The 72,089-nt window shown below is 46.2% G+C and overlaps 2 protein-coding genes, 1 non-coding gene and 1 pseudogene across 4 annotated transcripts; 2 read left to right on the top strand and 2 right to left on the bottom strand.

Moving 5' to 3' along the window:
- The first annotated feature begins 17,256 nt into the window (after positions 1-17,256).
- Positions 17,257-41,886, top strand: LOC123120320 (uncharacterized; annotated as a pseudogene).
- A 4,820-nt stretch (positions 41,887-46,706) lies between these two features.
- LOC123119704 (osmotin-like protein) lies at positions 46,707-50,591 on the top strand. 2 transcript variants are annotated; one of them, XM_044539602.1, is made up of 3 exons: positions 46,707-46,972; positions 48,064-49,461; positions 49,541-50,591. In XM_044539602.1, the coding sequence occupies exon 3, from the start codon at positions 49,653-49,655 to the stop codon at positions 50,349-50,351; it is 699 nt and encodes a 232-aa protein (XP_044395537.1). In that variant the 5' UTR covers positions 46,707-46,972; positions 48,064-49,461; positions 49,541-49,652; the 3' UTR covers positions 50,352-50,591. The 2 variants fall into 2 exon arrangements, with proteins under 2 accessions (XP_044395537.1, XP_044395536.1); XM_044539601.1 differs by having other exon boundaries at positions 48,064-50,591.
- Positions 50,592-50,924: 333 nt separating this feature from the next.
- TRNAA-CGC (transfer RNA alanine (anticodon CGC)) lies at positions 50,925-50,997 on the bottom strand. The gene has a single exon. It is a non-coding gene; the product is annotated as a tRNA-Ala (tRNA).
- Positions 50,998-58,448: 7,451 nt separating this feature from the next.
- Positions 58,449-61,819, bottom strand: LOC123119703 (ubiquitin-related modifier 1 homolog). The gene is made up of 5 exons (XM_044539599.1): positions 61,484-61,819; positions 60,512-60,801; positions 60,342-60,420; positions 60,158-60,240; positions 58,449-58,835 (listed from the first exon to the last, which is right to left on the bottom strand). The coding sequence occupies exons 2-5, from the start codon at positions 60,532-60,534 to the stop codon at positions 58,718-58,720; spliced, it is 303 nt and encodes a 100-aa protein (XP_044395534.1). The 5' UTR covers positions 60,535-60,801; positions 61,484-61,819; the 3' UTR covers positions 58,449-58,717.
- Between the last annotated feature and the right edge of the window lie 10,270 nt (positions 61,820-72,089).

Raw genomic sequence — 72,089 nt, 5'->3', positions numbered from 1 at the left:
CAGAAATTTTCAAGACGAGCTCATGTGCTAGCTCAAGAATAAGGATGATTCCAATTACTTGGTCGTTTGCCATCTGGGAGCTGGATATGGTTGGACCTTTTAAAAGATCCAAAGATAAAAAGACCCACCTTTTGGTGGCGGTTGACAAGTTTACAAAGTGGGTTGAGGCAGGGCCGGTCAGTAAGTGTGACACGGCAACGACGGTTCAATTCATCAAAAAGGTTATTTTCTGTTTTGGCTACCCTCACAGCATTATAACTGGTAATGGCACTAATCTGTCTAAAGGTGCTATGAAAGAATTCTGTCAACGAGAGCATATTCGTCTTGATGTGTCATCAGTGGCTCACCCCCAGTCCAATGGCCAAGATGAAAGAGCCAATCAATAAATCTTGAGAGGCATAAAACCCCAGCTTATGGTCCCTTAGTGCTTTGGAGTATCAATACCACCCCCAATAGATCTACGAGTTACATGCCTTACTTCATGGTTTACGGAGCAGAGGCGGTTCTCCCAAGTGACATCCGTCACGACTCGCCCCGTGTGGCGGCTTATGTTGAAGCTGATAATGAAAAAGCATGTCAGGATGCTCTTGACCTTATGGATGAGGAGCGTGACCCAGTGGCGGCTCGTTCAGCGATTTACCAGCAAGATCTGCGTCGTTATCATAGCTGCCGGGTTAAAACTCGAACCGTTCAAGAAGGTGACTTGGTGCTCCGGCTCATCCAGGATCAAACTCACATGCATAAGTTATCCCCACCTTGGGAAGGGCCTTTTGTGGTTAGCAAAAATCTGAACAATGGGTCATACTACCTCCTTGATGTTCGAGAGCACAAGGACTCATGCAAATCTGGGGAGGAGGCTCGCCGGCCGTGGAACATTGCTCATCTTCGGCCTTATTACATGATACGTCTCCAACGTATCTATAATTTTTGATTGCTCCATGCTATATTATATTCTGTTTTGGACATTATTGGGCTTTATTATACACTTTTATATTATTTTTGGGACTAACCTATTAACTGGAGGACCAGCCCAGAATTGCTGTTTTTTTTGCCTATTTCAGAGTTTCGCGGAAAAAGAATATCAAACAGAGTCCAAACGTAATGAAACCTTCGGGAACGTGATTTTTGAAACGAACGTGATCCAGAGGACTTGGACCCTACGTCAAGACATCAACCAAGAAGGCACGAGGTAGGGGGCGCGCCTACCCCCCTAGGCGCGCCCTCCACCCTCGTGGGCCCCATGTTGCTCCACCGACGTACTTCTTCCTCCTATATATACCTACGTACCCCCAAACTACCAGATACGGAGCCAAAAACCTAGTTCCACCTCCGCAACCTTCTGTACCCGTGAGATCCCATCTTGGGGCCTTTTTCGGAGCTCCGCCGGAGGGGGCATCTGTTGGGGATCGTAGCAGAAATTTAAAATTTTCTACGTATCACCAAGATCAATCTATGGAGTCATCTAGCAATGAGAGAGAGAGGGGAGTGCATCTACATACCCTTGTAGATCGCGCGCGGAAGCGTTCAAGAGAACGGGGTTGATGGAGTCGTACTCGTCGTGATCCAAATCACCGATGATCCTAGCGCCGAACGGACGGCACCTCTGCGTTCAACACACGTACGGAGCGGGGACGTCTCCTCCTTCTTGATCCAGCAAGGGGGGAGGAGAAGTTGATGGAGATCCAGCAACACGACGGCGTGGTGGTGGAAGTAGCGGGATCCCGGCAGGGCTTCGCCAAGCGCAAGCGGGGAGGAAGAGGTGTCACGGGAGGGAGGGAGGCGCCAGGGCTTGGGGTGCTGCTCCCATGCGCCTCCCCACTATATATAGGGGTGGAGGGGGCTGGTTTCTTGCCCTCCAAGTCCATTGGGGCGTTGGCAAAGGTGGGGGAAAGAAATCCCATCATTTCCCTTCCCCACCGATTGTTATCCCCCTTTTTTAGGGATCTTGATCTTATCCCTTCGGGATATGATCTTATTCCTTCTAAGGTGGGATCTTGGTGCGCCTTGACCAGGGGTGTGGGGCCTTGCCCCCACTACCCACGTTCATGTGGGTCCCCCCATGCAGGTGGGCCCCACTTCGGAACCTTCTAGAACCTTCCCGGTACAATACCGAAAAATCCCGAACATTTTCCGGTGGCCAAAATAGGACTTCCCATATATAAATCTTTACCTCCGGACCATTCCGGAACTCCTCGTGACGTCCGGGATCTCATCCGGGACTCCGAACAACTTTCGGTTAACCGCATACTAATATCTCTACAACTCTAGCGTCACCGAACCTTAAGTGTGTAGACCCTACGGGTTCGGGAGACATGCAGACATGACCGAGACGACTCTCCGGTCAATAACCAACAGCGGGATCTGGATACCCATGTTGGCTCCCACATGTTCCACGATGATCTCATCGGATGAACCACGATGTCGAGGATTCAATCAATCCCGTATACAATTCCCTTTGTCAATCGGTACGTTACTTGCCCGAGATTCGATCGTCGGTATCCCAATACCTTGTTCAATCTCGTTACCGGCAAGTCACTTTACTCGTACCGTAATGCATGATCCCGTGACCAAACACTTGGTCACATTGAGCTCATTATGATGATGCATTACCGAGTGGGCCCAGAGATACCTCTCCGTCATACGGAGTGACAAATCCCAGTCTCGATTCGTGCCAACCCAACAGACACTTTCGGAGATACCCGTAGTGCACCTTTATAGCCACCCAGTTACGTTGTGACGTTTGGCACACCCAAAGCACTCCTATGGTATCCGGGAGTTGCACAATCTCATGGTCTAAGGAAATGATACTTGACATTTGGAAAAGCTCTAGCAAACGAACTACACGATCTTGTGCTATGCTTAGGATTGGGTCTTGTCCATCACATCATTCTCCTAATGATGTGATCCCGTTATCAATGACATCCAATGTCCATAGTCAGGAAACCATGACTATCTGTTGATCAACGAGCTAGTCAACTAGAGGCTCACTAGGGACATGTTGTGGTCTATGTATTCACACATGTATTACGATTTCCGGATAACACAATTATAGCATGAACAATAGACAATTATCATGAACAAGGAAATATAATAATAACCATTTTATTATTGCCTCTAGGGCATATTTCCAACAGTCTCCCACTTGCACTAGAGTCAATAATCTAGTTACATTGTGATGAATCGAACACCCATAGAGTTCTGGTGTTGATCATGTTTTGCTCTAGGGAGAGGTTTAGTCAACGGATCTGCTACATTCAGGTCCGTATGTACTTTACAAATATCTATGTCTCCATTTTGAACATTTTCACGAATGGAGTTGAAGCGACGCTTGATATGCCTGGTCTTCCTGTGAAACCTGGGCTCCTTGGCAAGGGCAATAGCTCCAGTGTTGTCACAGAAGAGAGTCATCGGGCCCGACGCATTGGGAATAACTCCTAGGTCGGTAATGAACTCCTTCACCCAGATTGCTTCTTGTGCTGCCTCTGAGGCCGCCATGTATTCCGCTTCACATGTAGATCCCGCCACAACGCTTTGCTTGCAACTGCACCAGCTTACTGCCCCACCATTCAAAATATACACGTATCCGGTTTGTGACTTAGAGTCATCCAGATCTGTGTCGAAGCTAGCATCGACGTAACCCTTTACGACGAGCTCTTCGTCACCTCCATAAACGAGAAACATATCCTTAGTCCTCTTCAGGTACTTCAGGATATTCTTGACCGCTGTCCAGTGTTCCATGCCGGGATTACTTTGGTACCTTCCTACCAAACTTACGGCAAGGTTTACATCAGGTCTGGTACACAGCATGGCATACATAATAGACCCTATGGCCGAGGCATAGGGGACGACACTCATCTTTTCTCTATCTTCTGCCGTGGTCGGGCATTGAGCCGTGCTCAATTGCACACCTTGCAATACAGGCAAGAACCCCTTCTTGGACTGATCCATATTGAACTTCTTCAATATCTTGTCAAGGTACGTACTTTGTGAAAGACCAATGAGGCGTCTTGATCTATCTCTATAGATCTTGATGCCTAATATATAAGCAGCTTCTCCAAGGTCCTTCATTGAAAAACACTTGTTCAAGTAGGCCTTTATGCTTCCCAAGAATTCTATATCATTTCCCATCAACAGTATGTCATCCACATATAATATGAGAAATGCTACAGAGCTCCCACTCACTTTCTTGTAAACACAGGCTTCTCCATAAGTCTGTGTAAACCCAAACGCTTTGATCATCTCATCAAATCGAATGTTCCAACTCCGAGATGCTTGCACCAGCCCATAGATGGAGCGCTGGAGCTTGCATACCTTGTTAGTATTCTTAGGATCGACAAAACCTTCCGGCTGCATCATATACAATTCTTCCTTAAGAAAGCCGTTAAGGAATGCCGTTTTGACGTCCATTTGCCATATCTCATAATCATAGTATGCGGCAATTGCTAACATGATTCGGACGGACTTCAGCTTCGCTACGGGTGAGAAAGTCTCATCGTAGTCAACCCCTTGAACTTGTCGATAACCCTTAGCGACAAGTCGAGCTTTATAGATGGTAACATTACCATCCGCGTCCGTCTTCTTCTTAAAGATCCATTTGTTTTCTATCGCTCGCCGATCATCGGGCAAGTCTGTCAAAGTCCACACTTTGTTTTCATACATGGATCCTATCTCGGATTGCATGGCTTCAAGCCATTTGTTGGAATCTGGGCCCGCCATTGCTTCTTCATAGTTCGAAGGTTCACCGTTGTCTAACAACATGATTTCCAGGACAGGGTTGCCATACCACTCTGGTGTGGAACGTGTCCTCGTGGACCTACGAAGTTCAGTAGTAACTTGATCCGAAGTACCTTGATCATCATCATTAGCTTCCTCTCTAGTCAGTGCAGGCACCACAGGAACATCTTCCTGAGCTGCGCTACTTTCCGGTTCAAGAGGTAGTACTTCATCAAGTTCCACTTTCCTCCCACTTACTTCTTCGAGAGAACTCTTCCAGAAAGGACCCGTTCTTGGCAACAAAGATCTTGCCTTCGGATCTGAGGTAGAAGGTATACCCAATGGTTTCCTTAGGGTATCCTATGAAGACGCATTTTTCCGACTTGGGTTCGAGCTTTTCAGGTTGAAGTTTCTTGACATAAGCATCGCATCCCCAAACTTTTAGAAACGACAGCTTAGGTTTCTTCCCAAACCATAATTCATACGGTGTCGTCTCAACGGATTTCGACGGAGCCCTATTTAAAGTGAATGCGGCAGTCTCTAAAGCATAGCCCCAAAATGAGAGCGGTAGATCGGTAAGAGACATCATAGATCGCACCATATCCAATAGAGTGCGATTACGACGTTCGGACACACCATTTCGCTGAGGTGTTCCAGGCGGCGTGAGTTGTGAAACTATTCCACATTTCCTTAAGTGTGTGCCAAATTCGTGACTCAAATATTCCCCTCCACGATCTGATCGTAAGAACTTTATTTTCCTGTCACGTTGATTCTCAACCTCACTCTGAAATTCCTTGAACTTTTCAAAGGTCTCAGACTTGTGTTTCATTAGGTAGACATACCCATATCTACTCAAGTCATCAGTGAGAGTGAGAACATAACGATAGCCACCGCGAGCCTCAACACTCATTGGACCGCACACATCAGTATGTATGATTTCCAATAAGTTGGTTGCTCGCTCCATTGTTCCGGAGAACGGAGTCTTGGTCATCTTACCCATGAGGCATGGTTCGCACGTGTCAAATGATTCGTAATCAAGAGACTCCAAAAGTCCATCTGCATGGAGCTTCTTCATGCGTTTGACACCAATGTGACCAAGACGGCAGTGCCACAAGTATGTGGGACTATCATTATCAACCTTACATCTTTTGGTATTCACACTATGAATATGTGTAACACTACGTTCGAGATTCATTAAGAATAAACCATTAACCAGCGGGGCATGACCATGAAACATATCTCTCATATAAATAGAACAACCATTATTCTCGGATTTAAATGAGTAGCCATCTCGAATTAAACGAGATCCTGATACAATGTTCATGCTCAAAGCTGGCACTAAATAACAATTATTGAGGTTTAAAACTAATCCCGTAGGTAAATGTAGAGGTAGCGTGCCGACGGCGATCACATCGACCTTGGAACCATTCCCGACGCGCATCGTCACCTCGTCCTTTGCCAGTCTCCGTTTATTCCGCAGCTCCTGCTTTGAGTTACAAATATGAGCAACCGCACCGGTATCAAATACCCAGGAGCTACTACGAGTGCTGGTAAGGTACACATCAATAACATGTATATCACATATACCTTTGGTGTTGCCGGCCTTCTTGTCCGCTAAGTACTTGGGGCAGTTCCGCTTCCAGTGACCACTTCCCTTGCAATAAAAGCACTCAGTCTCAGGCTTGGGTCCATTCTTTGGCTTCTTCCCGGCAACTGGCTTACCGGGCGCGGCAACTCCCTTGCCGTCCTTCTTGAAGTTCTTCTTACCCTTGCCTTTCTTGAACTTAGTGGTTTTATTCACCATCAACACTTGATGTTCCTTTTTGATCTCCACCTCCGCTGATTTCAGCATTGAATATACCTCAGGAATGGTCTTTTCCATCCCCTGCATATTGAAGTTCATCACAAAGCTCTTGTAGCTCGGTGGAAGCGACTGAAGGATTCTGTCAATGACCGCGTCATCCGGGAGATTAACTCCCAGCTGAGTCAAGCGGTTGTGTAACCCAGACATTTTGAGTATGTGCTCACTGACAGAACTATTTTCCTCCATCTTACAACTGAAGAACTTGTCGGAGACTTCATATCTCTCGACCCGGGCATGAGCTTGGAAAACCATTTTCAGCTCTTCGAACATCTCATATGCTCCGTGTTGCTCAAAACGCTTTTGGAGCCCCGGTTCTAAGCTGTAAAGCATGCCGCACTGAACGAGGGAGTAATCATCAGCACGCTGCTGCCAAGCGTTCATAACGTCTTGGTTCTCTGGGATGGGTGCGTCACCTAGCGGTGCTTCTAGGACATAATCTTTCTTGGCAGCTATGAGGATGATCCTCAGGTTCCGGACCCAGTCCGTATAGTTGCTGCCATCATCTTTCAGCTTGGTTTTCTCTAGGAACGCGTTGAAGTTGAGGGCAACATTAGCGTGGGCCATTTGATCTACAAGACATATTGTAAAGATTTTAGACTAAGTTCATGATAATTAAGTTCATCTAATCAAATTATTCAATGAACTCCCACTCAGATAGACATCCCTCTAGTCATCTAAGTGAAACATGATCCGAGTCAACTAGGCCGTGTCCGATCATCACGTGAGACGGACTAGTCAACATCGGTGAACATCTTCATGTTGATCGTATCTTCTATACGACTCATGCTCGACCTTTCGGTCTTCCGTGTTCCGAGGCCATGTCTGTACATGCTAGGCTCGTCAAGTCAACCTAAGTGTATTGCGTGTGTAAATCTGGCTTACACCCGTTGTATTCGAACGTTAGAATCTATCACACCCGATCATCACGTGGTGCTTCGAAACAACGAACCTTCGCAACGGTGCACAGTTAGGGGGAACACTTTCTTGAAATTATTGCGAGGGATCATCTTATTTAAGCTACCGTCGTTCTAAGCAAATAAGATGTAAAACATGATAAACATCACATGCAATCAAATAGTGACATGATATGGCCAGTATCATATTGCTCCTTTGATCTCCATCTTCGGGGCGCCATGATCATCTTCGTCACCGGCATGACACCATGATCTCCATCATCATGATCTCCATCATCGTGTCTTCATGAAGTTGTCACGCCAACGATTACTTCTACTTCTATGGCTAACGTGTTTAGCAATAAAGTAAAGTAATTTACATGGCGTTATTCAATGACACGCAGGTCATACAAAAAATAAAGACAACTCCTATGGCTCCTGCCGGTTGTCATACTCATCGACATGCAAGTCGTGATTCCTATTACAAGAACATGATCAATCTCATACATCACATATATTTCATTCATCACATCCTTTTGGCCATATCACATCACAAGGCATATGCTGCAAAAACAAGTTAGACGTCCTCTAATTGTTGTTGCATGTTTTTACGTGGCTTCTATAGGTTTCTAGCAAGAACGTTTCTTACCTACGTAAAACCACAACGTGATATGCCAACTTCTATTTACCCTTCATAAGGACCCTTTTCATCGAATCCGATTCGACTAAAGTGGGAGAGACAGACACCCGCTAGCCACCTTATGCAACTAGTGCATGTCAGTCGGTGGAACCTGTCTCACGTAAGCGTACGTGTAAGGTCGGTCCGGGCCGCTTCATCCCACGATGCCGCCGAAACAAGATAAGACTAGTAGTGGCAAGAAAATTGACAACATCTACGCCCACAACAAGTTTGTGTTCTACTCGTGCATAGAAACTACGCATAGACCTAGCTCATGATGCCACTGTTGGGGATCGTAGCAGAAATTTAAAATTTTCTACGTATCACCAAGATCAATCTATGGAGTCATCTAGCAACGAGAGAGAGGGGAGTGCATCTACATACCCTTGTAGATCGCGCGCGGAAGCGTTCAAGAGAACGGGGTTGATGGAGTCGTACTCGTCGTGATCCAAATCACCGATGATCCTAGCGCCGAACGGACGGCACCTCCGCGTTCAACACACGTACGGAGCGGGGACGTCTCCTCCTTCTTGATCCAGCAAGGGGGGAGGAGAAGTTGATGGAGATCCAGCAGCACGACGGCGTGGTGGTGGAAGTAGCGGGATCCCGGCAGGGCTTCGCCAAGCGCAAGCGGGGAGGAAGAGGTGTCACGGGAGGGAGGGAGGCGCCAGGGCTTGGGGTGCTGCTCCCATGCGCCTCCCCACTATATATAGGGGTGGAGGGGGCTGGTTTCTTGCCCTCCAAGTCCATTGGGGCGTTGGCAAAGGTGGGGGAAAGAAATCCCATCATTTCCCTTCCCCACCGATTGTTATCCCCCTTTTTTAGGGATCTTGATCTTATCCCTTCGGGATATGATCTTATTCCTTCTAAGGTGGGATCTTGGTGCGCCTTGACCAGGGGTGTGGGGCCTTGCCCCCACTACCCACGTTCATGTGGGTCCCCCCATGCAGGTGGGCCCCACTTCGGAACCTTCTAGAACCTTCCCGGTACAATACCGAAAAATCCCGAACATTTTCCGGTGGCCAAAATAGGACTTCCCATATATAAATCTTTACCTCCGGACCATTCCGGAACTCCTCGTGACGTCCGGGATCTCATCCGGGACTCCGAACAACTTTCGGTTAACCGCATACTAATATCTCTACAACTCTAGCGTCACCGAACCTTAAGTGTGTAGACCCTACGGGTTCGGGAGACATGCAGACATGACCGAGACGACTCTCCGGTCAATAACCAACAGCGGGATCTGGATACCCATGTTGGCTCCCACATGTTCCACGATGATCTCATCGGATGAACCACGATGTCGAGGATTCAATCAATCCCGTATACAATTCCCTTTGTCAATCGGTACGTTACTTGCCCGAGATTCGATCGTCGGTATCCCAATACCTTGTTCAATCTCGTTACCGGCAAGTCACTTTACTCGTACCGTAATGCATGATCCCGTGACCAAACACTTGGTCACATTGAGCTCATTATGATGATGCATTACCGAGTGGGCCCAGAGATACCTCTCCGTCATACGGAGTGACAAATCCCAGTCTCGATTCGTGCCAACCCAACAGACACTTTCGGAGATACCCGTAGTGCACCTTTATAGCCACCCAGTTACGTTGTGACGTTTGGCACACCCAAAGCACTCCTATGGTATCCGGGAGTTGCACAATCTCATGGTCTAAGGAAATGATACTTGACATTTGGAAAAGCTCTAGCAAACGAACTACACGATCTTGTGCTATGCTTAGGATTGGGTCTTGTCCATCACATCATTCTCCTAATGATGTGATCCCGTTATCAATGACATCCAATGTCCATAGTCAGGAAACCATGACTATCTGTTGATCAATGAGCTAGTCAACTAGAGGCTCACTAGGGACATGTTGTGGTCTATGTATTCACACATGTATTACGATTTCCGGATAACACAATTATAGCATGAACAATAGACAATTATCATGAACAAGGAAATATAATAATAACCATTTTATTATTGCCTCTAGGGCATATTTCCAACAGCATCGATCATGGAGGGCTTCTACATCAACACCATAGCCTCTCCGATGATGTGTGAGTAGTTTACCTCAGACCTTCGGGTCCATAGTTATTAGCTAGATGGCTTCTTCTCTCTTTTTGGATCTCAATACAATGTTCTCCCCCTCTGTTGTGGAGATCTACTCGATGTAATCTTCTTTTGCGGTGTGTTTGTTGAGACCGATGAATTGTGGGTTTATGATCAAGTTTATCTATGAACAATATTTGAATCTTCTCTGAATTCTTTTATGTATGATTGGTTATCTTTGCAAGTCTCTTCGAATTATCAGTTTGGTTTGGCCTACTAGAGTGATCTTTCTTGCAATGGGAGAAGTGCTTAGCTTTGGGTTCAATCTTGCGGTGTCCTTTCCAAGTGACAGTAGGGGCAGCAAGGCACGTATTGTATTGTTGCCATCAAGGATAACAAGATGGGGTTTATATCATATTGCATGAGTTTATCCCTCTACATCATGTCATCTTACTTAAAGCGTTACTCTGTTCTTTTGAACTTAATACTCTACATGCATGCTGGATAGCGGTCGATGTCTGGAGTAATAGTAGTAGATGCAGGCAAGAGTCGGTCTACTTGTCTCGGACGTGATGCCAATATACATGATCATACCTAGATATTCTCATAACTATGCTCAATTCTATCAATTGCTCAACAGTAATTTGTTCACCCACCGTAATACTTATGCTCATGAGAGAAGCCACTAGTGAAACCTATGGCCCCCGGGTCTATTTTCCATCATATTAATCTTCCAACACTTAGCTATTTTTATTTGCCTTTTATTTTACTCTGCATCTTTATCATAAAAATACCAAAAATATTATCTTATCATATCTATCAGATCTCACTCTCGTAAGTGACCGTGAAGGGATTGACAACCCCTTTATTGAGTTGATTGCGAGGATTTATTTGTTTGTGTAGGTGCGAGGGACTCGTGCGTGGCCTCCTACTGGATTGATACCTTGGTTCTCAAAAACTGAGGGAAATACTTACGCTACTTTGCTGCATCACCCTTTCCTCTTCAAGGGAAAACCAACGCAGTGGTCAAGAGGTAGCATTACACCTGAGCCACCGGCTCTTGTGTTGTATATATTTTTATCCCTGTATATATTATGATCAAGTATAATAAAGCCGGCACCCCTGATAATTCAGGGCCTCTGTCGTTTCATTTCTGAGTATCTGAGTCTTTATTGTCAGTTCATAAGATCACTTGGGGGCTTCCTGCTTACTGAGCATAGCTATGACTACCCTCTTGATCCGGCTTGCACATTTTGTTACAAAACATGACTTGGGGGCTTCCTGCTCATTGAGCATAGCTATGACTACCCTTTGATCCGGCTCATACACCTGGTTGTGAATAACTTGGGATTTTTTCCTAGAGTTAAAAAGGTTACCAAAGAGAACTTGTTATAATGAACAGTTCAAGCATAGCTATGACTGCCTTCATGATTTGTTGAAATAATCACTTGGGGGCTTCCAGTTTAATGAACATAGCCTTATTTACCCTTTTGATTGGCTTGGATGCCAGGTGTATTCACCAAAAATCCGGGTTATCCTGCCTTTGTATGCCTGCCACTCCAACTAGGTAATCCTGGAATGACTCGCCAAACTCTTGAGAGTCAATCTTATAAAGACCCTGAACATGTCAAAGTTAAAACGGTGATTGGTAATGTGAGGCCCGGCTTATAGGTTTGAATAAAGGTTTAACTCAGTGGTTGTGCAGCCCTTGAATAGCACTTGATATTGAGGCTTGGCGGCCTATGAAGGCCTTGTTTTTTTCTTGATTTGCATTTGCTTTGAACATTGTTTGAGTTCATCTTGTGTACCGTATTGATATATGGTTTAAAATTGGTTCAGGCCATGTTGCCTTGATCCTTATGATTCATATTTGAATTTATCCGGAATTTTTGATAACCCGGCCTGGCTTTGGACGATAAGTCTCCAGTGTGTCTTGAGTATATGCTTGGAGTTTTGCGCTCTAAGTCTTTGGGATACTACCCTTGCTGCATATGGTGTTGTAAGTCGGCAGTATGAATAAATTGAACAGAGCGTTGTGCTCTAAGTCTTTGGGTTGTTACCCTTACTGCATATGGCATGGTAAGCCGGCAGTATGAACAAATATCACAGGTATGATATTTATTTTGTTATGAATATATGAGGTTTTGATAAACCTGCCCTGTTATGGACTATACAGTCACCAGTGGATGTTATATGGGGTATTATGACCCGCCCTGGGGTAAACCGTCAGGGTATATGTTGTTTCCTTGTGTGCAGGGCTTATGATAACATGATCAGCATGATTGACAAAAATTATGAGCATAAATGGCACGATCTTTACCGTCAGATCGGCGGTTCAAGTGTTATGCAAGTAAAGCGTGCACGATGGCACGATAGATCATTGTTTATCTAGCCTATTACAAGGCACCTGCTGGCCCAAAAGAAGTGTTTTGGAGCATACGCCATCTCATGTTGCAAATGTTAAGCCGGCCCCTGGATTAATGGTCTTGACCTTGGCGGGTGGAGGATTCCGGGTCATCTTGCACCGGTTCATCATCTTCTTCTTCACCCATTGGCTGGAAGTCAGATGTGGCCCAATCGACCCCAGTCAAAGCTTTGAACATAGCCTCGTCATCAATAAGTGTTGACGGGTCAATATCAGGGGCAAAGGTGTGCTTACGAATTGGCAGAATAAGGTCCTGGGCTTCATGAACCGGCGCTTTAACCTTCTTGTTTTCAGCATCATAAACCGCCTGGTACTGGGGTAGGTCCGTTTCTTCAGCCAGCTTGCTTGCCAATGGACGCATTCCCCTTGCTATTTGGGCAAAGTCAGCAGCACTGAAGGGAGACCCGTCTTCTTTTACGCTTGGGCAGCCATTGGCCAATTCTTCTGGATCAAGATCTGCTTGCCAGGCTTTTGCCCGGCCCAGGGCGGTAATGGCGTCGGCTCTCGCTACAGATCGTTTCAAATCATCAATTGGGGCATCACCGAAAGTTTCTCCAATACTTCTCTGATGAGTGAAGGAGGTTGCTTTTTATGCGATACCGCAGATATGACCTGCTGAGCGCTAGTATATAACTGTTCCACCAAGGTGTACGTGGCTTTGAGTTTTTTGCGCATGTCTTGACCAATGTTGGAGCTTCTGGGGCCTGCATCAGCAAATGTGATTAATAAACCGATAAGGAATTATATATGTTGAGGAGGAATAGTTGAAAACAGTATTGCTTACCAAAGATGGCAGCTGTCATGTTATTGATCTGGCCTTTTAAGCCGGACAATTCTTCAGTCACCGGTTTATGGGTGGCTTCAGCTTCTTCCGCTCTCTTCAACAGAGATGTCTTCTCAGTCTCCCAGCTTGTCCTATCAGCCTTGCAGTCCTTTTTCAACTTCTCCATCTCTTCCAAGGCGGTTGTCAATTCTGATTTGGCCTTGGAAGTTTCAGATTGTTGAGACTTGATATTTTGCTGAAGATCGGCGACTTGGGAATCTTTCATCTTTAGCTCCGCCTGTAGGATGCAAATGGCAGGCAGCATTACAATCATTTTATTTGAAGTCCCAAGCACAATACAAGTACTTTACTTGGCACTTGGGGGCTAATGCACATTGCTCTTTTTTGAAGACAATTCTACGATGACTCGGCTAAACTGTTATGACTATAGCCGACTCATGGGGGCTACATACTTGGATTTTATTCACAGTTATGGTGATAAGTCCCGGCTTATCCATGCTGATTAAGCCAGCCCTTGGGGGCTAAAATTGCGAAATTGATTACTACTATTTGGAGTCCCGGCTTAACTTTCCAGTTTAAGCCGGCCCTTGGGGGCTACTCATTTTGATCTTGATATGTACAAGGTTATTTAAAGTCTACAGCAAATTCAATTCTATCATATCCAGTAGACTTGGCGGCTGACAGAAGCATACTTGTATAAAGAAGATTGTAGTGTTTACCTCAAAACGTTCCTTCATAAGATTGACTAAGCCGACTTCAAAGTCACAGCTTGTATGAAGGCGGTTCAGATAACCAGAGTGGATCTCTTGAGTGCTGTATTGGGCGTAGCTCTCTAAATTCACTGACCATTTTCCTTTGTCAGCAACGGATGTTTCACCCTTGGCGCTGTGCTTTGACAAGACAGTGGGGTTGCCCGGCGTCATGTAACCAAGCCCAGTAATGACAACATCGTCAGCTTTCTCTTCGGTAGGCTTGATGGGACTTGGCGGCTTGGTAGTGGTCGGCTCAACATCCATATGGTCGGCGGTGACGTTGTGCTCCTCTGGTGGCGGGTCATCGATGGTGGCTTCAGCGGCTTGGAGAGAAGTTTCTGTTGCTTGCTTCTCTAGTTCATTGAGATTCGAATCTTCAACTGTTTTGGTCAGCTTCAGCTTCTTGTTGGGCTTTGCCATAGCGCTGGAAATAAAGCACAAGACAGGGTTAATACGACAATTAAGTGCATGATTGAAAGCGGATAGACTTAACATTCTCACCCGGGCACGGTCTTTGTCGTGGGTTTGTCACGGCAGATGTCCTAGTGTGAGGACTTAGTCATGGAGCCATCGCAACGAGATTAGCTTAAAGGGGTTAACCGGGACAAAGGACACAGGGAGTTATACTAGTTCAGCCCCTTGCGGTGAAGGTAAAGGCCTAATCCAGTTTGAGGTGGTATTGCTAGGGTTTCGATGACCAGGGAGCGAATACGCTTAGCCTGGCTCTCGGTCTGTTGTTTCTTGTCCCTAAACCGCCGCTGGCTTGTCCCTTTATATACTCAGATTGACGCCCAGCGGTTCACAGAATCCCGACCGGCTCATAAACGTGTCTGGCTCGGTATCCACTCTTTCCTATCTCACAATACAAGTCATACACCTATGGCGGTTTACATCTATGGCCCTAACCTGCCTTTGGGTTTTGGGCCTTCTTATTAAGTCTCCTTCATAAATCGCCATCTTCTATGTCTTCATGGGCTTCAATACTGGTAAATCACCATGAGCATAACCCGGCCCCTCCTGGGCGGTGTATACTCAATAGTTATATCCCCAACATTAGGCCCCAGGTTGATTTGAACTTGTTCATGTCAATCTTCAACACTTTAGAAAAATTCCTTCTTCATTACCTTTGTGAAAACTTGTAACTCGCCATGACGTCATCTTCCGAGATCATGATAACCCGCCATGATGTCACCTGTCATTAATTTTATACAAATCCAAAATCATATATGCATCTCTTTTCTAATGAATCTCGGAAAATCGAGGCGTCAGCCCTGTCACATATCCAATTTGGAGCTCCTTGATTCCCGCGCATGCCACTTATCCATTTGCCTTATAAATAGGGCCAGGGGTCCTTTTCACTTTCCCCCCTCAGCCCTCCTCGTCTTCATCGTCTTCCTCGAGACGTGTTGCTCTCGAGCCCAGCCGCCACCATCGACCCTCTCCTCTGCATGGCCGCTGCATCAACCTGATTAGTCCAGATCTCGCTCGCGCGCCTCTACCACTCCAGCAGCCTCGGTAAGTTCTTCCTCCTTCCCCTCCGTAGATCTCATTAGGGTTCGTGCGAGCTCATGGAGGTTCGGCACTGTTCTTCACTTGCTCTTCGTTGTAGCATGAATATTTGATTCAAACTTGATATTTTCCTTGTGCAGCAATAGCGATGGTTCCTTTTCCTCATCAGAGCATCTCTTTTTGGATAGAAAATCCCATCTGGACTTTATAAACTGTCCAAGCACCGATATTTAGGTCTAAATATATTTTCATTTTCTGACGCGCGGTAGATCCAAAATTGTGATATCAATCTGTGAAACCTGTTTTTCATCACTTAGCCATTTTCCAACTTCAGATCTATACTTTCAATATCTGTGTAGGCGGTTTAACTCAGAAAATAATAACCCGCCAGGTACCATTAGTCCCCTCTTAAACCGCCAAGTGCTCATCTTTGTAACTTGATAATGTTAATCTCCGGTTTAACACTTATGCATGCTTCAACACTTTCCGCCTCTTAACCTTCAACACTTTCTGCATGTTAACCATGAACGTTAAACCGGCACAAATCTTCTTTCAGGTTATCGAATAAATTGCCAAGTCCTTTTATTCCTGTAACTGGGTTCAATCCCGGGTTACAGAAGAAGAGCTAAACGGGTGTGTTGCAACCGGCGCTTTAGCGAAAAAGGAAAACATCCACTGCAGAGCCCCTGGTCCTGAGAATCCTCCTGAGCCCAAGGATGGGGAAGTGATCGTTTTTGTTGATCATCTGAGTCAAGGGTTCAGCCCTCCCAGATCAAAAAAAATTCGTGATGTGCTTCATTTCCTCCAACTTCACCCTCAAGATATTGGACCTAACTCCGTGTCCAATATTTGCAATTTTCAAGTGTTTTGTGAAGCTTACCTGCAAGAAGAGCCCACAGTCGAACTGTTTAGAGATTTCTTTTATTTAAACCGCCGTACCGAATTTACAGATGGGCCCAATACTAAACTTGGCGGGGTTTCAATTCAGAAAAGAAAAGACGTCAGCTTCCCTCACGCTAAGCATCATAGCCACCCCAAAGATTGGAATCAAACTTGGTTCTATTGCCAAGATACATCTCCAGCTGGCGAGAATCCTCTGTCGGGTTACCGTGCTCACTGGCTTACCAGTACACATCCATTCCCCCAAAGACTCAGTGCAAAGGAACGGGCCAAGTATGCACCACAGCTTTCAAAGCTCAGAGCCTTTGTGGCAAACGGTTTAACAAGCATTGATTTTGTCCGTTGCTGGGTATCTTGGAGTATTTTGCCTTTAAGCCGTCGCCTCGGTTTAATGTGTGAATACATAGGGGACATGAAAGACCCTCAACGCACACTGATATTCAACCGACTGATGCCGAAATTACTGAATCCGTCAAGAAGATGTTGGATGAACCGGTGACCGACTGTAGTAAAACAGGGCTTGGTCCTTTCTGCGCTTCAAATAAACCGCCAGCTGTAAGAATTGCCCAACTCTTGTTTTAATCCATATTCTTAATACTCCCTTATGTTTTTTTCAATCTTTAACAGGGTGATGATCCATTTTGGAAGAAGAAGCCATAGGATAAACCTGCCAAAATGGCTCGTGCCAAGAGCAAGGTCAACAAGAAGCCCACCAAGAAGAAAACCGCCGAGTCCACCGAGTTAAACATTGACGATGACGATGATAATCATGAGTCACAGGTAGAACTTGATTCACTTGGCTCCTTTTTCATACATCTCATTGACAATGACTATTATCAGGATGACGCAGAGGCTAGCCATGCTGGTGACGCAGAGGTAATAATTCTTTCCTCCGGCTCAGAACCTCTGCCAACTCCGAAATCCTGCCAAGCAAACCAAAAAGTAAGATTTTTCTCACCCTCTAGCTCACTTGGATCCAAACTTTATTTTGAAGAAACAACAACACGAAGCTCGCCGCACAACCCGGCATAGCGGCCATGTGGTCACTTCTTCTGGTTTACCGAACACGCCGGTTCGTAAACGCCGCCCAGAGGTATCTTATACTTCTGACACACATTATCCCAAGGCGGGTTATTTCGGACAACCTCTTCATCCGTCTGATTCAAATTATCAGGGAACTTCCCATTCTTCCTCTGGCGAGTCAACAGGAACGCAAATTCCAACCCTCAAAAAGGTTCCTGGGTGAGCATATTTAACTAACCCTTCATATCTTATACTTGATCTTTATACTGACCTGATCTATACTTATTATTTTCAGGGCCCAAGCCAGAGCCAGTAAAAGGGCCAAACTGAATAAGCCGGCTGATGACAACATTCCAACTGATCCGGAACAAACCCCGATACAGTCTAATCGAAATACTAAAGCTATTCTTGATGATCCGCCACCGCAAGATCATGAAACCTTAGTTGAACATATGGAAGTTGATCCGATGATTCATGCTGATAAACCGCCAAGCCCAATTAAAGCTGTTGATGACAAAACTGATGACGTTGTGGTTACTGGCATTGGTTACACAACCCCAGGCAACCCCACTGCTCTGTCAAAACACAGTGCCAAAGAAGAAATTTCTGCTGTTGATAAAGGCAAGTGGAAGGTAGACTTGGAAAGCTACGCCCACCTCAGCGCCCAAGATATTCATTCTGGGTTTTTAAACCATTTGTACACAAGCCGTGACTATGAAGCCGGTTTACTGAACATGATGAAGGAGCGATATGAGGTAAATGCTGTTAACTCTCCATAAATATTCTTCCCTTAGCCACCAAGTTTATTGGACATAAAAGAATAGAATGTTCGGTAAAGTTCCAAGAACCATATAGATCAACTCCAGTAGCCCCTAAGGGCCGGTTTATACTGTCGATATGAACCGGGACTTGTAGAATAACTCTTCAATTTTTCCTGTGTAGCCCCCAAGGGTCGACTTAACAAATATGTTAAGTTGGGACTAATTATGCTGTAAGGCTCAAAATTCTTGTTTAGGACCTTTGTAAACTGGTTGACCACCGAGCTGATAGTGGAAGAAAATCCATAGTTTTGACTGGAGCAAACATGCGTTAGCCCCCAAGTGCCAAGAATAATACTTGTATTGAGCTTGGGACTTGTAAATTTTTTTTGATAAGAAGCAATAGACATTAGCCCCGAAGTGCCAAGTATATTACTTGTTATGTGCTTGGGACTTTGAATATGCACTGTCATCTCATAAATTGCTTGTCTCTTGCAGGCTGAGCTTATCAAGAAGGAATCCCAAATCGCCGACCTTCAAGAAAATATCAAATCACAACAATCAGAGACTTCCAAGGCCAAGGATGAACTGACCAGTGCCTTAGCAGCAATGGAAAAACTGAAGGAAAACTTCAAAAACGAGCGGGCAGGTTGGGATACAGAAAAGTCAACTCTACTAAAGAGGGCTGAGGATGCTGAAGCGGCCCTTAATCCGGTAGCGGAGGAGCTGGCTGGCTTGAAACAGCAAATAAATGCCATGACCGCTGCCGTTTTTGGTAAATAGCTTCTTCACAACCTTTAAACATGTATTATCTAATAAACTGTCGGTTTACAGACGTTTTGGATGATGCAGGAACCCGCGTTGCTCATCTTGGCTCAGATATGCGGCAAAAACTGAAAGCCGCCTATACACTTATAGAGCAGTTATATACCGGCGTACAACGGGTTATCTGCATAGCTTCCCATAATAAACCGCCCCCAACCTTGATCAAGGAGACGTTGGAAAGGCTGGCGATGATGCCTGCCCGGTTTGAAGAACTAAAGAAATCAGCTGCCAGGGTGGGTGCTCTTACTGCACTAACTCGGGCCAAAGCATGGATATCTGATCTTGATCCAGCCAATTTGGGAAACGGCTACCCGAGCATAAAGGAGGATGGGTCAGACTTTAATAGTGATGACCTCGGAGCCCTGACGAGGGAAATGCGCCCATTGGCTAGCAAATTGGCTGAAGAGACCGATCTTTCACATTATCAGTCGATTTATGATGCCAACAACAAGAGAGTTAAAGCGCCAGCTTATGATACTCCAAGTCTTACTCCTCCAATCCGTAAGCATACTTATGCTCCTGATATTGACCCCTCCACACCTATAAGTAATGAATCTGTATTCAAAGCCTTAACTGGATTGATTGGACAACTATTGACTTCCAGCCACTGGGTAGAGAAGAGGAAGATGAATCGGCGCTGGATGACCCACAACCTTCAAGTCAACCAGGCCAAGATTCATAAACCGGAGGCTGGCTGAACATCTGCTTTCTGCAAGATTTGTTAGAACAAGTATTCTTTTGGGCACCAAATGCCTTGTAATAGGCTAGCTTAAACTCTTGATCTGCTATGCCATCGCGCATATTTGCTTTGCATTACACTGATGATTTGCCATGTTAAGATATGCCACATATGCTTATGATATTAGCAATGTTGAATCTGTTCCTGCATACAACAGATTAAAAGTGTCCTGGCGGTTTACCGCTGGACGGGTCATAACGCCCAATACAAAGCCATGGGAAACTAAAATAGTTTATAACCAAGGCTGGCCTTAATTATAACCATACATAATTGAAAATATATCATACCTGTGATATTTGATCACACTAGTGGTTTACCAAACCAGTGTAGTAAGGGTGATAACCCGAATTTTGAGCACTGGTAATTATCATATATTGCCGGCTGATGAACAAGCTAGGCCGGGTTAATAAACACCGGATATTATCTTATCTCATACTGGTGACTTATAGTCAAAAGCCAGGCTGGGTTAATAAACACCGGGTAGTTTCATTTATAAACCATAAGGCATCACAGCCCTCATCGGCTTTTTAACCATGTATTACTGTGTCACATGAGAAAAAATCTCAAAAAATGTTCAAATCAAACAACAATAAAAAATCAAGGCTTTCATAGGCGGCCAGGCCTAAAACTCAAGTGCTTTCACTGGCCGCACAACCACTGAGTTAAACCTTCATTCAAAACTTATAAGCCGGACCTCACACAACCAATCGTCGTTTTAACTTTGATAAGTTCAGGGTCTGTATAAGATTGACTTATCAAAAGTACGGCGGGTGGTTCCAGGATTACCTGGGTGGAGTGGCAGACTTAAAAAGGCAGGATAACCCGAGGGTGAATACACCTGGCTTCCAAGCCTAGCTTTTAAGCCTATTACAAGGGTTATAAAAACTCTTTGTTCTTTAGAACAAGGAGCCCCCAAGCAATATTTTTGAGTTGTGCTCAAGGGGCACCTATGTTTGAGCTGTGCTTTTGCAACAGACTCTCTTTGGTCCCTTTAACTTGGGTAGCAAGCCCCCAAGTTTTTTTTCAATTGGCTTGTAAGCCGGTTCAAAGGGTAATGATAACTTCGCTTATAAGCCGGAAGCCCCCAAGTAACCAAAGACTCATTAAGAAAAAACGACAGAGGCCCTGCTTTAGCAGGGATGCCGGTTTATTATATTGATCATAATATATACATTGTAAAAAATATGTACATCAGAAGAGCCAATGGCTCAGGTGTAGTAAGGCTGAAGATGAGCAATATTCCACGGCCGGTGGGTCTCCTCGTCCGACTTACGTGAGTCCTTGTGCTCTCGAACGTCGATAAGATAGTATGACCCACTGTTCAGATTCTTGCTGACCACAAAGGGTCCTTCCCAAGGTGGGGATACCTTGTGCATATCAGTTTGATCCTGAATGAGTCGGAGCACCAAATCACCTTCTTGAAAAGTTCTAGTTTTAACCCGACGGCTGTGAAACGGTGCAGATCTTGCTGGTAAATCGCTGAACGAGCCGCCGCGATGTCCCGCTCCTCATCTAACAGGTCAAGCACTTCCTGATGTGCTTTTTCATTATCAGCTTCAACATAAGCCGCCACGCTGGGCGAGTCATGACGGATGTCACTAGGGAGAACCGCCTCTGCTCCGTAAACCATGAAGAAAGGCGTGTAACCCGTAGACCTATTGGGGTGGTATTAATGCTCCATAACACGGAAGGTAACTCCTCCACCCAACAACCCAGCGTCCTCTGCAGGGGAACCATAAGCCGGGGATTGATGCCTCACAAAATCTCTTGGTTGGCTCTCTCAGCTTGACCATTAGATTGGGGGTGAGCCACTCATGACAAGTCAAGCCGGATGTGCTCACGTTGACAAAATTCTTTCATAGCACCCTTGGACAGATTAGTGCCATTATCAGTTATGATACTGTGGGGAAAGCCAAAACTGAAAATCACCTTTTTCATGAAGTGAACCGCCGTCGCCGCGTCACATTTACTGACCGTCTCTGCCTCAACCCACTTTGTAAATTTGTCAACTGCCACCAGGAGGTGTGTCTTTTTGTCCTTGGACCTCTTGAAAGGCCCAACCATGTCAAGCCCCCAGACTGCAAATAGCCAAGTAATTGGAATCATCCTCAATTCTTGAGCCGACACATGGGCGCATCGTGAAAACTTCTGACAACCATCACATTTACTGACTAGATCCTCCGCATCCGCATGAGTCGTTAGCCAATAAAATCCATGACGGAAAGCTTTAGCAACCAGAGACTTAGATCCGACATGATGACCACAATCTCCTTCATGGATCTCACGAAGAATCTCACGGCCCTCCTCTGGAGAGACACAACGTTGAAAAGCCCCTGTAACACTGCAATGGTGTAGCTCGCCATTGACAATTGTCATCGACTTAGACCGCCGGGGTATCTGCGTCGCTAAGGTTTCATCCTCAGGTAACTCGCCCCGGGTCATATAAGCCAAATAAGGGACTGTCCAATCAGGAATTATATGAAGGGCCGCCACCAACTGAGCTTCCGGGTCAGGAATAGCCAAATCCTCCTCTGTAGGTAACTTGACCGACGGGTTATGCAAAACGTCAAGAAAGACATTAGGCGGCACCGGTTTATGTTGAGAACCCAACCGGCTTAAGGTATCAGCCGCTTCATTTTTTCTCCGATCAACATGCTCAACTTGATAACCCATAAAGTGACCAGCAATAACGTCCACCTCTCGTCAATAAGCCGCCATGAGTGGATCCTTAGAATCCCAAGTACCAGAGACTTGTTGAGCCACCAAATCTGAGTCACCAAAGCACCTTACTCGGCTTAAGTTCATCTCCTTAGCCATCCGAAGACCGTGGAGCAAGGCCTCATATTCAGATGTGTTGTTAGTGCAAGGGAACATCAATCAGAGAACATAGCAAAATTTATCACCTCGAGGGGAAGCTAGCATAACTCCAGCCCCCGAGCCCTCCAATTGCCTGGACCCATCAAAGTGAATAGTCCAATACGTGTTATCTGGTTTTTCCTCAGGCATCTGCAGCTCTGTCCAGTCATTGATGAAGTCCACCAGTGCTTGAGACTTGATGGTCGTGCGAGGCATATATTTCAAACCATGAGGTCCAAGCTCAATGGCCCACTTGGCTATTCGACCTGTAGCTTCTCTGTTTTGAATAATATCCCCTAAGGGAGCAGAACTAACCACAGTGATGGGATGACCCAAAAAATATTGCTTAAGCTTCCGACTGGCCATAAACACCCCATATACAAGCTTCTGCCAATGCGGATACCTCTGCTTGGACTCGATCAACACCTCACTGATGTAGTAAACCGGCCTCTGAACCGGGTACTCTTTGCCTGCCTCCTTCCGTTCCACCACAATGGCTACGCTGACAGCCCGGGCATTAGCAGCCACATATAACAACAACGGCTCTTTATCAATAGGAGCAGCAAGAACGGGCGGCTCAGCCAACTGTTTCTTCAGATCCTCAAACGCTTGATTAGCAGCATCACTCCAAACAAAGTGATCCGTCTTCTTCATCATCTGATAAAGGGGAATAGCCTTCTCACCTAGCCGGCTTATGAACCGGCTCAGAGCCGCAATACGACCCGCCAGACGCTGAACATCATTAACACACGCCGGCTTAGCCAATGAAGTAATGGCCTTGATCTTCTCCGGGTTAGCTTCAATCCCTCGATTGGAGACCAGGAAACCCAGGAGCTTGCCTGCTGGTACACCAAAGACACATTTGGCCGGGTTAAGCATCACCTTGTAGACCCAGAGATTGTCAAACGTCTCCTTCAAATCAATCAGGGTCTCCTTCTCTCTTGACTTCACCACAATGTCATCTACATAAGCATGAACATTGCGCCCAATCTGATTGTGAAGGCAATTTTGCACACACCGCTGATAAGTCGCCTGGGCACTCTTGAGCCCAAAAGGCATAGACACATAGCAGAAGGCTCCAAAAGGAGTTATAAAAGATGTCTTCTCCTGGTCCTTAACTGCCATCTTGATCTGATGATAACCAGAATAAGCATCCAAAAAACTCAAACGCTCACAACCCGCCGTAGCATCAATAATCTGATTAATACGAGGGAGAGCAAAAGGATCAGCCGGACAAGCCTTGTTTAAATCCATGTAGTACACACACATACGCCAAGTGTCGTTCTTCTTAAGTACCAGCACCGGGTTAGCCAACCACTCAAGATGAAAAACTTCTACAATAAACCCAGCCGCCAAGAGACGGGCGACCTCTTCACCAATGGCCTTACGCCTCTCTTTGTTGAAACATCGAAGAAACTGCTTGACCGGTTTAAACTTGGGATCAATATTAAGAGTGTGCTCAGCGAGTTCCCTCGGTACACCTGGCATGTCAGAAGATTTCCATGCGAAGATTTCCCGGTTCTCACGGATGAACTCGATGAGCGCGCTTTCCTATTTCGAGTCCAAATTAGCACTGATGCTGAACTGCTTGGATGAGTCGCTAGGAACGAAATCAACTAACTTGGTATCATCAGCCAATTTAAACTTCAAGGCCGGATCATGCTCTGTAGTTGGCTTTTTCAAAGAAGTCATATCCGACGGATCAACATTGTCCTTATAAAATTTTAACTCCTCCATTGCACAAACCGACTCAGCATAAGCTGCATCACCTTCTTCACACTCCAAAGCTATCTTCCGGCTCCCATGCACTGTGATGGTCCCCTTGTAACCCGGCATCTTGAGCTACAGATAAACATAACAGGGCCTTGCCATGAACTTAGTATAAGCCGGCCATCCAAACAGAGCATGATAAGGGCTCTTGATTTTTACCACTTCAAAGGTCAATGTCTCCGACCTAGAATCATGATCATCTCCAAAAGCAACTTCCAAAGCTATCTTACCAACCGGGTATGGAGATTTACCAGGCACCAGGCCATGGAAAACAGTGTTCGACGGTTTAAGATTTTTATCTGTCAATCCCATGCGACAGAAAGTTTCATAATAAAGGATATTGATGCTGCTCCCTCCATCCATGAGTACTTTGGTGAACTTATACCCTCCGACCTGAGGTGCAACCACCAATGCCAGGTGATCCGCATTATCAACCCGGGGCGGGTGATCTTCCCGACTCCACACAATGGGGTGCTCAGATCAGCGCAAATAACGGGGAACTGCCGGTTCAACGGCGTTCACCGCCCTCTTATGAAGCTTCTGATCCCGTTTGCATAAACTTGTGGTGAAGACGTGGTACTGCCCACTATTCAACTGCTTTGGGTTACTCTGATACCCAGATTGCTGTTGTTGATTCCCCTGACCTGACTGTTGATGGTAACCACCCTGATTGCCTTGATTGCCTTGATTACCTTGGAATCCAGAGTTAGAACCGCCACCGCCGTAACCTGGTCCATGAGAGCCGGATCCTGAGCCACCACCCGGCCCATGATTGTCTTGAAAAAGATTGGAATTTTTGTACTCCTTCATAATGAAGCAATCCTTCCAGAGGTGGCCAGACGGTGTTTCTCGCGTTCCATGCCTTGGGCAGGGCTGATTTAGCATCTGCTCAAGATTAAAGCCTGATCCTCCGGTCCATGGGGGCGGTTTACCTTTACGATGCTGGACATTATTCTGCACGTTGGTGTTAGCCACAAAGTCCAAACTATTATCAGCTTTGCGCTTACCATTGCCTCCCTGATTCGCCGGATTATGCTGCTGCCCTCTGGTGCTGCTGCTCTTCTTTCCCTTTCCCGGCTTTTCATCATCAGACTCGGGTCCTTGGTACAATCAGAGTCAGCGTACTTTACCAGAGCCACCATGAGTGTCCCCATGTCATTGCAGTGACGTTTGAGCCGCCCTAATTTCTTCTTCAGGGGCGTGAAACGACAATTGTTCTCCAACATTAAGACTACTAAATCGGCATTGATGCGATCCAATGAGTGCATGATTGTTGAAACCCAGCGCACCCAATGGGTTGTCGACTCACCTTCTTCCTGGACACAGGAGGCCAAATCCACGATTGACATGGGCTGCTTGCACGTATCTTTAAAATTCTGGATAAACCGGGCTTTTAACTCGGCCCACAACCCAATGGAGTTAGCTGGCAACCCCTTCAACCAAGTACGGGTTGTCCCTTCCAACATCATGGTGAAGTACTTAGCGCATGCAGCATCGTCAACATCCAACAGTTCCATCGCCATCTCATAACTCTCCACCCATGTTTCAGGAGGTAAATCGGCAGTGTAGTTGGGCACCTTATGGGGACACTTGAAATCATTGGGCAAACGTACATTACGCAAGGCCGGCACCAAACACGGCACACCCAGAGTCCTGAAAGTCACATCTGTCTCCATCGAAGTTGTCGGATGAACCGGGGAATGCTGACGAGCCGTATACTGAGCTGCCAGCTCAGCCTCTCGACGTGCTCTTCCTTGATCCACGATGTTCTACGCATTAACCCCACCACCTGTCGGGTTATGTCCACGGGGCGGGTTCCGGTTCCGTCCACTGCTTGACACAGCCGGTTCCTCTCAATATGCCTTCTATAACTCCGGCTCAGGCAAGGGGTTGAATGAATCCTCTCACGACTGTAAGAATAAGCCTGTTGTTGAACCAAAGCCGTCTGAAGAAGCTCTCTAGCCCTTCGCGTCTCAACTGCTATTGGAGACTCGCCTTCAACCGGGAGAGCCGCCAATCATGATGCGGCAGCGATCATGTTATCCAAGGGGTTAGAATAATGACCCGGTGGTGTCGGCACGTGCTGTTGTGGGATATTGTCTTGACAAGGCGGGTCCATTGTGCACGGCTAAACCGGCGCTCCCGTTCCAGGCGTTTCAACCCGGTTTACCACTGGCTGGTTACTGGTCCCTGCTCCGGGCGTATTGAAGAGATTTCTCGCCTCATAAACTGGCGGCAGGCGAGTCTGATGCCTTCTCCTCATGACTTCATTTGAAGCGTTCTGATCTAGCATGAGCCCGAAAGACTCTGATTGAATCCGCTGCGCCTGAACATCCAAAGCGGCCCGCTCCGCGGCCATCCTAGTGTTTTCTACGTTCAGCTCTTCCTTGGCCTGTGCTATCTCATCCCGCAACTTTGCAACCGCCGCGTTATGCTGATCCTGATCTGCCGGATTAACCACCGTTGTTAACAATGTTGTCAGCTTATCCAACAAGTCGATTAAGACCTGAGTCGGCGGGTGCACAGGGCCTCCTGCCCCAACAGCCGTTGCTATTGCTGATCCAGAAATCATCTCTGCTGCAGTTGATGAGTGTTGCACTGTCTGTGTTCCGACCATGAAGATCACGACCCTGTTCGGCGGCTTACAGGGGTCCGGAATACTATCGCCATTGGAACAGCCCCCAAGCCGGTCATCTTGCAGTTGACACAATGACTCGGTCTCATCGGTGGATGACTCACCATCAGAATAGACAACCGTCTCGTCACTAGATACCGATCTATCCTTAGATTCCGCTCCATGGATGAATCCCACAAAGGCACGATTCATGGCGGGCTGAACTCGGGCGGGTCTTGCACGCTGAGCCGTCTCGATGATATCGGTGCAGATGTCCGGCTCAGGGCCCGGTTCGCCGATCTTGCCGATGAAGACGTGGATTCCGCTGAAGGGGACCCGGTACCCGTACTCAATTGAGCCGGCCTTGGGGCCCCAGCCTGCATCGTCGATGTAAAGCTTGCCGCGACGACTCTTGGTTATCCGACCCACAGTGTATCCCTTGATCCCTTCAAAGCTGCCCTTTAAGAACTCGAAACCACCGTGCGCTGGCCCCATGGTGGGCGCCAACTGTCGTGGGTTTGTCACGGCAAATGTCCTAGCGTGAGGACTTAGTCGTGGAGCCATCGCAACGAGAGTAGCTTAAAGGGGTTAACCGGGACAAAGGACACAAGGAGTTATACTGGTTCGGCCCCATGCGGTGAAGGTAAAGGCCTGATCCAGTTTGAGGTGGTATTGCTAGGGTTTCGATGACCAGGGAGCGAATACACTTATCATGGCTCTCTATCTGTTGTTTCTTGTCCCTAAACCACCGCGGGGTCGTCACTTTATATACTCAGGTTGATGCTCGACAGTTCACAGAATCCCGGCCGGCTCATAAACGTGTCTGGCTCGGTATCCACTCTTTCCAATCTTATAATACAAGTCATACACCTATGGCGGTTTACATCTATGGGCCCTAACCCGCCTTTAGGCTTTGGGCCTTCTTATTAAGTCTCCTTCATAAATCGCCATCTTCTATGTCTTCATGGGCTTCAATACTGGTAAATCACCATGAGCATAACCCGGCCCCTCCTGGGCGGTTTATACTCAATAGTTATATCCCCAACAGTCTTGAAGACTGGGATTTGGGTCCCAGTTGAGTCGCCGGAGGAGGCATGAGATGTTCCCTGGTAATTTGAGTCAGAAGGGTTAAGAGGCTGTCGAAAAAGACCCGCCTTGGGATAAGCTAAATCAGAAGTCTGTGAAACCTTTGGACGGTGCTTGCGAGGAGCTTGGTAGAGTGCACAAAGGATTCAGCCCAGTCTTGCTGCAATCTGCCAAGCTCTCGTTCAAAAGAGACTTGGTCATATCATTGATGTCATCATCAGTTAACTGAATCTGACAGTGCCGTTGTGGATCTTTTCAGTCGCCGGTGTACTTGCACATTAAGCCGGGGCGGCGGCTTAAGGGCAAAACTCTCCAGGCAACCCAGCATCGGACCAGATCGATTCTGGTCAAACCATTGGCCATTAAAGCTCCAATCTTCGAAAATATGGGCATATATTTGGCCCTTTCGGCTGTGCTAATCCGATCGGGGAGGGGGTTCCTGTTGCTGTCGGCTCTCACGATAACCCGGTAGAGGATTTTCCCCTTCTGGAGAGGTGTCTTGACAGTAAAACCATGTTTGATTCTAGTCCTTGGGGTGACTGGATAGCTTGGCAGCTGGGAAGGTGGTGTCTTTCCGCCTCTGGATTGAAATACCGCCTAATTCTAGGCTCGGCCCATCCGTAAATTCAGTTTGGCGGTTTAGATAATAGAACTCTCTGAATAGTTCTACAGTGGGCTCCTGTTGAAGGTATACTTCCCAAAATACTTGAAAATTGCAAATGTTTGTGACGGAATTGGGTCCGATGTCTTGAGGATGGAGTTGGAAAAAGTGCAATACGTCACAGAAAATTTTGAGCCGGGTGGAGTGAACCCCTGGAGCATGTGATCAGTAAAGACAACAACTTCGCCCTCCTTTGGCTCGGGGATGGTTTCCGTTCCTGGGGCTCTCCAATGGATGACATTCTTTGTAGCTAACACGCCTACTTGAACGTGTTCATTCAGCATTTGTTCGGTAACCCATGAAGCGACCCAGTTGCAAGAGGTGATAGTCTTGGTCATTTTTGAAGATCTAAAAAGGAAATATTGCCGGTTTAAGATTATGCTGTTAAACCGGCCAATTGATTCAAGAATAAAGTGCTATGAAGAGCTAATGTGTTAAGCTGGAAGATAATATTGAGTTACGTAGATACATGAATTGGCAGCTTAAAAGGGGACTAATGGTACATGGCGGGTTATGGTTTATCAGTTAAGCCGCCCGAATGGTTACCATATTTCAAATCTATGAGTGAGGATTTTCTAAATGATGACAAACAGATTCTGCAGATCGGTGCTATAATTTTGGATCTACGCCAGTTTGGAAATAAAATAAACTCAAGACCTAAAGTGAAGGCAGTGGAAGAACTCATGTGTTCAGATGGATCTTTTGCAGAAAAAAAGTCTACTACGATTGGAAAAAGGATGCTAAAACTACTAACATGCGTCTTCAGTGTCATATTCATATTCAACTACATGATCTAGGGAAGAACAAGGAAGAACGGAGATGAACTCCGATGAACTGGGGCAAACCCTAATGGAGATCTGCTATGAGAAAGGAGGAATACCTGATGAGGCTGCTGGATAGCGGAGGTGCGCCGCGGTGCTCTGGTTCGTTCAGGTCGATGCAGTGGCCAGAGTTGAGGCAGTTGACGAGGTCGACGACGGCGAAGCTCGGGCACGCGTGGGCGTTGCGAGGAAGAAGACGGAGACGAGGAGGCAGGAAAAAATGAAAAGGACCCCTGTCCCTATTTATAAGGGGACGGATAGAAGGCATGCATGGGAATCGAGGAGGCTAAAAAATGATTATGTGGCTGCACGGGCGCCTCAAATTTCGAAAGGTCCATTAAAGATAAAGATCTGTTGAGATGTTCTGGGCTTCGTGCGAAGTTAATGCAAGATGACGTCATGGCGGGTTAATGGGATTATGTAAGCTGACGTCATGGCGGGTTATAACAAGTTCATGAAAATTGACGATGCAAGATTCTGCTAAGTCAAGCACTGAAGATTGATGTGAACAAGTTCAAATCAACCTGAGGCCTAATGTTGGGGATATAACTACTGGGTATAACCTGCCCAGGAGAGGCCGGGTCATACCACTGGCGACTTAAGGATGAAGATGGTGGGTTATAAAGGAAGCCTATTGAATGCCCAAGACCCAGAGGCGACTTGAGGCCCAAGAGGATAAACCGCCATATGTGTAATTTGTATTGTAAGACAAGCTTAGTTAGTCACCGAGCCGGACACGTTGTGTATGAGCCGGCCGGGACTCTGTAAGCCACCGGGCATCAACCTGTGTATATAAAGGGGTGACCCGACGGCGGGTTAAGACAAGAAACAAGAGATCGAGAACTAGGTCAAGCGTATTCGCTCCCTGGTAATCGAACCCATGTAATACAACTCCAAATTGGAGTAAGCCTTTACCTCGTTGCGAGGGGTCGAACTAGTATAAACTCTTTGTGTTCTTTGTCCCAATTAACACCTTCAAGCTAACCTAGCTGCGATGGTTCCACACCTAAGTCCTTTCGCTAGGGCATCTGTCGTGTTAAGTCCACGACACGTATCGAGTTGTAATTCTTGAGTTGTAAGTAAATAGAAGTGTGATGATCATCATTATTAGAGCATTGTCCCATGTGAGGAAAGGATGATTGAAGCTATGATTCCCTCACAAGTTGGGATGAGTCTCCGGACTTTTAAAAAAATGAAAGAGGCCAAAGAAGCCCAAATAAAAGAAAAGAGGACAAAGAAGCCCAAAAAAAATTGAGAGAAAAGAGAGAAGGGACAATGTTACTATCCTTTTTCCACACTTACGCTTCAAAGTAGCACCATGTTCTTCATGATAGAGAGTCTCCTATTTTGTCACTTTCATATATTAGTGGGAAATTTTCATTATATAACTTGGATTGTATATTCCAATGATGGGCTTCCTCAAATTGCCCTAGGTCTTCATGAGCAAGCGAGTTGGATGTACACCCACTTAGTTTCTTTTTGAGCTTTCATACACTTATAGCTCTAGTGCATCCGTTGCATGGCAATCCCTACTCACTCACATTGATATCTGTTGATGGGCATCGCCATAGCTCATTAATACGCCTAGTAGATGTGAGACTTTCTCCTTCTTTTGTCTTCTCCACAACCACCATATTCTATTCCACCTATAGTGCTATATTGCGTGAAAGTTGAAAAAGTTTGTGAACACTAGAAGTATGAAACAATTGCTTTTGGCTTGTCATCGGGGTTATGCATGATGAAATACTTTGTGTGATGAAGATGGAGCATAGCCAGACTATATGATTTTGTAGGGATAACTTTCTTTGGCCATGATATTTTGAGAAGACATGATTGCTTTATTAGTAGGCTTGAAGTATTATTGTTTTTATGTCAATATAAAACTTTTGTTTTGAATCTTATGGATCTGAACATTCATGCCACAATAAAGAAGATTACATGGATAAATATGTTAGGTAGCATTCCACATCAAAAATTCCGTTTCTATCATTTACCTACTTGAGGACGAGCATGAATTAAGCTTGGGGATGCTTGATATGTCTCCAATGTATCTATAATTTTTTTATTGTTCCATTCCATTATATTATCTGTTTTGGATGTTTTATATGCATTAATATGCTATTTTATATTACTTTTGGGACTAACTTATTAACCCAGAGCCCAGTGCCAGTTTATGTTTTTTCCTTGTTTTTTAGTTTTATAGAAAAGGAATATCAAACGGAGTCCGAATGGAGCAAAACATTATGATGATTTTTCTTGGACTAGAAGACATCGACGGAGCTTGGAGAGGGGGTCAGACGATGGCCGAGGAGGCCACAAGCCTGCCAGGTAGCATTCCACATCAAAAATTATGTTTTTATCATTTCCCTACTCGAGGGCGAGCAGGAATTAAGCTTGGGGATGCTGATACGTCTCCAACGTATCTATAATTTTTTTATTGTTCCATGCAGTTATATTATCAATATTGGATGTTTTACAATCATTTTATATCATTTTTTGGGACTAACCTATTGACATAGTGCCCAGTGCCAGTTGCAGGAAATCAATACCAAACGGAGTCCAAATGTAGTGAAACTTTTTGTGGATTTTTCTCGACCAGAAGACACCTGTTGGGCCAAAGAAGTACCAGAGGGGTGCTCCGAGGGGAACACAACCCACCAGGGCGCGCCTAAGGGCCCAGGCGCCCCCAGGTGGGTTGTGCCCACCTCGGTGGCCTCCCGCACCGCCTCTTTGCTCTATAAATACCCCAATATTACAGAAACCCTAGGGGAGTCGATGAAAATCAATTCTAGCCGCCGCAAGTTCCAGAACCACCAGATCCAATCTAGACACCATCACAGAGGGGTTCATCATCCCCATTGGTGCCTCTCCGATGATGCGTGAGTAGTTCATTGTAGACCTTCGGGTCCGTAGTTAGTAGCTAGATGGCTTCCTCTCTCTCTTTTGATTCTCAATACAATGGTCTCTTGGAGATCTATTTGATGTAACTCTTTTTGCGGTGTGTTTGTTGGGATCCGATGAACTTTGAGTTTATGATCAGATCTATGTTTTTATCCATGAAAGTTATTTGAGTCTTTTGATCTCTTATATGCATGATTACTTATATCCTCATATTTCTTCTCCGATATTTGGGTTTTGTTTGGCCAACTTGATCTATTTATCTTGCAATGGGAAGAGATGCTTTGTGATGGGTTCGATCTTACGGTGCTTGATCCCAATGACAGAAGGGGAACCGACACGTATGTATCGTTGCTATTAAGGATAACAAGATGGGGATTATTTCTACATAAATAGATCTTGTCTGCATCATGTCATCGTTCTTATTGCATTACTCCGTTTCTCCATGAACTTAATACACTAGATGCATGCTGGATAGCGATCTATGTGTGGAGTAATAGTAGTAGATGCAGGCAGGAGTCGATCTACTAATCTTGGACGTGATGCATATATAATGATCATTGCCTGGATATTGTCATGATTATTTGAAGTTCTATCAATTTCCCAACAGTAATTTGTTTACCCACCATATGCTTTTTTCTCGAGAGAAGCCACTAGTGAAATCTACGGCCCCGGGGTCTCTTCTTTATTATATTTGCCTTTGCGATCTATTTTTGTTTGCTTTTGTTTTCAGATCTATTAATCCAAAAAATACAAAAATACCTTGCTGCAATTTATTGTTATTTATTTTATCTCGCGTTCCCGCGAGATCTATTTATCCAATCTACTACAATTTTACCTATCTTTTTACCCGTGAGGGATTGACAACCCCTCTCTTACGTCGGATTGCAAGTATTTGTTCTTTGTGTGCAGGAGCTATTTACGTGGTGTTGCGTGGTTCTCCTACTGGTTCGATAACCTTGGTCTCATCACTAAGGGGAATATCTACCGTTGTTGTGCTGCATCATCCCTTCCTCTTTGGGGAAATACCAACGTAGTTCAAGCAAACATCAGCCACCATTTTGGCAAAGTTAACTTTAAAAAACCTTAGGTCATTTTCCATCTTCCTCTTATCTTTCAGGACCTTGCAGACTTCTTCAACCTTAACTACATCATGTATCAACCTCATGGTCACCTCCTCCTCATACATAGTCCAGATCCTAGCTAAAGCTTGCTTCAATGGGATTGGCCACTCAGGGTCAATCCACTCCACATAGTTGCACTTGGGTACATCCTATGAATGTGTGAAAAAATAAAATAACATTCAAACCAATGTAGAACCAATTTACTGAAAACAATAGAAACCCACTTAACCTATTTAATTCTGCTAATGTTCTACTTGTACAAATATAATATAGAGCTAAAATACTGCTGTTGTAATATCATACACATAAAAATATAGAGCAACATTACTGATAAAAATATACAACAACAATAATGATAAATAAAAGCAAAAAGAAGATTGCATTGCTTACTACTGCATTGGCTACTACTGATAAATAATATAGAGCTAAAATACTTATAAAGAAGAGTTATGGCCATAGACAAATACTTTCATATCAAGACTAATGGCCAGACCATAAAAAACTAACAACTCGTACACTACACTCGCTACTTATGCATTTGGTACTATTGTTATATCAAGAATTATGGCCGGAGCATTATACTTTTAACATCCAAATTGCAGAGCATCACAAAATCACAAAAACAACTAATTGCACTGCTCACTTACCTTTTTCGCACAACCTAGAAACCTCCTGCCGCTATCAGTGGATTCAAATGCCAGCAACTCTTCACAGGGGGCTCGATGCTCACAATGCGCAACATGATTCAGAGCCAAGATGATCCATTCCGTGCACTCCATGGTCATAGGTGGCTAAACATAAGCAAAACGGCTTCAATTTCAATCAAGAATAGAAATTCCCCTTTCTCCCTAGAACCCTAACCCTAGATGTGGTTCAAAGGAGCAGATGCTAACCTGACTTTTCATAGATTCATCGTCAGACGATATTGGCGGATTATCCCAAGACACCATGTGTCCCTCCCGTCAGCGGTGCAAAGCCCGTCGTGGCGGCGGATGGCGGCAGCTGCGGTGCGAGAGGGAGGGGAACGGGCAGAGGAGAGAGCGGCTGGATTAAATGCCCCCCGCGCGTGACGAAGACTTAACAGCGGTGGTAACAGACGTCTGGCCTCGGCCGTTTACCCTGGCCACGTGGTTCCGACAGGTGGGCCCAAAATGTCAGATTTTCACTTAGACGCGGCTCACAGCATGTTTAGTGCATTTTTTATTCACTTGCCATAGAAGTGGTGGTATTTCATGATTTTTGGCAAAAATGATAGTTTTGTTGTACACTAGCCACAAATGTGGTGGTTTTCAGCAATTTACTCCATGGGCAACGCAGGACATTGGCGGGGTTTGACGTTGCCAAATAGGAGGGGTGCCTCCATGTCCCCCCCCCCCCCCGTCCCCGTCTTGGGCGACTCGGGTGGTGATCCAAACCCTAGCCGTCGGGCCACCCACTTCGCCCTCTTCTCCCTCAGTCGCCACCGGAGGACACCACGGGACTAAGTCCGGTGGCCGATGGTGGTGGCGGGTGCTACTTCTTGAGCTTGCGTTGGTTTTTTCCTTGAAGAGGAAAAGGTGATGCAGCAAAGTAGAGATAAGTATTCTCCTCAGTTATGAACCAATGTCTCAATCTAGTAGGAGGAACACACAAGTCTCCAATAATTGCACCTGCACAAACAAACAAATACTTGCACCCAACGCGATAAAGGGGTTGCCAATCCCTTCAGGGTTACTTGCAAGGATGAGATATGATAGTGATAGATATAAAAGATAAGTAAAAGTGCGAAATAAAATAAAAGTAAATAAATTGCAGCAAGGTAATTTTGTGTTCTTGATTTTGTATATCTGAAAATAGTATGATAAAAGATAGACCCGGGGGGCATAGTTTTCACTAGAGGCTTCTCTCTTGAAAGAAAGCATACAGTGGGTAAACAAATTACTGTTGAGCAATTGATAGAAAAGTGCATAGTTATGACGATATCCAAGGCAATGATCATGTATATAGGCATCACGTCCGAGACAAGTAGACCAAATCCTCCTTGCATCTACTACTATTACTCCAGACATCGACCGCTATCCAACATGCATCTAGTGTATTAAGTTAACAAGAACGGAGTAATACCCATCTCGGTCATCTTTCGATTCACATTTTGCCATATATAATTTCAGCATTTCAGTATGTAAAACACAACATTCAACATGTATATTTAGTATTTCAGCACATATATACCACATTTCCGCACATATATTTCAACATTTGAACATATATATGTTAGCATTTCAGCACATATAAATAACATTTCAGCATTTCAACGCATATATTTCATCATTTCAGCACATAAACATATCACATTTCATCATTTGAACATAAATTTCAGCATTTCAGCGCACGCATGCGCGCGCGCACACAGTCATTTCAGCCACTTAAAGTTTGACACACAAATAAGTTCAACAAACTTATAAGTTCCAGACCACAAATAGGTTCAACACTCAAATGACTAATTGGTTCAACATCTAAAAGCCACTCAAACATATAAGTTCGAGATCACAAATAGGTTCAACACTCAAATGACTAATTGGTTCAACATCTAAAAGCAACTTCAACATCTCCAAAATGACACCAAAAGGTCCAAAGCAACTTGATTAGCTTTCATCTTCTCTCCACTTCATGAGCCTTGACATCTCAAAGCGCCGAATCCTAGTAAAGCGGCGCTAGGGTTTTCATTTTTTAGTGAATGACATAAGGGGCCTACCTGTTAGAATGAATAAGGATATGGGTATGCGGGTACGTGGGTATGGTATTTCCTTCCCTTACCTGTACCCAACTTCCCGATGTGTATGTTTTTTCTCATGTATAAATCGATGGGTAATTATTTTTTCCCAAGTCCTTATCCTAATAGGGTTTTTACATGCCGGGTTCGCGGGCAGTGGGTACCCATTGCCATGTTGAAGCCATCGGGGCATACATCTTCATTGCTTCTAGCGGGGCCTCCCTAATAGAGGCGAATGTCTTCTTTGAGCCAGAGTCAACTATAGCGGGACACTTGACCATTGAGAGGACGTGCGCGCTTCAAGCAGAAGAATGATGGCAGCTGTCCCAAAAAAATAGAAGTGCAACCTCTTTGGAGATGGACGACAATGAAGATGATGGAGAGGAAAGGGTGCCTAGAAGTCCCAATCTGACGTCTAGCGGGTTAGCCCAACGAGAGTAAGAGAGGAAATGAGGAGCTCAAGACATATGTAGAGGTGGAGGCGATGAAAGAAAAAACATCGATGTGTTGCTGAGGATAAGGAACGAGTATATAGAGAGAGGGAACAATACAAGATGGAGATGGAGGAGAAGAACTAAAGAAGATCCAAGATAAGAGAGTGAGATGAGATGCTATGCAAGAGAGCAGGCAACGTCAGGAAGAGACGGAGACACGGCTCGAAATTCAGGTGCGTCGGGCGACAATTAAACGACTAGCCAGGGGAATCGTTTCATCATGTTGGATGCGAACTCTACGGATCCATAGGCATGAGGATTTTGGAAGAAAATGTGAATGTCGATCATACGATGCAGGGACCTTGGACGAGGGGACAACGCACACATCGGAGAAGTGGATGGTGCACATGCTGACAGCTTGTGATTTGTACATATCGCGGGTTAACGCTTTCATTTATGCAACTTTCTAAAACTTATGTGCATGTTTTCTTGATGAGTTAAATGTTTAAATTTGAAGGCAATCGAATTTTTTGAATGAGAGAAAAAATTGGTGGCGACTCTGAGTTTACGCGTCGTCCGGCTAGTCTCCAAATGCCTATGGATCACATATGCATTATTGTGACTACAAATAATATGGCAACTCTGTGATAATTTCTTTTTTTTTACCGGATGCAAGAGTTGCTCTTAGAATTGGTACTATGCATTATATAGTTCGTGGAGATTTGTTTGGGCCTCCAAACTATTATCTTTTGTGGAATTGGTTGCCATTTACTGATATACTATTATAGACGGGTTGCTTCCTTCTTCGCAATTGCTTTCGGTGTTTTTCTTGTTGTCACAGATATAGATAATGACTTGCTTTCTTAGCTTCTTATTATTGTATTTGATCTAGACACATTAATTATGCGTACAATATCCGTGAATTTTGTTTCCAACTTTAAGATGAATTCAACTAGGAAGCATCATGCATTCTGTTAGGATGCACTAATAATCGCCGTAAGGCATGGAACTGTCTTATACCAACTAAATATCAATTAATTGTATGTTCCTAAAATTTCTACCCTTGAGCAAAGAACCAAGAGCGAAAGCAACCAATATGATCGACATGATATTATGAAATAATATGGTAGTTGTGACTAATCCATTGTCCACTTGACATACCCAGATATGCAACACGTACTCCATTGCATTTTTGGTTAGTGAGAACGCTAGTACGCCACTTTCGAAAGAAGCTAATGTAACCGCATGGAAGAAGAAGATAATGAATATGCTCTGACAAGGAAGCACCCAATCTCCAAAATAGAAGCCACTCACCGTGATTCAGGCTCTCCTTTCCTTGTAATCTCCAGAATAGATGGGTTGCTTCCCTCGTTGTAATTCCTTTCGGTGTTTTTCGTCACAATGTTCATACATTGCAACGGGATATAGATATAGTGGCATTCTAACGGGATAAAAAAATTCTACTATGTTAGATTGTCATTTATCAGTCCATATTAATGTGATTGTGTAAAAAAAATGTCAAATCCTGCCCATGATTTACCTTATTGATGAGAAAATCAATAAGTAAATTAAAGTAAAATTGGATAAAAGTGAAATTGGTTCGGAAAGTAAGTAAATTAAAGTGATTGATTACCGTAGATGGAAGGTTCGACGAATGGATGGTAAGAAAAAAAGTGAAAGATGAAACTTTACATTCTTTTTAAGCAGTAGAGATAGATATAGACCAATGAATTGTTCTCTTAGCTTTGAGCTTTATTTGAACAAGACAAATTAATTATGTGTACAAGTTCAGTGTCGGTCAGCCATGTTCAAAGGGAATTTTATATCCAACTTTAAGATGAATTCAACTAGTATGAAGCATCATGCATACTGTTAGGATGCATTAATATTCGTCATAAGGCATGGGTCTGTCCCAACTTAATATCGATTCATTGCATGTTCCTAAAATTTCTACCCTTGAGCAAAGAACCACGGGGAATGTACCGAATAAGGTAGTTCTGAATGATCCATTGTCCACTTGACATGCCGAGAGACGGACCGGACGCGTACTCCATTGCATTTTTGGTTAGTGATGAACGCCAGTACGCCACTTCCGAAAGAAGCTAATGTTTTTTTTAGAACGAAGGCTCAAGGGGGAGCCCGACTTTGAATTAACAAAGCCATCAACCGGCCAGGATTACACAAGGCCACCAAGCAAGAGCGACCGAAAGATACAAGGGAGCTGACAGAGCAGTTTACAACGCAACGCACACTACTGCACACATAAATATACACCTGAGAGCTCTGCAAGTAATGTCGAAGCCCAAAGCACATCGGCACCAAGAGGCAGGGAGCAGAGTAGCGTCAAGGATCAGCCAAAGGCCAGCAAGAACTGCGCGCAGCCGGTTCGTGTGGTTGGGATCACGAAACCTGTCTTCCAACGCCGAAGAGGACCCCAATCCTCTCACCTAGGCTCGAAGGCGCCGCACCGTCGGGTCGTTGGGCGCTCACCCGAGAGCAAGAGCAGGTGCCGGTCGGAACCCAGAGCAGGCATATCACACCGTCCTCACCACGTCGAAGGCACACCACTAGCTGCACTGGCACCTGCCCGGGGTCACCGAGAGCAGAAGGAAAACCACTGGGAGGATTGGCGAAGAAACAAGCTGCAAGGACCCAAGGTCGAAGCTTGGGAAGCCTCTACTTGGACTCGCAGCCGACGAGCACTCTCCTATCTCGGCACCACTCACCCGTAGAACCAGACAAACCCAAGGCGGCGCCTCCAAGGAGGGAACGACGTGCAGGACGCCGCCACCGCCCAACCCGAGACGAGTTTTGGGCTTTCACCCGGGATCTGGGACGGGGATGGATACGGGAGACCTCCGCGGTGCCTCAAAGGAAGAAAGGCGATGCGCGCACGCACCCTCACCGCCGTGGTCGGAGATCTGACCAAGGGTTTCCCCCGGACTCGAGATATGCCACCGGCACCCCGCCAGCACCGGAACTGGCAGCAAAAGCTGCAGATCTGACACAGCCGGAGGGGAGGAGTGAGCAGAGGAGGAGGAGGAGCTCGACCTTCAGATCTGGAGCGGAGGGACCGCACCACGACCACCACCCGCCGGATCCGCGCCGCCCGAGCAGCCGACGACTCCGGCCGTCACATCCCGCGCACGCCGCCTGTCGCGAGGCTGCGCCGCCTCGCCGTCCGGGGCCGCCGCCCCGGTGTCCGGGGTCCTTCGCGCGGGAACGAAGCGACGAGAGGCCTCGCCGCCACCTTCATCGGCAGCCGCCGGGGCTTGCCAGGCGTCCCTCAGGTGGCGGCGAGGGGAGGGGGTGTTGGGGGGGGGTGGCGGCGGCGGGGGGAAACCCTAGTCGCCCCCGGGTCGCCCGCTGGGGACGACACGGGAGCCGGGGGGGGGGGTGGTCGAAAGAAGCTAATGTAACCGCCAGGACGAAGAAGATAATGAATCTTCTCGGCAAGGAAGCACGCATTCTCCAGAATAGAAGCCACTCACCGTGATTCAGGCTCTTCTTTCCTTGCAGCGTAACAGCTGCGTGATTCTATTACACATACGACAGCTCGCACCGGGTCATGCTACTGCAAATAGGAACACTGCATCGCATGTACGCAACTGAAGCCTCTCAGCAGTTATGAACTCATGGACAGAATGAAGTAAGTCCACTCAGTGAGTCCGATGCCAACCAAATCAACCGCACAAGTCCTCTCAGATAGATTAGTGGAATTAACAGTACTAGTGTTATGAATTTTGTTTCAGAAATTCAGTGCAAAAACAACTGGCTGATAAAGTGACAGGCTTGGTGAACTGAACCAATGGATTATTTTCCCGTGAGTTTGGCATTCAACCGTGTGCTTGCTCGTTCGATCAGGTGCTTAGTGGTAGCAAACCGGGAGCAATATGAAGACTCTGTTTTGAAATTAGCGGTGGGTGGACTCACTTTGCTTTCTCGTTTGGAACAGAACAGTAGGCATCAAAGCTAAGTAACGCTGACCAACTTCAGCACTCACGACGAGATGGAGACGAGACGACGTCGCGCCTATATAAACAAGCTAGCCTGCACGTCCGTTGAACGTCGAAGCAGCGCCCTGCAGTGCAAAAGCCAAGAAAGAAAGTAGCGCAGAGACTATGGGTGGCATGGGCGAGCGCCTCGTGATCGGCACCGGAGGCGGGCACCACGCTGACCCTGCACAACCTGTGCCCGTACCCCGTGTGGCCGCTGGTGACCCCGAACACGGGCTTCCCCTCCATCTGCGGCAACGACATCCGCCTCGAGGGCAACGGCCACGGGCTCGTCTCCTTCCCCTTCCCGCCGACCTTCTGGTCCGGGCAGCTGGTGGCGCGGACCGGTTGCGCGCCCCCGCCGCGGTGCGTGACGGGGAGCGAGCGGCCCGCGGGCGTGGTGCAGCTGACCGTGCACTCGGCCGAGGGCGCGCCGCGGCCGGACCTGGCGGTGTACAGCGTGAGCCTGGTGGACGGGTTCAACGTGCCGGTGGTGGTGAGCCCGCAGGCCATCAGCGGCGACGGGCCGTGCCCGGCCCTGGGGTGCTCGGCGGACCTGAACGCCGGGTGCCCGCCGGCGCAGCGCGTGGTGGGCGCGGGCGGCTGCGTGGTCGCGTGCAAGGGGCCGCCCGGCTACTTCAAGCAGCGGTGCCCGCTGACGCTGACGACGCCGGTCGACAGGGAGCCCGTGCAGCAGCACTGCTACGCGCCCGGCGAGCTCAAGGTCGTCTTCTGCCAGCCCGCGATGGTTGGCGCCGACGCCGCCGCACAGCCGGATGTCGTCGTCGCCGAGAACTAGGTGGCTGGCCATTAGCGAGTGATGTTGATACACGTATAAGGTGTAGTAGTGAAAATAAGAAGAATGGCACGTAGTATCATGCGTGCCGCCCGGCCGTGCCCCTGAGATGCATATGATATCGTCGTAATGGAATCGTCAATGATCCGTTATTATCGTACACATCCGTTCTTCGCGTGCATGTTTGTGGACAAGTAGCGCTGCGCTCTACCATTACTTGTGACTTGTGAGCGTTCGAGCTAATATGTGGAGTGGAGTAGGTTGTAGCTAGAACGAACGAGAGAGAGAGAGGCCCCCGCAAATAAGAAACAAAGCAGAATCGTCCATGGTCCATTCTTCCGCGGCAAACGAATCCAACGCAGCATGTACGCATGTATGTTGTCTTCTCTGGAAATCAACCGGGAAACATACGGAGCGAGCGCGTTTAAGCATCACGTTTTATTGAGTGAAGTTTGAAATAAACCCTGACATTGTAGAGATCGACGCAAATGAACCTTCACCTTCAAATCCCTGAAATACATACCCTGACATCTCTGATCCCGGTCTATTGTAACTCTGAACATGTTTGGCGCACCGGGAAAGGAGATGATCCCAACTAGGTTCACCCGCTACTCTCACTGACAATATGGGTCCGCAAGTCATATTTATTTCTCTCCTGTTATCTTCTTCATCCTCTGTCCTCTCCTCTCCCGATCCCCTTTCCGGCTTTCCCTCTCCGCTGCCAATCCCTCTTTCCTCTCCTACGAGGCTGGCCGAGCTGCACACGGGATCCCGCCAGAGAGCGCGCTGCGCGAGAGGACGAGCATCTTGAGCCTGAGGATCAGCGAGAGCTCCGGGACATCGCCGGAAATCCCTGACGCTGAGCACGCGAAGGCCGTCGAGCATGGCGAGATGCCGAGCCTTGTACGCGTGTGTGCGACCCCTCCACGGTCAGCATCGAGTCACACAGCCGGCGACTAGGAACCCCGCATCCCGCTCCCTGAGCTACATAGAAGCTCTGGTTTTTTCTTTATTTATTTGAAGGCATCGCCGGTGGTAATACTCGTGTACTAAGCAGCATGTAAAAGAAGTAAAGAACAACAGGAAGCTTTGATCTTCGGAGAAGAGAACGTGAGTTGCAGTGAAGAGAAAGATAGATGCGTCCTTGTTCGGTGTTTGACTGCGTTGTGCAGTGTCTCACCATGCTCCTTTTATGTCTGTGCAGCACTAGCCACGCAGCCGCCGTCGGCTCGTCTGCGGTGAATAGGTCCGGCCGAACTACCGATGTAGCTAGCGTCAGCGTTATGTTCCTCACTCCAGTGCAGGCCCGTTGGGTTCTCGCCCAGGCCGCGTAGTTCCTTCTCGCTGTTGTCGGAGAGAGGCAGTGTCGTCGATGCCTACTGATGCTGTCTAGCGAGATTGCGGATAGAAGATTGAGATGACAGGTGGGCCAATGTAGTCAGCCAGAGTAATGATCAATCCCGGCTGGGATTGCGCCTTCCCTGTTACACCAAACTACTCCCTCCGTTCCTAAATACTTGTCTTTCTAGGCATTTCAACAAGTGACTACATACGGAGTAAACTGAGTGAATCTACACTCTAAAATATGTCTACATACATCCGTATGTGGTAGTCATTTGAAATGTCTAGAAAGACAAATATTTAGAAACGGAGGGAGTAGATCTTATTCACGTAGGGTCTGGATTGACTAGGATCTATAAATACGGGGTATCAACTTCAGGGATTGAAAAGTAAGGGTTCAATTGCGGCGGCCTCTACAACGTGAAGGTTTATTTTAGACTTCACTCCGTTTTATTCATTCTCGGTTCTCCTTTCTCGCGAGTCGCGACGCGCGTATGGTAACAACGTGGTGATCGTTTTAGCGCTGGACGCACACCATGAGACCAAGGCCCACAGTGCGAACCAACCCTTTTTCCTCAGCATCTCTTAGTCGATAGTAGTCCTAGCACGTGTTTTTTTTTGACTTTTTGTGAAGTTCAAAAGGCTCGAGGTCCAACATTTCTAGAAGATCAATTTTTGGATTATTGAATTTTTAGCAAGTTTGAATTCATCAAAAGCACCAAGAAATTTCAAGAAGAACTTTCATTTCTTAGACATTTAAGAAAAACAAGTACCCAAATTTACACATGTGTTTCCCAAACACGGCAAAAGAAGGGGGGTAATCAAATAGAGAAGGTCGTCCTAGCGGAACTGACCGCACTCCTAGGTGGCTGTTCGAGAGCTTGGCCCTTCGACCAGAGTGGATCACTAGAATGTACATCCTCCGTCCGGAATTAACAAATTAACACTAAGGAAGTGTTTGTTTCGATGAGTGGTAATGTAAACATAAAGGGGAAATGATTACACACTGTAACAGCACCGGAATTGACAAACCCCATTCTATTTGGTTCTGCAGTGTAAAGGAAACAGATCAAGAACAAATCGAGATCTGCAGGAGGAGAAAGAGATTCATCCGGAGACGGGCCTTGCTGCTCCTCGATGGCAGCTTCAGCATCCTCGTCGTCAGCGGCGACGGCTGGCGTGGTCTTTCCCGGTGACTAGATCAGGGGGAGAGGACCGAGGGGAGGCGGTGGCGCTGGACTCGAAGCGGCTCGAAGGGAGGTGGCGGCGCTGAACTTGAAGGGAGGCGGCGACGGCGGTGCAGGCAGACCGATGGGAGGACGGAGTCGCGGGGGAGGAGGGCTCGGGGTGAGGAGCGCTCGAGGGTGGGAAGGAATCCTTTACCGGTGGGGGGTATCGACCGATCGCTGCCCAGGCCTGATTACACAAGGTTGCCACCAAACGCACGTAACATTGTCCGTTTACAACGTCAGGAACAGATGGAGGCACGTAGGCTTGAAATTCAGGTGCGCCGGGTAACAATTAAATGGATAGGCATGAGAATCGTTTTGTCATGTTGAATGCAAACTCTATGGATCCATAGGCATGAGAATTTTGGGAGAAGATGCGAATGTTCATCATACGGTGCAGGGACCTTGGAGGAGGGGACACCGCCCATCTACAAGAAGGGGATGGTGCACATGCCGACAACATGTGATTGGTACATATCGCCAGTTAACGTCTTCGTTTATGCAACTTTCTAAAACCTATGTGCATGTTTTCTTGATGTGTTAAATGTTTAAATTTAAAGGCAATCAAAGTGTTTGAACGAGAAAACAAATGGAGGATGAGATATGGCGACTCTGAGTTTGCGCGTCGTCCGGACAGTCTCCAAATGCATATGAAGCACATATGCATTAATGCGACTACAAATATGGCAAGTTTGCCATAGTTTTTTTTTTGACAGTATGCGAGAGTTGCTCCTAGAATTGGTACTATGCATTATATCGTTCATGGCGATCTGTTTGGGCCTCCAAACGATGTTTTTGTGGAAACTGATTGCCATTCATTGATATACTCCCTCTATTCCCTTATACGAGGCCACAAACTCAAATTATATGTACCAAGTTAAAATTCAATGATTGCTTTGCCATCCCATTTTTCTTTTGTTAACCGGAATCATTAATACGCCCACATGCATGGAGGGAAAGAATGAGAAGGAAGTAGCACAGTGTCATTATGACTACATGCATGCAAGTATTAAACAAGTTGATAGTACGAGGAATCATCATTAAGTTTTGCCTCGATTAGAATTAGTGGCCTTGTATAGATGCAAAATGTATTAGTCATAGTGGCCTTGTATAAGGCTAGTCATAGTGGGAGTAACTTAGCTAGTAACATAGCGCATTTCGAGAAAATTCTGCTTATGTGGCAAGTAATTAATGAAAGGTGGTAACATAATATGTTACTGTAACATAGCGGTTTTCAAGATAAGATGAGTCTACGAGCTAATAAATGAAGCCATCTATGATACTACTATTATGTTACTTTGCATTATGAAGGTAATAATTTAGACTACTAGTCTAAGTTACTCCTCACTATGACCAGCCTAAGGGAATGGAGGGAGTACTATTATAGATGGGTTGCTTCCTTCTTCGCAATTGCTTTCGGTGTTTTTCTTGTTGTCATAAATATCGATAATGAATTGTTTTCTTAGCTTCTGATTACTGTATTTGAACTAGACAAATTAATTATGTGTAGAATTTCAGTATCCTTCAACCATGTTCAAAGGGAATTTTGTTTCCAACTTTAAAATGAATTCAACTATGAACCATCATGCATTCTGTTAGGATGCACTAACAATCGCCGTAAGGCATGGAACAGTCTTATACCAACTCAATATGGATTAATTGTATGTCCCTAAAATTTCTACCCTTGAGCAAATAACCAAGAGTGAAATCAAAGAATATGATTGACATGATATTATGAAATAATATGGTGGTTCTGACTAATCCATTGTCCACTTTTCATACTCAGATATGTAACACGTACTCTATTTCATTTTTGGTTAGTGAGAACGCTAGTACGCTGCTTCCGAAAGAAGCTAATGTAACCGCCATAAAGAAGAAGATAATGAATCTTCTCGACAAAGAAGCACGCACTCTCCAGAATAGAAGCCGCTCACCGTGATTCAGGCTCTCCTTTCCTTGCAACGTAACAGCTCCGTGATTCTATTACACATACGACAGCTCACACCGGCTCATGCTACTGCAAATAGGAACACTGCATCGCATGTACGCAACTGAAGCCTCTCAGCAGTCATGAACTCACGGACAGAATGAAGCAAGTCCACTCAGTGAGTCCGACGCCAACCAAATCAACTGCACAAGTCCTTTCAGATAGATTAGTGGAATGAACAGTACTAGCATTATGAATTTTGTTTCAGAAATTCACTGCAAAAACAACTAGCTGACAAAGTGACAGGCTTGGTGAACTGAACCGATGGATTATTTTCCCGTAAGTTTGGCATTCAACCGTGTGCTTATAGCAGGTGCTTAGTGGTAGGAAACCGGGAGCAATATGAAAAGACACGGTGCGGTTCCTCTGTTTTGAAATTGGAAAACTCTTTACTTAGACCGACTGATTTTTGTCTATTGCAAACCTCCCCGCGAGCCGTCCGATCAAGTTTGATCATGCGGCGCTGGCGTCTCTCTCTCGCATCATGGACACAGTCTCGTTGGTTCGACCACGCCGCAACCACGCGGTGTCTCACGAACAAGAAAGCAGAGACGTCAGATCTAGCAGCAGCTGATGCGAGAGGCGACGCGTCGGCGAGCATCTGGAGCAGCAAAGCCATGGCGACGACAGAGAAGTGGAGGCGTGGTGACGACAGAGCATCGACCGACGCTCTGCCGCACAGGTATTTCACACCCGCCCCAAATCGAGCTGAAATGGTAAGGTATCGGTTCAAAATTAGGGGTAGACATGCGGGGGCTCGACGAGCGGCCCTCTTGGGGCGGAGGGGGACCTGACGGCGCGGCGATTGTAGGGCGGAGGGGCTCGTCGGACCGTTTAGATCAGGGCCAATTAGGCCGGAGGGGGGGTGCTGCATAGATCATGCGTGTGTGGCGGATTTGATTCGTTTCATATAAGGAATCCACAGCCAGCGCAGCAATCCACTGCGGCAAGGGGTGTGATTTGGGGTTTCACAGCTGCAGGAATGTTGTGTTCATTTTCAGAGCAACAACAAAATGTTAATCTCCAGACTGATGGAGGTGCTTCATTTCAACACAGATTAGTGTTTCTTTGTTCATTTTCAGAGCAGCAGCAAGAATATTTGTTCTCCAGACTGGGATGCACATACTAGTGTTTCTTTGTTAATGTTCAGAGCAGCAACAAGAATGTTGTTCTCCAGACTAGGAGTGGTGCTTCATTGCAGCACAGACTAGTGGTTTTTTGTTCATTTTCAGAGCAGCAGTTGTACGCAGCAGCAGGAATGTTCGTTCTTCAGATTGGGATCTGCATTTTGTTTTCTTTTTTCTAGTCATGGGTCTGATTCTATGCAACTTGGGGAACGGTGTTTCATTGCAGAACAGACTGTAATGGTTTTTGTTCATTTTCTATGACTCCTTTTGGCAAAAATGAGGCTTCCGATTACAGGCATGGTGTGCTAGATAATGTGATAATGATTCATTAGTACCTTTGTTTCACCAGCAGGCTTACTTCTCTTGTATGTTTGCTGCTAGGCAATGTGTTTTTTCTTAGCAGCAGCTGCATATTTGTTTTGCTGTCAATGGAGTGGCTAATGGATGACATGCATGCAGTGGGGGTTTATATCCGGGGTGTTGTGTTTTTTTGTTTTATTTGTAACATAACATGCATAATGTAGATGCAGTGACATTTTAGCAATGTTGTTTCATCAAGTAGTGGCCAATTTAGAGATACTGTGGTTTTTTTATCTAGTTGGTCTACTGCTGCTGTTGCTTAGTTCATAACATTTTCTCCTTGCAGAGCCTCAGCAATGTGATGATGAAGATTCTACTGATGGATGATTATCAACATAGTTTTCAACAAGCCGCTTCTATACAATTGCTCAGAAAAATCAAGGGCGGTCTTAAGTGACTGCTGCTAGCCAGGGCTGCGTCAGGCGACCGTTGCGGCGGGCATCGACCATCCTGCGAGGGGCCGTGGATTGGCTGTTGTGAACCGGCCGCGGACGTTGCGACTGGTGCTGCGAAGGGGACACGCGGTGGGCCAGATTATTGCTGGTTGCTATGACACTGAGTGGTGAGCGGCTGGGCCAGAGACTTGAAGCATCGCCTAGCCGTCGGAGCATCAGCGGTGCAGCAAATGGAGCATTACCAGTGCTGCGATGGAGCTTTCGATAGGTCACCGGAGCATCGTCGGGCCGCCAAAACATTATCAGTGCTGCAGTGGAGCTTCTCGGGTTGTCAGAGCATCTCCGGTGCTGCGACGGAGCATCGTCGAGCCACCGAAACATCATCGGTGCTGCAGTGGAGCTTCTCGGGTTGTCAGAGCATTGCCGGTGCTGCGACGGAGCATCATTGAGCTGCTGAAACATCATCGGTGCTGTTGTGGAGCTTTCTCGGGTTGTCAGATCATTGCCGGTGCTGCGACGGAGCATCGTCGAGCTGCTGAAACATCATCGGTGCTGCGGTGGAGCTTATCGGGTTGTCAGAGCATTGCCGGTGCTGCGACGGAGCATCGTCGAGCTGCTGAAACATCATAAGTGCTGCGGTGGAGCTTATCGGGTCGCCGGAGCATCGCCGGTGTTGCGACGGAGCATCGTCAGGCCGTCGAAACATCATCGGTGCTGCAGTGGAGCTTCTTGGGTCATCGGAGCAACGCCAGGCCCCGAAACATAATCGGTGCTCCAGTGGAGCTTCGCGGGCCATTGGAGCATTGCCAGAGCATCGCCGGTGCTGCGACGGAGCATCGTCAGGCCGACGAAACATCATCGGTGCCGCACTGGAGCTTCTCTGGTCGTCGGAGTATCGCTAGGCCGCCGAAACATCATCGGTGCTCTAGTGGAGCTTGTCAGCCGACGGACGGAGCATTGCCGGAGCATCATCCGTGCTGCGCTGGAGCATTGCCAGGTCATCGAAGCATTGCCGAAGCACCGCTGACGCTATGGAGGAGCATCGCCTGAGCTGCCGGGGCATCACCAGTTCCTTAAGGAATTACGCCCGTGGTGTTGGGACAGCAGTGATGTTGTGTTGGTGGCTGGAAACGCTGCAAAGAGACATGGGGGTACGGTGTGGATGGAAATGATAGTATGATACTATCAGGGAATCAAACGGCCCAAATCAAATTCTATTTACGCAAATCAACGGCTGGCCAGGCGGCTGATCTTCTGCTGACGCCTAGCAGCCGCCTTTGAAATTACCGGTGGGTGGACTCACTTTGCTTTCTCATTTGGGTTTGGGAACAGTAGGCATCAAAGCTAAGTAACGCTGACCAACTTCAGCACTCACGACGAGACGGAGACGACGTCGCCTATATAAGCAAGCTAGCCTGCCCGCTCCGTTGAACGTCGAAGCAACACCCTGCGAAGCCAAGAAACAAGTAGCGCAGAGACTATGGCTGGCATGGTAGAGCGCCTCGTGATCGGCACCCTGCTGGCCGCCACCTTCCTGGCGGCACCGGCGGCAGGCACCACACTGACCCTGCACAACCTGTGCCCGTACCCCGTGTGGCCGCTGGTGACCCCGAACACGGGCTTCCCCTCCATCTGCGGCAACGACATCCGCCTCGAGGGCAACGGCCACGGGCTCGTCTCCTTCCCCTTCCCGCCGACCTTCTGGTCCGGGCAGCTGGTGGCGCGCACCGGCTGCGCGTCGCCGTCGCCGTCGCGGTGCGAGACGGGGAGCGCGCGGCCCGCGGGCGTGGTGCAGCTGACCGTGCACTCGGCCGAGGGCGCGCCGCGGCCGGACCTGGCGGTGTACAGCGTGAGCCTGGTGGGCGGGTTCAACGTGCCGGTGGTGGTGAGCCCGCAGGCCATCGGCGGCGACGGGCCCTGCCCGGCCCTGGGGTGCGCGGCGGACCTGAACGCCGGGTGCCCGCCGGCGCAGCGCGTGGTGGGCGCGGGCGGCCGCGCGGTCGCGTGCTATGGGCTACCTGGCTACTTCAAGCAGCGGTGCCCGCTGACGCGGACGACGCCGGTCGACAGGGAGCCCGTGGAGCAGCACTGCTACGCGCCCGGCGAGCTCAAGGTCGTCTTCTGCCAGCCCGCAATGGTCGACGCCGCACAGCCGGATGTCGTCGTCGCCGAGAACTAGGTGGCTGGCCCTTAGCGAGTGATGTTGATACACGTACAAGGTGTAGTGAAAATAAGAGTGGCACGTATCATGTGTGCCGCCCGGCCGTGACTCTGTGTCACGTAACAGTCACGTAAAGACCCGTAGGTCTTGGATTATCGCTCCATATATTATGTGAATCTTAACGGAATCGTCAACAATCCGTTCCCGTACATCCGTTCTTACGCGTGCATTTTTGTGGACAAGTAGCGCGCTCTACCATTACTTGTGAGCGTTCGCGCTATGTGGAGTGAAGTACTTTTTTTTTTTGAGAATATCGAGCTGAGTAGCTAGAACAAGACAGAGGCCCCGGAAAAGAAAGAAAAAACGAGAGAGAGGCGTGAAAAAAAATCGGGTTAAAGAGAAGCGTGGTCCGTTCTCCACGGGGGCTGCACGGTAACGAAATGCTGGGCTGGCATTGCAACGAAAATCTGGGCCTACAACCTCGCGATCAGCAGGCCCACTGCTAAGATCGACAAAACAAATGTGATTTCTTCTTCTCTTCCCCAAAAACAAAGCAGTGATTATAGAAAAATTTCAAAAAAAATGTGGCATTGGAGACGCGGGGAATCGAACCCCGTGCCTCTCGCATGCGAAGCGAGCGCTCTACCATATGAGCTACATCCCCTTTCTGCAAATAAAATATTTTTCGTGTAAAGGGAGGTGCCCTAAAAGTGCTAGCGCTGCAGAGGCAAAGAGCAATGCGTTCCATCTGTATCTGTGGGTGTAGACGGTCTTTCATTATTCTTCGTCATATTGACCACATTGATCCCTATTTGCATTTCATGACGATCATCTTTGTAAACCAGTAGCTTCAGGTGCTCAATGCGCTTCACTTATCCTGGACTCTGCTCCAGAAAATGATCGCCTGAATCATGCTCCTTATTGCGGTTCTAACCACCTGTGCTTTGCATGTTCGACTGCTTCATACCAGTATTTCGAGACGACGAAATGTAGAGTGCCATACTCCTTCCGAAGAGAAGTACAACACCCACACAACTTTTAAAAACAACAATTTTCCCGATTATATGTGGATTATCTGAAACGGAATCGATACAATTGACAAGTGTTTAAACCGACCATATTTATTAGTATCACACAACCGACATAGGTTTACAAAAACTGTTGGACATAGGGAACTAGCGAGTCTTTTTCTCTTTCTTTTTTAGCGTAATAACTTTATTCCTCAAATAACAGCAAGATCGTTTACATAATGGTGGAGAATAAAGTCAGGGACGATGGTCTCCCACTCTTCTGATTTACTAATGCTGAAACAGTGCTTTGCTAAACCATCGCTATCAAGTTTGCCTCTCTAGTACAATAATCAAAACTGATAGAAGCATAATCCATTGACATGAGGGAGCATTCTGCTATGATTGGGACATCCACTCCCATGTAGGCATTAGGATCAGATATGGCCTCCAGCGCAGTCAAACTATCAGACTCGATGATGAGCTTCATACAACCCAGTTTCGCTGCTAGGTACATACCACATCGAATAGCAAATAATTCAGCTGAACCTGCACTAGACACATGTGGTAGGACATGAGTTGCTGCCCCCAGAAATTTGCCATGGTCATCTCGTGCAACAGCTCCGCAAGCTCCTGTGAAGTTATCCTCATGAAATGATGCATCGACATTGATTTTTACAACTCCCGCACTTGGCTTCTTCCATACATTATCAATCCTACGTATAGGCTGGTTTGGTGAATGAGCACGAACAAAATTTGTGGCAAGTACTTGAATAGAAATAGTTGTTTGATCCGGTGTCTGTACTGTCTCCCCTCTTGTACGTTGCCTTCTTTGCCACCAAATGAACCACATGGCCGCCAAAATAAATTTGGCTGTTGGTATGGTATGTGTCACTGTGCGCAGCCGAATCAATATATCTAGGGTGATAGAGCCGGATCGGTCTTGCCGAGCGGCTTGTTCAATCACCTCCGATAGTCCTAGAGCAGTCCACACTTCAGATGCACGGATACACGTAAATAGACAGTGCTGGATATCCTCTAGACCAATTTTGCACAATGGGCATTGCGGGATCAAGGGTACATGTCTGCCTGCGAGAACACCGTAACATGGTAATACCCCCTTTAATACTTTCCAGCCAAAATGTTTGATCTTCCCTGGAAGGCGAAGTTGCCATAATTCTTTCCAAACTGCATTCAACTAAGCACTCCCTGGGCTATTCAAGCTTGCGTAATGACGTCCGTACTGATCGAACTCCACATGGTATGCCGAACGAACTGAGAAAGTTCCAGATCTCGTATAATGCCACGCCACAAAATCTTCCATAGTTTCAACATGGAGGGGGATTTGAAGTATTCTGTGCACATCCACTGGTGAGAACACGCTATGCAATAGTGCCTCATCCCACTGTCCCGTGTGGGGGTCGATTATATCTTCCACCTTTGTTAACATAATTCCTCCTCTAGGGGTAATAAGCTTCCTGGTTTCGCTAGAAGGGATCCAAGGGTCCTCCCAAATGTTAATCTGGGAACCAGTGCCCACTCGCCAGATGCAACCCCTTTTGAAAGTTTGTATCCCAGCAACAATACTTTGCCAAGTAAAAGATGAGCCTTTCTTTGGACCAGCTTTGAGGATATCGCCATTAGGATAATATTTTGCACTCAGAACACGTGCACACAAAGAGTCGGGATTTTGGAGAAGTCGCCAACACTGTTTTGCTAATATAACAAGGTTAAAACTGTGAAGGTCTCTAAACCCCATGCCTCCCTTCTTCTTCGGGACACACATTTTCCACCATGCAAACCAATGCATTTTCCTTTTCTCCTCTCCATCGCCCCACCAGAAACCCGATATTTCATCAGTGATTGATTTACATGTTGGGGAACGTAGCAATAATTCAAAATTTTCCTACGTGTCACCAAGACCAATCTAGGAGATGCTCGCAACGAGAGAGAGGGAGTGCATCTTCATACCCTTGAAGATCGCAAAGCAGAAGCGTTACAAGAACGCGGTTGATGGAGTCATACTCGCGGCGATTCAAATCGCGGAAGAAGCGATCTAGCGCCGAACGGACGGCACCTCCGCGTTTAACACACGTACAGCCCAGGGACGTCTCCTCCTTCTTGATCCAGCAAGGGGAGAGGAGAAGTTGAGGGAGAACTCCAGCAGCACGACGGCATGGTGGCAATGGAGCTCGTGGTTCTCCGGCAGAGCTTCGCTAAGCACTACGGATGAGAAGGAGGAGGTGTATGAGGAGGGAGGGCTGCGCCAGGGAAGATGTGCGGCTGCCCTCCCACCCCTCCACTATATATAGGGGCAAGGGGAGAGGGGGAGGCGCCCTAGGGTTTCCCCTAGGGGGGCGGCCAAGCAGATTGGGTCTCCCTAGGGAAAATCCTAGGGAGACTTGCCCCCCAAGCCAAGCAGGTGGAGGCTTGCCTCCCCAGCCAGGTGGAGGCGCCCCACCTCCCCAAGTAACGTGGGAAAGGGTGTGGGGGGGCGCACCACCCCTTAGTGGGCTGGTTTGCCCCTTCCCCTTTGGCCCATGAGGCCCTCCAACACTTGGCGGGGCTCCCGAAACACCTTTCGGTCATACTGGCCATAGCCTGGTACCCCCGGAACACTTCCGGACTCCAATACCCTTCGTCCAATATATCGATCTTCACCGCCGGACCATTCCGGAACTCCTCGTGATGTCCGGGATCTCATCCGGGACTCCGAACAACCTTCGGTAACCACATACTATTTTCCATAACAACTCTAGTGTCACCGAACCTTAAGTGTGTAGACCCTACGGGTTCGGGAACCATGCAGACATGACCGAGACACCTCTCCGGCCAATAACCAATAGCGGGATCTGGATACCCATATTGGCTCCCACATGTTCCACGATGATCTCATCGGATGAACCACGATGTCGGGGATTCAATCAATCCCGTATACAATTCCCTTTGTCAATCGGTATGTTACTTGCCCGAGATTCGATCGCCGGTATCCCAATACCTCGTTCAACCTCGTTACCGGCAAGTCACTTTACTCGTTCCGTAACGCATGATCCCGTGGCTAACTCATTAGTCACATTGAGCTCATTATGATGATGCATTACCGAGTGGCCCAGAGATACCTCTCCGTCATACGGAGTGACAAATCCCAGTCTCGATTCATGCCAACCCAACAGACACTTTCGGAGATACCTGTAGTGCACCTTTATAGCCACCCAGTTACGTTGTGACGTTTGGCACACCCAAAGCACTCCTATGGTATCCGGGAGTTGGACAATCTCATGGTCTAAGGAAACGATACTTGACATTTGGAAAAGCTCTAGCAAAGGAACTACACGATCTTGTGCTATGCTTAGGATTGGGTCTTGTCCAGATGTGATCACGTTATCAATGACATCCAATGTCCATGGTCAGGAAACCATAACCATCTATTGATCAATGAGCTAGTCAACTAGAGGCTTACTAGGGACATGTTGTGGTCTATGTATTCACACATGTATTACGGTTTCCAGTTAATACAATTATAGAATGAACAATAGACAATTATCATGAACAAGGAAACAAAATAATAACCATTTTATTATTGCCTCTAGGGCATATTTCCAACATTACATATCCCTTTCGGTAACTTAAACACAGACATAACATAGGATGGAATTGCCTGCACCACAGATTTCAGGAGAATCTCATTACCTTGCATTGATAAAGTCTTTTCTTTCCATCCCTTTAGTCTCTGGCACACTCTATCAACTAGGTACTGAAAACAGTCACTACGGTCAACCCCAACCATAGTTGGTAAACCCAGATACTTATCTGACAGAGCTTCAGTTAATATGTCCAGCATTCCACAAACACTCTCCCTGTCATTTACTCTGGTATTAGGACTAAAAAAATATACTGGATTTTGGGGTACTTACACGCTGCCCTGAACTAACACAGTACATGTCGAGAATCCTTTTCAACGAGTTTGCATTCTGATCAGTTGCTCTCATCAGTATCAAATAATCATCTGCAAATAAAAGATGAGAAATAGAAGGGGCATTCCTTGAAACTTTTATACCTTCAATTCCACCAATTTCTTCCTCATGAGCTAGCAGACTTGATAGGCCTTCAGAACATATCAAAAAGAGGTATGGGGACAAAGGATCGCCCCGTCGAAGGCCTCTGGCCGGTTAAAACTCCTCTGTTTCCGTGTCATTAAATCTGATTTGGTAGCTTACGGAGGAGACACACTCCATAATAAGTTCAACCCATTGCGAATGAAAACCCAACCTTATCATCATCTGCCGAAGAAAATCCCATTCTACTTTGTCGTATGCTTTTAGCATGTCCAACTTAACAGCACAGACACCATTTGAGCCATGTGTTCGCTTTTTAATGGAATGAAAGCATTCATAAGCGACCAACACATTATCAGTTATTAACCTGCATGGTACAAAAGCACTTTGTGTCGGGGAAATCAAGTCAGGAAGGATTTTTTTCAGTCTATTGGCCAGCATCTTTGAGATTATCTTGTATACCACGTTGCATAAACTAATGGGTCTGAATTGGGTTATTACCTCAGAGCTGTCCACCTTTGGGATTAGCACAACATTGGTAGCATTCCACCCATCTGGGATCTTCTTATTGTTGATAGCATCAAGTACTTCTCTAGTAAGCTCCTCTCCAACAATGTGCCAGAAGCGTTTGAAGAAAATAGCATGAAGACTGTCTGGGCCAGGAGCCTTCATATCGCCAATTTGGAACAGGGCTTTCTTTACTTCCTCCTGTGTATATGGTGCAATTAATAAAGCATTCATATGCGGCGTAACCACTGGTTTAACAGTGGATAGCAACTCCTCATCTATCATTCCTGCATCAGAATCAAAAAGGCTCCGAAAGTAATCGAAAATGAGGGGCTTGAGGTTATCATTCCCCTCAACCCAATCATCATTAATATTTTTCAATCTCTTAATTAAATTACGGCGCCTACGGGTCGAAGCGTACTGATAATAAAATTTTGTGTTACGGTCGCCGCGTCGCAGCCAATTCGCATGACCTCTCTGAGCCCAATAGATTTCCTCCTGTTCAAGGAGGTTTTCAATCTTCAGCGTAAGTTCTTGCTGCTTCGACTTAATCTCAGCAGTAAACGACACACACATGATCATTTCCAATTCCTGTTGTGTTGCCTTCAACCGAGCACGAGGGCCCTTTAGAACTTTTCGATCGCACAAATGGAGATCCTTATGCACAGCAGCCAGTTTGTCGCTAGCCGAAGGACAAAGCCCTTGGATGACTGCCTTTTGCCACGCTGTTCTGACCACCTCTTCCACAGTTTCCTCTGCCAGCCACCTCGCCTCAAACTTCCAGCCAGCTTGACGACGCTGCGCAGCAACTCCTGCTAAGTACTCTGTATCCAAACAGATTGGTCGGTGATCCGACTTGCCCATATCCATATTACTCAGCCCACATAACGGATGCATCTCCATCCATTGTGCATTCGAGACAGCCCGGTCCAGCCGTTCCCGTAGACCTCCCCTGAAGAAAGTGAATTTATCCCCGTGGTAACCAATATCCTCCAAGGAACAATCCGACAATGCATCTTGGAAGGCTTGAAGCCTAGACTGCTGCCGAGGGGCTCCTCCCTCTTTCTCTGACGAAAATAAAATCTCGTTGAAATCACCGATTGCCACCCACGGGAGATTCGATTGTGCTTGGAGATCGCGAAGTAGCTGATACGTTCTCTCCTTATTATCCCAACTTGGCTCGCCATACACCCCCGTCAACCTCCACAATTTACCATCCGGTTCCTCCACCGAAACATCGATGCAGCTAAAGGTAGTAGTCCGGGAGTAGATCCTCACCTCCTTCTTCCAGACTAAGAGTAACCCGAGACATGATGCCACAATCATATGATCCATCCTCAGCTTTCTCATCAACTCCTCTGCCTTAACCTCGTCCAAATGTGTTTCAGACAGAAAAAACGCGTCGGCATTACTCTGCCTCTGGATGTCCAAAAGCGAGTGAACTGTCTGGGCCCCGAGCAAGCCCCGACAATTCCAACTTATGAGTTTCATTGTGACCGGCGACCCTCCGCTGAAACTGACGTCAATTCAGAGGCCTACCCCCTGATCTGAATAGACGAAGAATAGACCTGCAAAACCTCGCCGGAGAAAACACCCAAAACTGCAGTAAAGAGAACCGATCGTTACCAACCAATGCCGGGACAGAAAACCGGTCACTGTCTTTTTCTCTTCCCTTTCATGAAAGGATACATCCAGAAATCTTATCCTGATCTTCGAAATTTGGCATGATATTCGTAACTGACACAGACATGGAAAGCATACTTCTGCAGAAAAATATAATCGTCCAATTTAACTGAGAAACAGGATGACCAGTACATGCCACGGCCCTGAACCTCATCTCTGAATTAGGAGGCATCACTCATCTGAATTTCAAGCGATATTTACAGAAATCACCAAACTTTGCTCAAGAATCTTCAAGAGTTGGAATGCAATGCAATGGCAAAATAAGTAAAAGGCAAGATAAGGCAGCTGTAGCATTATCCAAATTCGTAATTTAGTACTCCCTCTGTAAAGAAATATAAGAGTGTATAAATCACTACTTTAATGACCTAAATGCTCTTATATTTCTTTACGGAGGAGTAACGAACTACAGACATTGATTTCGACTTGAATCCTAGATCTTATAATGATGATATCAAACACACTATTGCACTGAACTTGCTATTGCGATGGACAATATAATGGTACTGCTCATTTTACAGTACCGCCAGTTTGCCTAGATGAGATTTTCTAATCAGTTCAATCGTCCAAATAGTTTTCCCACTGATGGTATTTATTGTGTGCAGTTACGAAAGCAAAAATATGCGTATATGTACTATCACAGAGAGAACAAATCCCAACTTACTGTGCACTTAGCATGTCTTTTCACAGTAAGTGGTTCTCCTCCTTGACAGCATCTTTCCTTTCTGCCGTGTTGGTTATGAAGCTCATCACTTACTGCCGTGTTGGCAACATAAACTGTAATAAATTTGAAGAGATAATACATTCAAGGTTGATGGAAATTGACGGAAGTGTGAACCCAAAGAAGACCAGTGCAGAAACTCGGATTCAGCCTTTAGCTCACGCAATGCTAGTAGCTACGATCAAATGAGATTTGTTTTTTACACATCTTCAGGTACCTTGACTGTTCCAAAACCATCACAAAGGGTGAGGACCATCCTGGTTACAGTAGTAATGAGTAGGTCCATAATAACCAGTTGATCCTTCACTTAGATAGTGAAACAAGGAGAAGGTTACAGTAGCTTTAAAAATTACAGTGCATTTAGTTTCTTTCCCACAGATCGCAATGCCATCTGTACCCTACAGTACAATAATACTAACCACCGTGCAGTGTGGAGATGAAGACAACCACGTCCTTATCTTCCAACTCTGCATCAAGGCCACCACACAACTCCCAGTCGCAGTCATTTATAAGGACAAGAACCCCAGGCCTCCTGCAAACATAAAGGTTTCAGACCATGAAGCTAATTAAGGATATTACACCGACAAAGCATGCACTGTTCTACAAGAAAAATAACTAAGCAACCTATTCCCAATTTTCCTTAGTGATGTACTCCCTCCGTTTCTAAATATAAGCCCTTTATAGGTTTCAATATGAACTACACACGGATGTATATAGACGTATTTTAGAGTGTAAATTCACTCATTTTGTTCCGTATGTAGTCCATATTGAAATCTCTAAAAAGCCTTATATTTAGGAACGGAGGGAGTAACATGTAACCCCTTTTGCGGTGGTTGAAGTAATCTATATAGCCCTTCCAAAACATTAGCAAGTAAAAATAACTATGACGTCGTTGAGAAAGGTTTCAGTTTTCGTGAATATTAGATTGATAAATAGCTTAGTCATGTTATCAAAAAGTACAGAAAAGACATGATATTTTTTCAACTCCATAGAAATGGTTGAAGATTCTTCCACGAAGTAGTTGAATCAGCGTGTGTTTGGTTTGTGCCCAAAACAACCACCATAGTGTTTTCAAAATGAGCAGGAATCTAACAATTGGTTGGATTTTTGACTCTTTTTTTGTGATAGCTATCTATCGCCGGTTGGACTTTGGTCACTTCCTACGTATTACCAAACTTGAGCAATCAAAACACTGCAAACCTCCTAAAGAATCAAAACTTTCAACAAATTATGGCTTTAGTGTCAACGGTTTGGCTCCTACAAACTAGAATCACCACATGCAGTGCAAGTTGTGGTTCCAGATACCGTGGCTGGTTTAGGCTGCGTTAGGCATTTACAGTGGAATACGATAATCTCGCTTTCTCAAACAATTTCTATCTATTTCAGATTTTTTGCTGACAAACATTTCTCTGCTTTCATGGCTATTCTAGTATTCTTCCACAGCAAAGTACTGTATTAATTAGGTTAAGCGCCATAAGCTGAGTCTTAAGAGTCTCCATCTCCACCAATGAAAGTACTCACTAGTTATCGGCATATATTCATTTCCACTTCTTTTTTGAAGTACTCACACTAGTTATTAGTTCTCACGGTTTTCTGTTGGATTTCATCTCCAGCCTACCCCAACTTGCTTGGGACAAAAGGCTTTGTGCTGCTTGTTGACTCACACTAGTTATTACATAGGCACCAGGCTGAAGTGATCAACTAGAGAAGCTGATAGCACAAATCCTGGACGGCAACAAGGTCTCCAGACACTTCTGCCAAAAGGAAAGGCTCCAGCACCTTCGTGCAACAGTACTAACTGAATCATCATGTCGTCTGCACAAGCAAATGAAAAAAGAAGAAGAGAAACCATACACAGAGTCATCCTTGATGAACATCTCCGGCCGCTCCTTGACCAAATTGGACTTCACCCAAGAGAGCAATCCCTTCATAGTGGCCTACAAAAGTACCAAAATTCGACACAACAATGTAAGGTTATAAGGTATCAAACTGAAAGTACGATAAGCAGTCTCTCCTGAGGCATTTGATCAAGCAGCACCTTGTCTTCACCGTCCCTGGGCTGGACATCCACCTTGTGTACCTTGGTGGATTTCTCTAGGAGAAGCTCCAAACCGCCCCTGGAACATCACATCAACCTCGTAAAAACGACAAATGGCAGACTAATAAACACAAAGAGAAAAGCACTCGAATGAAAGAGAGAAGGATTACCCGAATTCAAGAGTGAGATGCATGGCTGAAGGATCAGAAGCGATGCAAATTGATTAGGTTTTAGAATTTCCTTGTTGAAATCAGGCCAAGAGAAGAGTGAAGATAAAAAGGCGGAAGGGGAGAGGGTTGCGGAAAAAGGCAGCCGGTAGTTAAGTTGTTTGAAGCGTCGGAGGCGTGCAAGATTGCAGGGTGTGGTCGGCAGCGGAGAGCGGTGTTGTAGTGGAGGGCTTCGGCGGCGGAGGAGGATGAGCGTATGACAGTGTGTGGGCGGCAGCGCCGTGCTCGAGTGCCTGTTCAATTTGGGATTAGGTTAGCTTTATTTTTCAAGAGAAATTAGATTATTATCTAGTACAGCGGCGGATCCAGGATTAAAGCAAAGCCTGGGCCCAATTTTTTTTCAACATGGAATAACTTTGGCACTTATAACTACCCCAAAACACATCATGACATTTAAAAAAAGACCATATGTGATAACATACAAAATAAATCTCAATTGTTCAATAATTCTAGAATTTAACCTCAATGCTTAACAATCCAATAAAAGAGATAAAACTCTGAAACCCCAGGTGTAGACTCTTCCATTGCCGACAACGATGAAAAATATCTCTTCATCTTCTATTTTTGCAACATGAAATGAATTGACATCAAAATGCTCCAGTTTCAAATCAACAGTATATATAGCATATAGGCACAGTTGGTTCAAGTTTCTGCTACAACATGAGATGACTGAATAGTTGGTTCAAAGTTTCAATTTAACTTTCTTCATACATAGACAGGGGCTATACATAGATACATACTCATTGAAAGATTGACTCTTGGAGTCTTGCTTGGTTCGAGTTTCTGCTACAATTCGAGTCAGGGGAATAGTTGGTTCAAGTTTCAATTAAACACAAAGAAACAGAGCAGGTATTGAAATCTCGAATTGTCTCATAGCCGACAGATCGTAACATTATATATCTGTGAGAAAATTACCCTGTCCCCTGGACGGACGGACTGCTGGTTGCGCGGGGAGACGGGAAGTCGAGGAAAGGGCGGAGTAGAGGCTGTAGAGCGGCGGCGGGGTCCGCCTAGGCCTAGAGGCTAGAGCAGCACCGGCTGTCCTGAGCAGCGGGGAGGCGGGAGGCGGGGACTGCCGGCTGTCTGGAGAACTTGGGGGCCTGGGGGTGGGGGGAAGTCGAGCGGCAGGGGGTGGGGCAATCGCCGGCAGCCGGCGGCGCAGCTCACTGGCAGGTGTTGCGGTCTCCCTCCCTCCGTCCCTCGCTTGCGGGCGAACTGCTGCTAGGTCGTCCGTGAGCTCTCGTGATTTTTTTTTTTTTTTTGAGAATTCGTGGGCTCTCGTGGCTGAGTTGCTGGGCACCTGGCCCTCGGCTATGTCATGGGCTAATCCGGGGCCCATAAGGAAAAAGGCACACCGGGGCCTGGGCCCTGGGGGCCTGGGGTGTAGATCCAGGCCGCAGTAAGGAAGCGGGAGCAACTAGGGTGTGTTTGGTTCTCTAGCTAAACATGCCCAGCCAGGCAATAGGATTCTAGCTCACCCGAGGCATAGCTCGTACAAGCAAGGCTACTTGTTTGGTTTTTTTGCCTAGCCTCCACTAAACCACGATCACAGCGGCAGTTACATGCTTAATAGGCTTGTGCTCAATTCTTGCCGATGGAGGCGAGCCAAATCGGCTCTCCTGTCCGGGCATGGATTTTCTAGCTCACGCAGGCTAGTTTGCTAGGCAAAGCTAGCTTTTTCTACTCCACCAAACAACTATCCTGGCTGGGCGAGGCTAGAGTGAGGCTTGCTTGAGATCCAAACGCACCCTAACTTTTTTCTTTATTTCTAAAAAAAAACTAACTTTATTTTTTCTCTCTAAAAAAACTAACTTTTTTTCCAGCTCAAAAGAAAAAGTGTAACATAGTATAATCAAAATTTGTCGGCGTTCTGCGAATCGGGGTACCTAGACTTGCCTGCCTGCGGCCCACGGCGTGGCTCCTTCGACGAGCTGGTATGGCCCACCTCCAAGACCATCAAGACAAGACCCTCGCGAGGGGCCAAGTCTCGGGAGGCGGACGACGCCAAGACCTCCCGAGGGAGCGGCCTCCCCAGGTGGCCTCCCGAGGAGCGAAGATTTCTATGCAGGTACCCCACCTCACGAGGCCACGATGACATGAGCCATGACGACCAAGGCCAGGCGGGCGCAGAGGAGGCAGTTTTCCTCTTTGGTGCTAAGGAGGCAAGAACAGGCGTGGGTTCCCGAGGAATCTCCCAAAGGTTTCCATTCCGGTGCTACAAGAACAAGACCACGGGCTCGACAGGACGGAGGTCATCACCGAGCCCACCGCTGCGTCACGTCCAGAAGCTTTGCAGGCGAAGACCACCTTTCGTCAGGATTAGATGTACTTCTTGTCCCCTTTCAAATTGGTCGTTGTGGAATCCCTTCCCGCCAAAGTTTTGGGGAGAGGACCAAGGCCATTATAAATATAGGTTAGCCACCACCGTAGAGAGGGATCGAACTCTTTCCACCCTCACCAGAGCAGTCCTCGCGAGGTTGCTCATCCACTGTACTAGTTCATCCACAGCCCCTCATGAGGCCAATCCACCAAAAGCAGGAGTAGGGTATTACACCGTGAGGTGGCCCGAATCTAGGTAAACTGTTGTGTTCATCTTCTTCCTTGCTCACGCGAATCCGGCTAGGCTAGGCTGTGGGGCGACGGGCTCTAATCTTGGAAGGTTGAGATCTTCACACACGCTCTAGAGTTCAAACCTTCTTGGGTCCGCGAAGCCCTGAATCCGACAAAATCGCTCACATACACGAGGCCTATGAATGCACACACGCACACTCTACCCCTATGAGCACCTCCGAGAGACTGAGCCGGGATAACATCTTGAGATTTTACGAAGACACCACAGGCGCCTCGCAGTCGACGGGAACGTCTCCTCCCACTGAACGAACATCGTCGGAAGGCTAAAATAAATTCAGAAATAATGTGAGCACTAATGTCAAGTCAAGGAGTTGAACCCTGGTGGGCTGGGAATACCACTGTGCTCCTAATCATCCAACAACATTTTGGTTCGCGGGAGCAACTAACTAAGGGGTACCCCTTGCGGGAGCCTCTCAAGGGTCACTTTTAGTGGGCTGAGAGCGCGTTACTTGGAGCGGTCTCAGCCGCCACGTGTGCGTCTGGGGCACTCCCTCAGGTTTTTATTTTATTTTTTTATGCGTTTTCGGGTTTCATGTAATTTTTTTGGGTTTTTTTAGGTTTTTGGTTTTTGCTTGGGTTTTCCTAACTTTTGGACAAAGCAAAGTTCGAAAAAATTACATGAACAAACATGTTATTTTCTTCCATGAAAGGCATAATTTTGTTTCTCGTGAAGGCACAGATTTGCTTCCGCGAGCTGTGCCTCATGGAAAGAGATTTTTTTTGTTTTTTCATTCTCGAGAGGACATATTTGTTTCTTTGCTTCCGTGAAAGGCATAGTTATCTCCTAGAAAGGAAAAACTTTTTTTTTCATTCATGAGGCACAAATTTGCTTCTTGTGCAGGCACATATTTGCTTCCACGAGTGGCACAGTTGTGCCTCACGAAAAAGGAATAACACATTTTTTTCCATGATAGGCATAGATTTGCTTCGCGTGAAGGTACATATTTGCTTCTACGAGAGGTACAGTTGTGCCTCTCAAAAAGGGAAAAAAGTCGGGGGTGTATTTATACTTCCGGCTCCGTTTTTTCTTTCAGTTTTTTTTGTCTAAACCTATTAATATGTGGTCTAGTTTTAAAGATCTCGACGCGGCAAATCAACTGGTAAAAACAACTCGTGATTTGGACGCATGATTTAAGAGATAAAATGTTTTGAATAAACAAATATAGAAAAAAAGGAAACTCCGATGTTGCGTAAGTGTCGCACATGCAGTGCACCACTTATCGTAACCTAAAAGGTGGGAGTGACCTTTGCCACGTGTACTAATGATTTCGTAGGGAAGCCTCGTGTCAAGGGGAGCGCAACATGAGCCAGCCCAGGCGCGAGGGAGGTCACAACCTCATTTCTTTGTTTCTTTTTTTACCTTTTTCCCCCTCCTTTTTCTTTCCTTTTTACTTTCAAATATTCTAAATAAATGTACTACCAAACTTGAAGGAAATATGCCCTAGAGGCAATAATAAAGTTGTTATTTATATTTTCTTATATCATGATAAATGTTTATTATTCATGCTAGAATTGTATTAACCAGAAACTTAGTATATGTGTGAATACATAGACAAACAGAGTGTCACTAGTATGCCTCTACTTGACTAGCTCGTTGAATCAAAGATGATTAAGTTTCCTAGCCATAGACATGGATGGTCATTTGATTAACGGGATCACATCATTAGAGAATGATGTGATTGACTTGACCCATTCCGCTAGCTTAGCACTTGATCGTTTAGTTTGTTTCTATTTCTTTCTTCATGACTTATACATGTTCCTATGACTATGAGATTATGCAACTCCCGAATACCGGAGGAACACTTAGTGTGCTATCAAACGTCGCAACGTAACTGGGTGATTATAAAGATGCTCTACAGGTGTCTCCGATGGTGTTTGTTGAGTTAACATAGATCGAGATTAGGATTTGTCACTCCGTGTTTCGGAGAGGTATCTTTGGGCCCTCTTGGTAATGCACATCACTATAAGCCTTGCAAGCAATATGACTAATGAGTTAGTTGCGGGATGATGCATTATAGAACGAGTAAAGAGACTTGCCGGTAACGAGATTGAACTAGGTATTGAGATACCAACGATCGAATCTCGGGCAAATAACATACCGATGACAAAGGGAACAACGTATGTTGTTATGCGGTTTGACCGATAAAGATCTTCGTAGAATATGTAGGAACTGAAGGAAATATGCCCTAGAGGCAATAATAAAGTTGTTATTTATTTTCTTATATCATGATAAATGTTTATCATTCATGCTAGAATTGTATTAACCGGAAACATAATACTTGTGTGAATACATAGACAAACAGAGTGTCACTAGTATGCCTCTACTTGACTAGCTCGTTGATCAAAGATGGTTATGTTTCCTAGCCATTGACATGAGTTGTCATTTGATTAACGGGATCACATCATTAGGAGAATGATGTGATTGACTTGACCCATTCCGTTAGCTTAGCACTCGATCGTTTAGTATGTTGCTATTGCTTTCTTCATGACTTATACATGTTCCTATGACTATGAGATTATGCAACTCCCGTTTACCGGAGGAACGCTTTGTGTGCTACCAAACATCACAACGTAACTGGGTGATTATAAAGGTGCTCTACAGGTGTCTCTGAAGGTACTTGTTGGGTTGGCGTATTTGGAGATTAGGATTTGTCACTCCGATTGTCGGAGAGGTATCTCTGGGCCCTCTCGGTAATGCACATCACTTAAGCCTTGCAAGCATTGCAACTAATGAGTTAGTTGCGGGATGATGTATTACAGAACGAGTAAAGAGACTTGCCGGTAACGTGATTGAACTAGGTATTGAGATACCGACGATCGAATCTCGGGCAAGTAACATACCGATGACAAAGGGAACAACGTATGTTGTTATGCGGTCTGACCGATAAAGATCTTCGTAGAATATGTGGGAGCCAATATGAGCATCCAGGTTCCGCTATTGGTTATTGACCGGAGACGTGTCTCGATCATGTCTACATAGTTCTCGAACTCGTAGGGTCCGCACGCTTAAAGTTTTGATGACGGTTATATTATGAGTTTATGAGTTTTGATGTTCCGAAGGTTGTTTGGAGTCCCGGATGTGATCACGGACATGACGAGGAGTCTCGAAATGGTCGAGACCTGAAGATTGATATATTGGAAGCCTATATTTGGATATCGGAAGTGTTCCGGGTGAAATCGGGATTTTACTGGAGTACCGAGGGGTTACCGGAACCCCCCGGGGGCTTAATGGGCCATAGTGGGCCTTTGTGGAGAAGAGGAGAGGCGGCCAGGGCAGGGCCGCGCGCCCCTCCCCCTAGTCCGAATAGGACAAGGAGAGGGGGGCGGCGCCCCCCCTTTCCTTCGTCTCTCCCTCCGCTTTCCCCCTCCACTCCTAATCCAACAAGGAAAAGGGAGGGAGTCCTACTCCCGGTGGGAGTAGGACTCCTCCTGGCGCGCCCCCTCCTGGCCGGCCGCACCTCCCCCTTGCTCCTTTATATACGGGGGAAGGGGCACCCTAGAGAACACAATTGATCGTTTGATCTTTTAGCCGTGTGCGGTGCCCCCCTCCACCATAGTCCACCTCGATAATACTGTAGCGGTGCTTAGGCGAAGCCCTGCGTTGGTAGAACATCAACATCGTCATCACGCTGTCGTGCTGACGAAACTCTCCCTCAACACTCGACTGGATCGGAGTTCGAGGGACGTCATCGGGCTGAACGTGTGCTGAACTCGGAGGTGTCGTGCGTTCGGTACTTGATCGGTCGGATCGTGAAGACATACGACTACATCAACCGCGTTGTGCTAACGCTTCCGCTTTCGGTCTACGAGGGTACGTGGACAACACTCTCCCCTCTCGTTGCTATGCATCACCATGATCTTGCGTGTGCATAGGAAATTTTTGAAATTATTACGTTCCCCAACAGTGGTATCAGAGCCAGGTTTTATGCGTAGATGTCATATGCACGAGTAGAACACAAGTGAGTTGTGGGCGATATAAGTCATAGTGCTTACCAGCATGTCATACTTTGGTTCGGCGGTATTGTTGGATGAAGCGGCCCGGACCGACATTACGCGTACGCTTACGCGAGACTGGTTCTACCGACGTGCTTTGCACACAGGTGGCTGGCGGGTGTCAGTTTCTCCAACTTTAGTTGAACCGAGTGTGGCTACGCCCGGTCCTTGCGAAGGTTAAAACAGCACCAACTTGACAAACTATCTTTGTGGTTTTAATGCGTAGGTAAGAACGGTTCTTGCTAAGCCCATAGCAGCCACGTAAAACTTGCAACAACAAAGTAGAGGACGTCTAACTTGTTTTTGTAGGGCATGTTGTGATGTGATATGGTCAAGACATGATGCTAAATTTAATTGTATGAGATGATCATGTTTTGTAACCGAGTTATCGGCAACTGGCAGGAGCCATATGGTTGTCGCTTTATTGTATGCAATGCAATCGCCCTATAATGCTTTACTTTATCACTAAGCGGTAGCGATAGTCGTAGAAGCATAAGATTGGCGAGACGACAATGATGCTACGATGGAGATCAAGTTGTCGCGCCGGTGACGATGGTGATCATGACGGTGCTTCGGAGATGGAGATCACAAGCACGAGATGATGATGGCCATATCATATCACTTATATTGATTGCATGTGATGTTTATCTTTTATGCATCTTATCTTGCTTTGATTGACGGTAGCATTATAAGATGATCTCTCACTAAATTTCAAGATAAAAGTGTTCTCCCTGAGTATGCACCGTTGCCAAAGTTCGTCGTGCCCAGAAACCACGTGATAATCGGGTGTGATAAGCTCTACGTCCATCTACAACGGGTACAAGCCAATTTTGCACACGCAGAATACTCAGGTTAAACTTGACGAGCCTAGCATATGCAGATATGGCCTCGGAACACTGAGACCGAAAGGTCGAGCGTGAATCATATAGTAGATATGATCAACATAGTGATGTTCACCATTGAAAACTACTCCATCTCACGTGATGATCGGACATGGTTAGTTGATTTGGATCACGTGATCACTTAGATGATTAGAGGGATGTCTATCTAAGTGGGAGTTATTAAGTAATATGATTAATTGAACTTTAATTTATCATGAACTTAGTACCTGATAGTATTTTGCATGTCTATGTTGTTATAGATCAATGGCCCGTGCTACTGTTCCTTTGAATTTTAATGCGTTCCTAGAGAAAGCTAAGTTGAAAGATGATGGTAGCAACTACATGGACTGGGTCCGTAACTTGAGGATTATCCTCATTGTCGCACAGAAGAGTTATGTCTTGGAAGCACCGCTGATGACCACTCGATAGTTCAGTGTGCCATGCTTTACAGCTTAGAACCGGGACTTCAACGACGTTTTGAACGTCATGGAGCATATGAGATGTTTCAGGAGTTGAAGTTAATATTTCAAGCAAATGCCCGGATTGAGAGATATGAAGTCTCCAATAAGTTCTACAGCTGCAAGATGGAGGAGAATAGTTCTGTCAGTGAGCATACACTCAGAATGTCTGGGTATAACAATCACTTGATTCAACTGGGAGTTAATCTTCCGGATGATAGCGTCATTGACAAAATTCTTCAATCACTGCCACCAAGCTACAAGAGCTTCATGATGAACTATAACATGCAAGGGATGGATAAGACGATTCCCGAGTTCTTCGCAATGCTAAAGGCTGCGGAGGTAGAAATCAAGAAGGAGCATCAAGTGTTGATGGTCAATATGACCACCAGTTTCAAGAAAAAGGGCAAAGGGAAGAACAAGGGGAACTTCAAGAAGAACAGCAAGCAAGTTGCTGCTCAAGAGAAGAAACCCAAGTCTGGACCTAAACCTGAGACTGAGTGCTTCTACTACAAATAGACTGGTCACTGGAAGCGGAACTACCCCAAGTATTTGGCGGATAAGAAGGATGGCAAGGTGAACAAAGATATATGTGATATACATGTTATTGATGTGTACCTTACCAGAGCTCGCAGTAGCACCTGGGTATTTGATACTGGTTCTGTTGCTAATATTTGCAACTCGAAATAGGGACTACAGATTAAGCGGACACTGGCTAAGGACGAGGTGACGATGCGCATGGGAAATGGTTCCAAAGTTGATGTGATCGCTGTCGGCACGCTGCCTCTACATCTACCTTCGGGATTAGTATTAGACCTAAATAATTGTTATTTGGTGCCAGCGTTGAGCATGAACATTATATCTGGATCTTGTTTGATGCGAGACGATTATTCATTTAAATCAGAGAATAATGGTTGTTCTATTTATATGAGTAATATCTTTTATGGTCATGCGCCCTTGAAGAGTGGTCTATTTTTGATGAATCTCGATAGTAGTAATACACATATTCATAATGTTGAAGCCAAAAGATGCAGAGTTGATAATGATAGTGCAACTTATTTATGGCACTGTCGTTTGGGTCATATTGGTGTAAAGCGCATGAAGAAACTCCATACTGATGAACTTTTGGAATCACTTGGTACTTGCGAACCATGCCTCATGGGCAAGATGACTAAAACGCCGTTCTCCAGAACTATGGAGCGAGCAACTGATTTGTTGAAATCATACATACTGATGTATGTGGTCCAATGAATGTTGAGGCTCGCGGCGGGTATCGTTATTTTCTCACCTTCACGGATGATTTAAGCAGATATAGGTATATCTACTTAATGAAGCATAAGTCTGAAACATTTGAAAAGTTCAAAGAATTTCAGAGTGAAGTTGAAAATCATCGTAACAAGAAAATAAAGTTTCTACGATCTGATCGTGGAGGAGAATATTTGAGTTACGAGTTTGGTCTACATTTGAAACAATGCGGAATAGTTTCGCAACTCACGCCACCTGGAACACCACAACGTAATGGTGTGTCCGAACCTCGTAATCGTACTTTACTAGATATGGTGCGATCTATGATTTCTCTTACTGATTTACCGCTATCATTTTGGGGTTATGCTTTAGAGACGGCTGCATTCACGTTAAATAGGGCACCATCGAAATCCGTTGAGACGACGCCTTATGAACTGTGGTTTGGCAAGAAACCAAAGTTGTCGTTTCTTAAAGTTTGGGGCTGCGATGCTTATGTGAAAAAGCTTCAACCTGATAAGCTCGAACCCAAATCGGAGAAATGTGTCTTCATAGGATACCCAAAGGAGATTGTTGGGTACACCTTCTATCACAGATCCGAAGGCAAGACATTCGTTGCTAAGAATGGATCCTTTCTAGAGAAGGAGTTTCTCTCGAAAGAAGTGAGTGGGAGGAAAGTAGAACTTGATGAGGTAACTGTACCTGCTCCCTTATTGGAAAGTAGTTCATCACAGAAACCGATTCCTGTGACGCCTACACCAATTAGTGAGGAAGTTAATGATGATGATCATGGAACTTCAGATCAAGTTGTTACTCAACCTCGTAGGTCAACCAGAGTAAGATCCGCACCAGAGTGGTACGGTAATCCTGTTCTGGAGGTTATGTTACTAGACCATGACGAACCTACGAACTATGAAGAAGCGATGGTGAGCCCAGATTCCGCAAAATGGCTTGAGGCCATGAAATCTGAGATGGGATCCATGTATGAGAACAAAGTGTGGACTTTGGTTGACTTGCCCAATGATCGGCAAGCCATTGAGAATAAATGGATCTTCAAGAAGAAGACTGACGCTGACGGTAATATTACTGTCTATAAAGCTCGACTTGTTGCAAAAGGTTTTCGACAAGTTCAAGGGATTGACTACGATGAGACTTTCTCACCCGTAGCGATGCTTAAGTCTGTCCGAATCATGTTAGCAATTGCCGCATTTTATGATTATGAAATTTGGCAAATGGATGTCAAAACTGCATTCCTGAATGGATTTCTGGAAGAAGAGTTGTATATGATGCAACCAGAAGGTTTTGTCGATCCAAAGGGAGCTAACAAAGTGTGCAAGCTCCAGCGATCCATTTATGGACTGGTGCAAGCCTCTCGGAGTTGGAATAAACGTTTTGATAGTGTGATCAAAGCATTTGGTTTTATACAGACTTTTGGAGAAGCCTGTATTTACAAGAAAGTGAGTGGGAGCTCTGTAGCATTTCTGATATTATATGTGGATGACATATTCTTGATTGGAAATGATATAGAATTTCTGGATAGCATAAAGGGATACTTGAATAAGAGTTTTTCAATGAAAGACCTCGGTGAAGCTGCTTATATATTGGGCATCAAGATCTATAGAGATAGATCAAGACGCTTAATTGGACTTTCACAAAGCACATACCTTGACAAAGTTTTGAAGAAGTTCAAAATGGATCAAGCAAAGAAAGGGTTCTTGCCTCTGTTACAAGGTGTGAAGTTGAGTAAGACTCAATGCCCGACCACTGCAGAAGATAGAGAGAAGATGAAAGATGTTCCCTATGCTTCAGCCATAGGCTCTATCATGTATGCAATGCTGTGTACCAGACCTGATGTGTGACTTGCTATAAGTTTAGCAGGGAGGTACCAAAGTAATCCAGGAGCGGATCACTGGACATCGGTCAAGAACATCCTGAAATACCTGAAAAGGACTCAGGATATGTTTCTCGTTTATGGAGGTGACAAAGGGCTAGTCGTAAATGGTTACATCGATGCAAGCTTTGACACTGATCCGGACGATTCTAAATCGCAAACCGGATACGTGTTTACATTGAACGGTGGAGCTGTCAGTTGGTGCAGTTCTAAACAAAGTGTCGTGGCGGGATCTACGTGTGAAGCGGAGTACAGAGCTGCTTCGGAAGCAGCAAATGAAGGAGTCTGGATGAAGGAGTTCATATCCGATCTAGGTGTCATACCTAGTGCATCGGGTCCAATGAAAATCTTTTGTGACAATACTGGTGCAATTGCCTTGGCGAAGGAATCCAGATTTCACAAGAGAACAAAGCACATAAAGAGAC

This window comes from Triticum aestivum, chromosome 5D (assembly GCF_018294505.1).
Source record: "Triticum aestivum cultivar Chinese Spring chromosome 5D, IWGSC CS RefSeq v2.1, whole genome shotgun sequence".
Taxonomy (NCBI): domain Eukaryota; kingdom Viridiplantae; phylum Streptophyta; class Magnoliopsida; order Poales; family Poaceae; genus Triticum; species Triticum aestivum.
The sequence above is the reverse complement of the archived record's forward strand: the minus strand, read 5'-3'. Positions and strand labels throughout refer to the sequence as shown.

Bases quoted from the DNA above. Each gene is read 5' to 3' on its own strand.
- LOC123119704 (XM_044539602.1), top strand. From the start codon at position 49,653: ATGGCTGGCATGGTAGAGCGCCTCGTGATCGGCACCCTGCTGGCCGCC.
- LOC123119703 (XM_044539599.1), bottom strand. From the start codon at position 60,534: ATGCATCTCACTCTTGAATTCGG. The intron at 60,421-60,511 runs GTAATCCTTCTC...GTGATGTTCCAG, and splicing joins CATCTCACTCTTGAATTCGG to GGGCGGTTTGGAGCTTCTCC. The intron at 58,836-60,157 runs GTATGGTTTCTC...TTATGTTTGCAG, and splicing joins TTCATCAAGGATGACTCTGT to GAGGCCTGGGGTTCTTGTCC.